Genomic DNA, 72,089 nt, shown 5'->3' with positions numbered 1-72,089 from the left:
CATCTTGGTTTGTATCGATTCAAACAACTGCCATTCGGGTGTGCATCCGCCCCTGCATTGTTTCAGCAATATTTACAAACTGTTTGTGCGTCGGTCCCTACTGCAGCAAACTATCTGGACGATATTGTGATCTCCGGAAAGACGGAAGAACAACAGTTGGCCAATCTCAGAACATTATTTCAGGCTAGGAAGTCTCTCTAGACCTGCCGTGTGGCAGCGCTCGGTCTGCAATCACTGATAGTGGCGACACGCGGGTCCGGCATATACTAACGGACCGCGGCCGATTATAAGGCTACCACCTAGCAAGTGTGGTGTCTGACGATGACACCACAGAAAGCACTGGAATGAAGGGGAACCATAAATTGAGAAGGGATGGGAATATTATCTGGGAAATAATTAACAACTGTAAAAATATATTTTATTTTCTTAAAGTAGTGTATCTGGAGGTGGTCTGGAGGGTAAATAGTTGTCTGGTTAGTGGGATACATGGATGCAGGTACAATCCTTCACCACAAGTATAAATCATGTGGAAGTGGTGGGTGCTGCATCTTTCAGCAAATGTGACAGTAATTCCAATGGCCAGGTTTACCGTCACATACTATTGGCAGCACTACATTCCATAGATTTGCACTGAGAGCAGTGCCCTATGCAAAACACACACAACCCAGTGACTTGGAGTATCACATTGCAGTGAGATACAGCAGATTTGTGTGTTTGTGCTTTTAACATTAATCACCTGGTCACTGAAAGATGTAGGTTGTACACTTAGTTCAGTTTGGTAGAGGTCAGAGGCAAGTATGAGGAGCTAGCAGAACATTTTTATTGGTTAGTGTACGCATTGCATAAGAACATATTTAGAAGTGAACAGAAGGCAAAGGAAGGAATATGTGGAAGGAATGTGTGAGTGTTTGTATTGTTGATGATCATATTGGATGGTCAACGTAGAAAAGTAGAATCCCATGACTACAATAACAATGAGTCACAGCTGAAATCAGCCAAATCATAAACACATATTTATATGCAACAATTTGAGAGGGAAATGAAATGTAATGAATATGTAAGTTATGTTATAGATAAATCAGGTAGCACACTTTGGTTCTTTGATAGGATACTGGGAAAATGACCTCAGTCTCCTTGTAAAATCTTATAACACACTTAAGCATCGCATGTTAGAATATTACTCAAGTGCGTGGGGCACATTACCAAAGAACACTAACAAGGGATGTTTAATGTATACAAAGAAGGGCAGCATGAATGGCCATAGGCTCATGTGACTCGTGGGAGACCATTATTGAAAGGCTGAAAATCATAAATTACTAGGCGTATGAAGATAGATGCCAACTGTTCCAGATTACCTTACTTACAATGTTCCAACAAACTTTATTAGGAGAAGAATATACACTCATGAAAATGGAAAAAAGAACACATTGACACCGGTGTGCCAGACCCACCATACTTGCTCCGGACACTGCGAGAGGGCTGTACAAGCAATGATCACACGCATGGCACAGCGGACACACCAGGAACCGCGGTGTTGGCCGTCGAATGGCGCTAGCTGCGCAGCATTTGTGCACCGCCGCCGTCAGTGTCAGCCAGTTTGCTGTGGCATACGGAGCTCCATCGCAGTCTTTAACACTGGTAGCATGCCACGACAGCGTGGACGTGAACCGAATGTGCAGTTGATGGACTTTGAGCGAGGGCGTATAGTGAGCATGCGGGAGGCCGGGTGGACGTACCACCGAATTGCTCAACACGTGGGGCGTGAGGTCCCCACAGTACATCGATGTTGTCGTCAGTGGTCGGCGGAAGGTGCACGTGGCCGTCGACCTGGGACCGGACCGCAGCGACGCACGGATGCACGCCAAGACCGTAGGATCCTATGCAGTGCCGTAGGGGACCGCACCGCCACTTCCCAGCAAATTAGGGACACTGTTGCTCCTGGGGTATCGGCGAGGACCATTCGCAACCGTCTCCATGAAGCTGGGCTATGGTCCCGCACACCGTTAGGCCGTCTTCCGCTCACGCCCCAACATCGTGCAGCCCGCCTCCAGTGGTGTCGCGACAGGCGTGAATGGAGGGACGAATGGAGACGTGTCGTCTTCAGCGATGAGAGTCACTTCTGCCTTGGTGCCAATGATGGTCGTATGCGTGTTTGGCGCCGTGCAGGTGAGCACCACAATCAGGACTGCATACGACCGAGGCACACAGGGCCAACACCCGGCATCATGGTGTGGGGAGCGATCTCCTATACTGGCCGTACACCACTGGTGATCGTCGAGGGGACACTGAATAGTGCACAGTACATCCAAACCGTCATCGAACCCATCGTTCTACCATTCCTAGACCGGCAAGGGAACTTGCTGTTCCAACAGGACAATGCACGTCCGCATGTATCCCGTGCCACCCAACGTGCTCTAGAAGGTGTAAGTCAACTACCCTGGCCAGCAAGATCTCCGGATCTGTCCCCCATTGAGCATGTTTGGGACTGGATGAAGCGTTGTCTCACGCGGTCTGCACCTCCAGCACGAACGCTGGTCCAACTGAGGCGCCAGGTGGAAATGGCATGGCAAGCCGTTCCACAGGACTACATCCAGCATCTCTACGATCGTCTCCATGGGAGAATAGCAGCCTGCATTGCTGCGAAAGGTGGATATACACTGTACTAGTGCCGACATTGTGCATGCTCTGTTGCCTGTGTCTATGTGCCTGTGGTCCTGTCAGTGTGATCGTGTGATGTATCTGACCCCAGGAATGTGTCAATAAAGTTTCCCCTTCCTGGGACAATGAATTCACGGTGTTCTTATTTCAATTTCCAGGAGTGTATAAATATACTTTACCCCTTGTGTGCAGCTCCTGAACACAGGACAGACACAAGCTTAGACTAATTACACTATGCACAGGGGCATTAAAACTATCATTCTTCCCACACTTAATATGCAAACAAAGTGTGAAGTACCCATAATAGGTGGTACAATTGCAAATATCCTCTGCCATATGCTTCACATTGTTGGCAGAGTATATACGTAGAATTAAAAACAACTGGGTAGAAAGTATGCATGAAATGGGTAAGCCTGATTGTACATGTATAAGTTTGCACTATGAAAAGGATGTGGGAATGCTGTACATACTTCTGTGGTTTCTTGAGATCAAGGAAAAAACGTGCCAGTTTTGTACTTATTGCACTGATACCGTAGGAGATTGGTTACATACAGCAGGTGGTGCTTTATATGGAGGGCTCAGATGGCAATCAATTTAAGTCATCGTTTTTCTGCAAGTGACTTGTATGTCGCAACAGATTCCTGGGTATTCAGTCTTTCAATTGCCGAGACGAGTAAGTCACAATTTGACATTTCTTATGCTAGATGGCAGCACGTTTACTGACCCCGGAGTAAACGAGCCGAAATTTTCCGAAGTAGAGATGGACAAACTGAAACACGTAACTGTTTCGAAACAAATGAAGCAGTACAATGTAATGTTCCGATACGTTGTTTCGAAACAGTGAAACAGTTTGTGTTTTGTATTCTAATAAACCTACACATTTTATCATTTTGAATGTCTGCTGTATAAACACAAATGAGGTGCGAGAGCGCTAATCATGTCACAGAAAGTATGAAACTATCACTTAGGCGTCTTGGCAGTTTCGTATTTCCTGCAGCAAATGCGCTGCTTTCGTGTCCCGTGACTTTCATACTTTTCAATTGGCTGAGGACAGCCATAGCTGAAGACAGAAGAACCACCACGAACGGAACTGGAGGTGGGAGCAAACTGCAGAAACACACATTCCGTTAGTATGGGTAATATACCCATCCTGCTAATTTCCATCTACACAAGGGGAATCATTGTGGTTGGTTGGTTTGGGGAAGGAGACCAGACAGCGAGGTCATCGGTCTCATCGGATGAGGGAAGGACGGGGAAGGAAGTCGGCCGTGCCCTTTTGAAAGGAACCATCCCGGCATTTGCCTGGAGCGATTTAGGGAAATCACGGAAAACCTAAATCAGGATGGCCGAACGCGGGATTGAACCGTCGTCCTCCCGAATGTGAGTCCAGTGTCTAACCACTGCGCCACCTCGCTTGGTGTCGAAACATAGAAACAGTGGCCAAGTCTATTCCGAAGTCATTTAGTGTAAGTCAGTTTGCAACACCGGTTTGTTTGTCTTAGCGTACTGTTAGACAAGAGAGAGTAATCTGCTACTGTTACACAATACGTGATTTTTAGGTCAGGATATCCTCTACACTCGTTGAAAATACGCCGTTTTCAGACAGCGGTTCTGAGTATGTACCAGACAATGATAATAATTCGTCCGATTCATGTATGTACCTGTACATTCTAACCTCTAAAATGTGTCGTACTTTCATGTGACTACTCAGAGAAGGGTTCTTTCCCAAAACTAGTGTATTGTTTATCTCGTTATTGATACTGTAACCTTCCAACCGGAATGTTGCATTACAAGCATTGCTAAACACGCGTTTTGGAATAATTTTTTTGAATTGTGAACTGTTTAGTGAGTTACACTGAATGACTTCCGAATATTTTATTTATGAAGAAGATGATCGCCAGTTAGACAACCATGATAAAAGCAATGAAAACGAAAATATGATGATACAGAAAGGAAGAGGAAGCAATATTTATGGAAAAGGGTTGTCAGTTCTGACAAAAATGTTCTGGGAAAGCTTATGTGAACAGAAGTGGAAAAATATACCTGCAAAATCCTTTAAAAATGTGAACTGTAAATGTTCACGAAAGTGTTTTGCTTTAGTAAATCCTGAAGAACGGCGATCATTGTTCGAATCCTTTTAATAAATTGGGCGATAATGCAAAGCAGAACGTCTGTCTTTGCGGACTGATCCACAACACAAAGTGAGGCAATGTCGTCCAAGAAACTCATCGTCAGCACCAAAATCGAAAACTATGACATTATTTGAAAACAGTGATGTCAGTTCGTGTGTGAAAAATGTTTTTTATGGACGCATTTCAAGTTAGTGATGATCGTCTTTATGAAATACTGGGTAGTACAAAACCATTCGCATGTATTGATGAAAGCGGCCATAGGCTGCCAGCAAATAAAATCGATGTAACAAAAGTGAAAGAACACATCGAGTCATTTCCCTCTTATAAAATTCATTATACCCTATCTGATGCGCAAAATTGGAGATATTTGCAGTCTGATCTGAATATCAGAAAGATGCAGAGGATGCTACCAAACTTGTCAAAGAAAAGATGTATTGCCACGCGTTTTCTACTAATTTCAGATTACATTAACCCCGTCCAAAGATACACGCCAGCTATGCGATTTCCTGCAGAACATTCTTACTTTTGAGAATGATGATGCAAAAAAGGATGAGGCAAAGATTACAAAAGAACTTTATCTTCGGCGGGCACAACAAGCAAGACATTTTTGAATTCAGACAAGTTGCTTGTAGGAGAAGATGTTTACGTTTTTACTCATGATCTGGAAAGAGCTTTACCTTTCCCAAAACTTTCCACACCTTTTGCCTATTACAAACTAAATATGTATGTATATAACCTAGGAGTGCACAGTTTTAATGACTCTATAGGTTACATGTACATGTGGAATGAGACATAAGGGTCGCAAGGATCACAGGAAATTGGAGCATGTCTTGTTAAACATCTTAAACAACATGCCTCATCTCATCGCCAAATTATCATGTGTTCTGATTCTTGCATTCCCCTGCAGGTCCGGAGGTAAGAACAGGGCGGAAATATTCCTGCCTGTCGTAAGAGGTGACTAAAAGGAGTTCTGCATGTTTCGGCATTTATGTGATGGTCGCCTGTAGGGTTTGACCTTCATTCCTCAAAATTTTCCCGAAGAGTGAGCCAATTGAGGAAGGGTGCCTTACATGGTGCATCATGTCCATCGTGCATTGAGATCTTTAGCCCACTTTCTCATCATCGTATTTGAGTCCTGCTCATTCTCCATCTCTTGGGCGACGACACCTTCATGGATGTGTTTTCCATCATGCACTATGCAGTGCCGCTTTCTGTGTCAATGACGACCATGGAATTCTTTGCACCTGATATCCAGCACAGTAGCCAGTCCATTGTGGTGGGGCCACCATGTTGGTTGTAGTCCCCTGACGACACAGGTGTCGCTCTACTGATGCCTGTGCCATTAACTACCCACGTATGCCAAGGGGTAGATGCCCATCCCCCTGGGGGATTCGGACTCCCGGCAATGACCATCCCGTGCCAGGTGGCCTTTGCTGCGGCTGGGCGGTGCCTGTGGGGAGGGTCCCCGGCCGGAGTGGGTGACATCAGGGCAGATGACACGTGATGAAGCATAGTCCATCATCTCTTGCTGGTGGTGAAACACCAGCAGTCTCTAAGCGTTCACGAGTTCAAGCCAATGCACAGAAGTATAACCCCAAATCGTACCCCTCCCTGGCCACACCATGGGAGGAACGTCAGGCTAAGGAGGGCAGCGGATCTTATTCACCCCGGTAATGATGAAGCCTCAGTTTTTTGTTGAGCATTTAGAGGATAAGTTTTGGGAGGTGGAAGACTTGTCCAAAATGAGATCTGGGTCAGTCTCGATCAAAACGGCATCCTCTGCCCAGTCATGAACGTTGCTCGCTTGTGACAAGCTGGGGGATGTTTCTGTAAACATCACACCCCATAAGAGCTTAAATATGCTCCAGGGTATCATATTTCACAGGGACCTGCTTTTGCAGTCTGACAATGGGCTGCACGCCAATTTACAGCGGCGAGGTGTACATTAGGTCCAGCATGTCCGCTGGGGACCAAGGAATAATCAGGTTGCCACTGGTACCTTGATCTTGGCCTTTGAGGGTGATACATTGCCCAAGAAGGTCAAGGTGATGGTCTACCACTGTGATGTAAAGCCCTATATCCCTCCCCCAATGTGGTGCTTTAAGCGCAGGAAGTTCGGCCATATGTCTTCCGCTGTACTTCCACAGTCACATGTCGAGATTGCGGACGGCCATCACATCCCAATACTCCATGTGCTCCATCTCCCATCTGTGTCAACTGCGGAGAGCACCATTCATCTTACTCGCCAGACTGCAGGATACTCCAGAAAGAATGGAAAATCATGGAGTACAAGACCCTAGACTGACTGACCTACACTGAGGCTAAGAGGAAATTTGAATGCCTGCATCCTGTGCATATGACATCCTCTTACGCCGCCACTACAACAGTTCTGGCACCGTCAGCCCCACCAACCCCAGTCAGCTCTCAGAGCTGGAAGATAACATGTGCCCCCTTGATTGGGGGGTGGGGGCATTTCCCTCCCTGCTTTACGAGCCACCCCCCCCCCCACCCAACCTTTGGGGACGTCCGTCCCCACTTCTAAGCTGGAGAGGCGTGAGTCTTCTTCGGCTTCTCTCGCTAGGAATGGGTCCCTTGGGTCACTACCTTCCCAGGTTTCTGCTAGTGGGAAAGACGACACACGCCGGTAGCTGAAGAGCTCAAAAGGAGGTGGTCGTAGGACTTCACGCTCATCCTCTGTCCTGAAGACTGAGCCAGTGAAGTTCTCCCAGCAAGAGAAACCCAAGGAGCAGCGGCAGAGAAATCCAAAAAGAAGACCACTAAGACCAAGGAAATTGCGGTGGCACCCACACCACCGCTATCTGCGAGCTCTGTGTCTGAGGATGGGGTGGAGATTCTGGCACCCACTGAGGACCTAGATCACTTCAGATCCTCAGATACAATGGATATAGACTGCTCAGGCAATAAGTCGGTGGCAGCAGCTGGTTCTGAGGCGTAAACTGCCTCATTGAATGTTCCATAACTTCCCAGTGTCACGATGACGTAATTCTCCAGTAGAATTGCGGCAGTTTTTTCGACTGCCTGGCTGAAATATAACACATGTTAAGCTTTACACCTGATATCTGCATTGCTCTCCAGGAAACCTCGTTCCCGGCAATGCGGACTCCTGCCGTCCGCGGAAATGAGGGATATTACAGGGACCGTAGTGACTATAGTCGAGTGTCAGGTGGCGTTTGCGTTTATGTCCTAAACTCAGTCTGTGTGACGCTGTGCCCCTTCAAACCCCTCTTGAAGCTGTGGCTGTCATAATAAGGACGATGCAGGAAATAACTGTCTACAATGTCTATCTTCATCCAGATGGTGCAGTACCCCTGAATGTATTAGCTGCACTGATTGATCAACTATCTCTACCTTTCCTACTTTTGGGAGATTTTAACACCCATAACCCCTTGTGAGGTGGCACCATGCTTACTGGCCAAGGCAGAGATGCTGAAACTTTACTGTCGCAATTCGACCTCTGCCTCTTAAATACTGGGGCAACCACACAGTTCAGTGTGGCTCATGGTAGTTACTCGGCCATTGATTCATCAATATGCAGCCCAGGACTTCTCCCATCTATTCACTGGAGAGCACATGATGACCTGTGTGGTAGTGACCACTTCCCCTTCTTCCTGTCACTGCCCCAGCATCAGGCCCATGGACGCATGCCCAGATGGGCTTTAAACAAGGTGGACTGGGAAACTTTCACCTCTGCTGTCACCATTGAATCTGCCCCACATGGTAACATCGATGTGATGGTTGAGCAGGTGACTACAACAATTGTTTCTGCGGCAGGAAACGCGATCCCTTGCTCTTCAGGGTGCCCCTGGTGTAAGGCAGTCCCTTGGTGGTAGCTGAAAGTCGCTGAAGCAATTAAGCAGTGTCAGCGAGTTCTACAGCGGCATAAGTGGCACCCTTCCCCGGAGCACCTCATAGCCTTTAAACGGCTCTGTGCCCACGTTCACCAGCTTTATCAAATAAAGGAAGCAGGAGTGTTGGGAGAGATATGTCTCGACCATTGGGTGCCATACGTCACCTACCCGAGTCTGGACAAAGGTCAAACGTGTTTTCGGGTACCAGACCCCAACAGGTGTTCCCAGTGTTACCATAAATGGCGTGTTATCTACCGACACAAACACGATTGCTGAGCACTTTGCTGAGCACTTTGCTCAAGCCTCTGCATCGGAGAATTATCCCCCAGCCTTTCGCTCTCTCATATGGCAGCTGGAAGGGAAAGTCCTCTCATTCACTACATGCCACAGTGAATCCTATAACGCCCCAATTACAGAGTGGGAGCTCCTCAGTGCCCTTGCACATTGCCCAGACACAGCTCCTAGGCCTGATCAGATCCACAGCTAGATGGTTAAACATCTCTCATCTGACTACAAGCAACATATCCTTGTCATCTTCAACCAGATCTGGTGCGATGGCATCTTTCCATCGCAATGGGAGGAGAGCACCATCATTCCGGTGCTCAAACCCAGTAAAAGCCCGCTTGATGTGGATAGCTATCGGTCTTCAGCCTCACCAACGCTCCTTGTAAGCTGGTAGAACGTATGGTGTGTCAGCGGTTGGGTTTGATCCTGGAGTCACATGGCCTACTGGCTCTATATTAGAGTGGCTACTGCCACGGTCACTCTACCACTGATAATCTTGTGTCCCTGGAGCCTGCCATCCGCACAGCCTTTTCCAGACACCAACACCTGGTTGCCGTCTTCTTTGACTTACATAAAGCATACGACACGACCTGGCGACATCATATCCTTGCCACATTGTATGAGTGGGGTCTCTGGGGCCCACTCTCAATTTTTATACAAAACTTCATGTTGCTCTGAACTTTCCGTGTCCAAATTGGTGCCTCCCATAGTTCCACCCATATCGAGGAGAATGGAGTCCTGCAGGGCTCTGTATCGAATGTCTCTCTATTTCTAGTGGCCATTAATGGTTTAGCAGCAGCTGTCAGGCCCTCTGTCTTACCTTCTCTATATGCAGACGACTTCTGCATTTTGTACTGCTGCTCCAGTACTGCTGTTGCTGAGTGTCGCCTACAGGGAGCCATCCACAAGGTGCAATCATGGGCTCTAGCCTATGGCTTCCAGTTTTCTGCCACGAAGACGTGTGTCATGGATTTCTGTCGGCGTCATACCGTTCATCTGGAACCAGCACTTTACCTTAATGACGATCCACTCACTGTAGTGGAGACATATCGATTCTTAGATCTGGTTTTTGACACTAATTTGCCTTGGCTTCCTCATCTTCGTCAGCCTAAACGGAAGTGTTGGCAGCACCTCAATGCCCTCCGCTGCCTGAGCAACACCAACTGGGGTGCAGATCGCTCCATGCTGCTGCAGTTCTGCAGAGCCCTTGTTCAATCCCGCCTTGACTGAGGAAGTGTGATTTACAGTTCGGTGGCAGTTTCAGCATTGCATTTGCTCGACCCATTGCACCATTGCGGAGTTAGACTAGCGACAGGAGCTTTTAGGATGAGTCCGGTGACAAGTGTACTGGTGGAGGCCAGAGTCCCTCCATTGAAGATCAGACGTGCACAACGGCTCGTCGCCAGTTACGCTGCACAAATTCATAGCTCTCCTAAACATCCTAATTTTCGTCTTCTTTTCCCAACCAGGGCAGTTCACCTCCAGCATAGGCGGCCCAGGTCAGGCCTAGCGACTGGGTTCACGTGCGATTGCTTCTGTCTGAACTGGAGTCCTTCCCTTCACCACCTATCTTCGAGGTCCATTCATGTACACCTCTGTGGTGTAGCTGTAGGCTGAAGCTTCTCCTGGACATTTTGCATGGCCCTAAGGGCTCCGTTAACCCTGCGGCTCTCTGCTGTCACTTCCTCTCGATTCTTGAAGTGTTGTGGGGCTCTGAAGTAGTTTACACCGACGGCTCGATGGCTGATGGTAATGTTGGCTTCGCCTTTGTCCACAGAGGCCATATTGAACAGCATTCCTTGCCCGATGGCTGCAGTGTATTCACAACAGAGCTGGTGGCCATATCCTGTGCGCTTTAGTATCTCCGTTCATGCCCCGAGGAATCGTTTCTTCTGTGTACTGACTCCTTGAGCAGCCTACAAGCTATCGACCAGTGCTACCCTCGCCATCCTTTGGTGGCGCCCATCCAGGAGTCCATCTATGCTCTGGACTTGTCCTGTCGTTCCGTGGTGTTTGTGTGGACTTCAGCACACGTCGGCATCCCAGGCAATGAACTTGCCGACATCCTGGCCAAACAGGCTACGTGGAAACCACTTTCTGGAGATGAGAATCTCTGAACCTGACCTGCGTTCTGACTTATGCCACTTTCGGCTTTGGCAGACGGAATGGCATAACAGTATGTACAACAAACTGCATGTCATTAAGGAGACTACAAGTATGTGGAAGTCTTCCAAGCGGATCTCTCGCAGGGAATCAGTTGTCCTCTGCCAGCTCCACATTGGCCACACTTGGGTGACCCATGGTTACCTCTTGCACCATGAAGACCCGTTTCAGTGTCAGTGTGGTGCCCAGTTGACAGTGGCCCATATTCTGGTGCACTGTCCCAATTTGACTGCCCAGTGACGAAATCTTGGGCTACCGGACTCACTGCCGCTCATTTTATCTGACAATGCCTCATTGGCTGATTTAGTTTTAGGTTTTATTCGTGAGGATGGGTTTCATCATTTGATTTAAGTTTTAGCACATGTTCTTTGTACCTCTGTGTCATCCACCTTAGTGGTTTTAGGATGGAGGTTTTCAAGTGTTGCAGAGTGGATGGCTTTTCCTTTTTATTCTCGTGGTCAGCCAGCCACTGTAATCTGCTTTCTTGTTTTATTCTCTGTTGTTTTCTTTCCCTCTTTTGTTCCTTTTACCATTCGTTGCCTTTCCTCCATTCTTGTGGTTTTCCGTTTGTTTCCGTTTCGTTTTATATGTCTTGTCTGTTTTATTCTCACACTCATGGTATTTTTTTATTAGGAACAAGGGACTGATGATCTTGTAGTTTGGTCCCTTCCCTCCTCTTTTAAACCAACCACCCAACCAGATTCTTGCACACGTCAAAACAGGAATATCAGACTAAGCTTATCATTGTAAAAGCTTTTGCAAGATCCAAGGATGTCAGCTGATTACCTTTACCACAAATTTATGGGTTCGGGACACAGTTTTGGCATTTTCGAATCCAAAGCAGAAAAGAAAGAATTAATTTTTGGTCCAAGAGGTTGGACTGATTTGGTAACAATTGCCAAACACAGAAATCAATTTCTGGCAACACAGATGAAGCAAGAAGAGTTTCTTTCAACCAAAAACTAGAGTGCTTCAATTTCCAATAGGAAAACCAATACTGAATAGAGTAAAGTAAACTGGTTCAATATTGTTCAAGATCCCCAGCATCCAGATCTTTGACCTGTTAAAGAGCTGAAAAAAAAACATATGTTGGAACTTTTGCAATATACTCCTCCACACTACCACTCATTTTATCGATGGTTACCTTCAACAAACCAAAGAACATGTGCATCATCCTCAAAAACAAAAGAAATCAAGAATCTTACAGAATATGGCAGCGATAATGATGAATATATAGATTAAATTCATCAATAAGTGCAGTGGGCAGTGACCATAACTCACAGTTTTTCTGTTAAATTATAGTTATGTTGTACATTATTTATGTTCTTACGTATCCTCAAAATAGGTCAGTTGTTGATTTAGGTTTCAATTAAAAATAGTGTTATTATTGTATGAATCACCTGTGTTTTTCTGTGTTAAATTTTGAAAACGTCTAATTATCTTCAGTTTAATTGTGGACTGACTTATACCGATGGGCATCTGAACCCTCCATATAGTAGTTAAGACATAAATTGCCCTGGTCAGTAGGAACAGAGTTATGTGTCTGTGTATTAATGGATTCTTCTATCACTCTTTCACAAAATACTTTCACACTTAGCAAAGTAGCACAAACTGTGGATGATTTCTGTATAATATCCACAGTTTCTGCTTTCACTTATAAATTTTTATCAATTCTTACACAAGAAAACATAGTTTTTGCCAAAGTCTCACAACTTTTGTAAAACTCAGATGACAAGTGTGTTTTCTTGTGTAGTAATTGCAATGTTTTTCTGACAACCCAAATTCAATTGATGAAAAATAATTTGTGTATTCATTGAGTGAGAGAGAATTCGCAAACCATCTTGAACACTGAACTTTTGTTACTGGATTAGTAAGGAAGGTATTGCTAGGTTAGTTGGGCTTAATGTAAAGTAATATTCCAAAGTTTTCTACATCACAGTATTAGAATCTGTGCACACAGCCGGTCGGAGTGGCCAAGCGGTTCTAGGTGCTACTCTCTGGAACCACGCGACCGCTACGGTCGCAGGTTCGAATCCTGCCTCGGGCATGGATGTGTGTGATGTCCTTAGGTTAGTTAGGTTTAAGTAGTTCTAAGTTCTAGGGGACTTATGACCACAGCAGTTGAGTCCCATAGTGCTCAGAGCCATTTGAACCATTTTTTTTTTGTTGGTAAAGAGGAGGTCTATAATGTAAGAACAGAACAAGGGTTTTGGTTGAATAGGGTTATATTTCAAATGTCCCCTTACAGCCCCACACTGACCAATGAGAGTGGGTTCTTGGATTGTTTGTACAATGATGCATAAGGGAATAAGCACTGAAGATGTGAAAGGTTGTAGGAAGATTTAATGGCAAATCTAAAAAAAAGAAAAATTTAAAACCAAACACTTCTTAAAAACCAATAGAAACTTCATGAACAGTAATCTCTTTATTCAAAACTAAAATTCTCCATGAACACCAAACTGATCAGCAACAACATTATGACCACTGACACACCGTTGGTATAAACCCATACAGGCAATAGCAGCATCACCTGCTGAGGAATTACTGCTAGTCAGACACATGCACAGTGCATGTGCTATCAGTGAGTGTGCTGTCCATATGTAGAATGATCTATCAGAGTTTGACCAAAGGCTGATTGTCATGGCCTGGAGTCTTGGTATGAGCATTTTGGAAACCACATGTCTTGTTGGGTTTTCGAGGATCATCTTCAAAACATGGCTCAACCAAGCCAAATCCACATACAGACGTCATGGCATTGGCGGTAACACCGCATTACAAATGTCTGACATTGTAGGCTCAGTACACAGGCAAAAAATGTAAGAAAGCGAACTGTGGAGGAACTAACACAAGAGAGCCGAGCAGTCTAAGGCACTGCAGTCATGGACTGTGCGGCTGGTCACGGCAGAGGTTCACATCCTCCCTTGGGCATGGGTGTTTGTATTTGTCCTTAGGATAATTTAGGTTAAGTAGCGTGTAGGGAATGATGACGTTAGCAGGTAAGTCCCATAAGGTTTCACACACATTACCATTACCAACTAACACGAGACTTTAATGGTGGGCAGAGTAAAAGTGTGTCCGAAAACAAAGTGCACCAAAGACGACTAACAGTGAGCCTCCATAGCTGACAATCCATGCATGTGCCAATGTTAACAGCATGACATCGGCGACTATGACTGAAATGGGCCTGCAACCATCGGCACTGCATGTTGGCTCAGTGGCAGAGCATTGCATGGTCTGCTGAATCCCAAAACCTCTTCATCATGCCCATGGGAGTGTGTGAACTTGTCTTTTTTCAGAGAAATAGCTTCTTGACACCTGCACTGTGGGATGGAGTCAAGCTGGCACCAAGTGTGTAATGAAGTGGTTCGGAGAAGACAGTGCCAAGCTCCAGTTGATGTGCTGGCCCCACAACTCACTAGAAACCCAACCGAATACATCTGGGAACAGACTGAACGTGGCGTCAGACCTTATCATACCCCTGCCCTTAATTAATGGGAATTAGGTGACTTGTGTTTGCAGATGTGGTGCCAAGACCTCATTGCTTCCATGCTATGATGAGTCACCACTGTTATCCGTGCCAGTGGCAGACATACAAGCTATTACATAGCTAGTCAGAGTGTCCTCGATGATCACTGTTAAATTACGCTAAATACAATGATCTTCCTGTAACTGAGTATCTGTTAGAAAACAAAGAATTTCCTTGAAACTAAGAAACTTCTTGAAATGAAACAGATTCTTTGAACTAGGAGCCACTGAGCCAAAACACACAAATATAACTTATCACAGATAATTTGCTCTTCTGCTATAATAATTTTTAAAATATTGAAAATGGTGTGAAATTATTTATAAATCAGAAGTTTTAAATGTTTTAATGGTTCTGCTTCTACAGCTTAGGTCTTTTTTGTCACTGCTCTATAACTGTCAGAAAGTATTTTTTTAGTGCTTTCTCTATAGTACATCAGGCACCAGAATGTAATGAAGTACTTATTACATAAATATAATTCTGTTTCTATTAAAAAGTTATGATACCACACACATTCCATTTATTTATCTCTCAACAGTACAAATTCATGCACTTCTGAGACAAAAATTTGTTTACTCGTGTCTGCTTTTGTGTGGGAGTACCTTGATATGAGAGATATTTTACCCCAGAGGGTGTTAGTAAGTTGACACCCCTGTTAGGGATCAGGTACAGCTGTTAATGTTGAGTACAACAACACACGTGGAGAAGGTTCATCCTATATGGGTTAGATAATCACAGGGGATTCATTTAATATTGTCAATGCCCATATACGTTGGCACAGATGATACTTTCTTTGTTTTGAAAATACAGCTAAAGAGAAGGTCTTTGATGCAAGAACTGCACAGATATTTTGCAGAATAGGAATATATTTCAAATGGCCAGTTGCAACCCCACATTGGGCTAAAGGGAGTGAGTTATTGAGTTGTCCGTACCATAATGCGTACAAGATAAGCTCAGATGATGTGAAAGGTTGTATGAAGATTTAATTGCAAATTTCAAAAAAATCCTAAAAACCCAAAACTACTAGAAATCTAATAAATACTTCATGAAAATTAATTTCCAGATTCAAAATAAAATTCTCATTGAAAACTAATCTTATCAGACACAACATTATGAACAATCACATACTGTTGATATAAGCCCATCAGGGTAATAGCAGCATCACCTGCTAAGGAATGACTGCTAGACAGACAGAAGCATGGTGCATGTGGTATCAGTTAGCATGCAGTTCATGTGTAGAGTGGGGACAGTGCACAATCCATCAGAGTTTGCCTGAGGGCAGAGTGTGATAGCCCAGAGGCTTGGCATGGCCATTTTGGAAACTTCATGACTTGTCAGGTATTCAAGGTGTCCTGTGGTGAGGGTCTTCAACACGTGGCATAAAGAAGGTGAAACCATTCCCAGAACTTGTGGGGCTGGGCAAACAGCCCTTATTACAGATGTCTGACGTCCTTGGCTGGTCAGACTTGTAAAACAGGACAGGCAGGGACCGATGGCAGAACTAACATCAGGCTTTAATGCAAGGCAAAGTACAAGAGTATCTGGACACACAGTGCACCGAACATTCCTAACAAAGAGTCCCCGCGGACAGTGATCCATTCAAGTGACAATGTTAACACCACAAAATCAGCCACTATGCTGCAATGGACATGTGACCATCAGGAGTGGACTTTGGTGCAATGGCAAGGAGTTGCATGGTCTGATAAATTCCGATACCTTCTTCATCCTGCTGACAGGAGGGCATGAATCTGGTAGCGGTTCCATTATGCTCTGGGTGATATACATGTGGGTGACTCCATGGATCCAGTGTAGCTCATGCCAGGCATCATGACGGCCAAGTAGTATCTTACACTGGTTGAAGACTGCATACAGCCACTCACGACAATCATGTTTGCTGATGTCAGCAGCATTTATCATGAAGATGATGCATGACATCACAAGGCCAGGATTATGATGGACTGGTTTAAGGAGCACAGCGGCAAGTTCCAGTTGATGTGGTGGCCCCCAGCTCACCAGATCTGAACCCAATAGAACACATTTAGAATGTGCTTGAATGTCACATCAGAGCTGATCACTCCCTTCCGCATAATTTACAGAAGTTAGGAGACCTACGTCTGTAGATGTGGTACCAACTCCCTCCAGTGACCAACCAAGGCCTCATTGCTTCCATGCCATCACGTTACCACTGTTATATGTAGCAATGGCAGACATACCGGCTATTACGTAGATGGTCATAGTGTTCAGGCTTATCAGTGTATAATTATGCTATATACAATGATCTTCCAGTAACTGAGTATCTTTCATAAAATTAAAAATTTCTTTGAAACTAAGAAACTTCTTGAAATGAAAATGATTCTTGGAAGTAAGAGCCACAAGGCCAAAACATCCTAATTTAACTTATCATAGATGATCTGCTCTTCAACCAGAAGGATGAACAATAAATTGCAAGTGAAGTCACATTATTATAAAGAAACACAGTTATGAGTTTTTAATGGTGGAATAGTTCTGATTCTACATCTTAGATCTTTATATGGCACTGCTTTAAAATTTTGAGAAAGTGTTATTTTAGTGCTTTCTTTTTAGTACATTAGAGCCAGAATGTAATGAGGTGCCTGCATAAATTTATTTTTGTTTCTATTAAAACGTTATGCTACTGAACATGGCATTTGTTTATCTCTCAGTTGAACAAATTCCTGCACATCAGAGAAAACATTTGTCTGCTATTTAGCAGATTTGAGTTTGACTGCCTGCCTGACACACAAATTTAACTAGCCGCAGATGTTCTGCTCTTAAGCAAGAAGAATTATTTTAAAAATTCCAAAGTATTAAACAAATAACATTTCTGAGTACACTGCTGCTTGCCTTGTTGGGTGTGGTGTATCACTTGTATCAAGAACAGATTAGGAGGATATGTGGATGAAGGTACAACAAGACACCATGATCAGAAATTATGTGGAAACAGTGGGTGCTATATCCTCGAGTCATTAGCATGACAGCCATAAAATTGGTCAGCAAGCCAGCTGGCTTAGTACTTGCCAAAACCCAGGACTTTCCGAAACCAACTACACTTGCAAACATTTCCTCCATTGCAAGTGATCTTGAAACTGCATTCAGAATTAGCAGAAATCAAGACTTATCTTTCACAAGACAGTCACACTGAGATTTTCCAATAGCAATTCTTTCTTGATACCTGCCTATTCCCAAGAATTTTGGCAGCCGAGGACTTTTGCAAACATCTTAAGCCTTTTTTATGAAACATTAAAAGACTAAATGCCATAGGGTGTAATGAAATCCCAGTATGCTGTAAATGATACTGGACACACACTATTTATACTGTACAAGAAGGTATATAGTAGCTAGAAAACAAAAAAGACACTTAAAATGGCTTTTGGACATTATGGTAAACTATAAAGGAACTTACTGATGAAGTGGGAGAAATTGAGGAATCAGAATGAGCATCCATGGAATTACATATTATTTCTAACCAAGAGATGGAAAAGAGACTGTACCAGATCTGATACATGCACTGTCAAACAGTGAATACTATGATGGTGAATAAAGTGCTGCATTAGTTGGAGTATAGCACCAAGAATACATAACTGGTGAGAGTTATGAGTGAGTTGTTGGGTGGATATGTATGATGCATGGCAGAATGGAAAGCTTGTGAGTTTTGGGTGTATCCGTTGTGGAGGGCTTGATGCTAAGAAGATGTGAGAGTTAGTACTGTGTGCACATGTGCTCGAACGAATGAAACCTAAGCCATGGTTTTGGAGAGGAAAGGTAAGGAAAGGAATGAAATGGAGGGGAACCATAATGCAAGAAGGAATCTGAATATTGGGTTGGATCTAATTCAGATTGTGGAGGTAGATTCTGTGGTCTGAAGATAGCACATTGGAAGGGGAATTGGAGGTAACATAGTCGTAAGCTTAAGGGAATACATGGATGGAGGTACAACAGATCACCAAGATTAGAAATTATGTTGCAATGGAGGGTGCTGCAAAATTCAGCAACTGTGACAGTGATTTCAATGGCCAGGTTAACCAGATTACACTATCAGCAGTACTCCATTCCATATGTTCACACTGAATGAGGTGCCCTATGCAACAGATGCACACCCCAGTGACCTGATGTGTCTGTGGCAGTGAGATACAGCAGATTTGTGTCTTTGTACTCTTAACATTCCTCAGTGAATGACTGGGACATGTAGGTTGTGCACATGGGTTCAGTTTGGTAGAGATCAGAGGCAAACTTCAGGAGGAAGTAGAAATTTGTATTGATGAGTGTATGCATTGTTGTAGAAAATATTTAGAAATGAAGAAAAGGTAATGGTGTAGGGCACACCTGTGGGGAGGAATACATAAGAGTTAAAGCAGATAGAGGATGGACAATGAAGAAGACTAGTTTCCTATGATTACAATAACAATGAGTCACAGTTGGATTTAGCCAACTCATGCATATACGTACATGTAACTATTTGATAGGGAAATGAAAATGAATGAGTATATAAATTATGTCACAGATAAACCCGGTAGTAGACTTTGATTCAGTGGTAGGAGACTGGGAAAATGCACTCAGTCTCCATGGAAAATCTTATGAAACACTTATGCCTCTCATGTTAGAATATAACTCAAGTGCATGGGACACATAACTAAAGAGTGCTAACAAGTGATGTACAACACACACAAAGAAGGGCAGCATGAATTGTCATAGGTTCATTTGACTCACGGAAGAGCATTACTGAAATGCTTAAAAACATGAAATAGCAGGCACCTGAGGACAGATGCTAACTGCCCCAGGGAACATTACTTACAATGTTTCAATAAATTTTGTTAGCCGAAGAGTCCAGAGATATACTTCAGTCCATTGTGAATAGCTCCTGAAGGGACCACAGAGACACACTTAGATTAATTACAGTACACAGAAAGGCATTTAAGCTGTCATTCTTCCCACACTCAGTATGCAAGAAAATGAAGAATTTTTGAAATGTGGTAAAGTGGTAAATATCCTCTGCCGTATGCTTCATAGTGGTTATCAGAGTATGCATGTAGAATAAGAAATACCTGGGTACAAACGACACAGTGAAATGGGTAAAATTGATTGTATATCTATAGGTCTGGACTACCAAAGGGACGTGGGAATGCTCTAAATGATTCTGTGCTTTCTCAAGATTTAGGAAAAAGCATGCCAGATTTGTAGTTATTGCTCTGATACAATAGAAGATTGGTTACATACAGCAGGTAGTGCTTTATATAGTAGTTAAGGCAAAAATTGCACTGGTCTATAAGAGTGGACTTAGGGATGAGAAACTGTGATGTGAGAGCTATTTTACCCCAGAGGGTGTTAGTAAACTGACCCACTGCTAGATATAAGGTGTAAGTATGGAGAACGTTAAGTTTATATGGGTTAGGTAATCACAGGGGATTCAATGATTACTTAGGATGTACATTTATGTTAGCACAGGTGAATCTTATTTTTATTTTGAAAATCTAGTGAAAGAGGAGGTCCATGATGCAATAACTGAGCAGGGGTTTTGGTCGAATAGGGATATATTTCTAATGGTCAGTTGCAGACCCATACTGAGCTAATGAGAGTGGGTTTTTGGATTGTTTGTGTAATTATGCATACAAGAAAAAGCACTGGAGATGTGAAAGATTGTAGCAGGATTTAATTGCAAATCTAAAAATAAAAAATAAAGAAGTAAATAATTATCTAAAATCAGAAACTTATCACAAACTAAGAAAACTTCATCAAAACTAATCTCCTTTCTCAAAACTAAAACCCTCCTTGAAAGCTAAACTGATTAGCCACAAAATTATGACCACTGACACACTGTTAATATAAACCCATCCAGGCAACAGCAACACCACCCTCTGAGGAATTACTGCTATACAGTCACATACTCAGTGCATGTTGTGAGCATGCTGTCCATGAGTGGAATGCGGAAAGAGCTCAATTTATCAGAGCTTGACCAAAGGGTAATTGTGATGGCCTGAAGCCTTGGTATCAGCATTTTGGAAACTGCATGACTTCTTGGGTTTTTGGGGAATGCTGTAGTGGACATCGTCAACACATGGTGAAAACAAGGCAAAACCACATACAGGCCTCGTGGGGTTGGGTGGCCACCCACCATTACAAATGTCTAACATTGTAGGGTTGGTACACTGGTAAAACAGGTAAGGAAGCTAACTGTGGAGGAACTAACAATAGACTTTAATTGTGGGCAGAGTACAAGTGTGTCTGAACACACAGTGCATCAGACACTCCTGACAATGAGCCTTCACAGCTGATAACCAATGCATATGCCAATGTTAACACAATGGCATTGGCAGTTACGACTGATATGGGCATTGACACAGTTGCAGACCATTGCATCATTTGATAAATCCCGATACCTTCTTAATCACACCAGTGGGAGGACAGGATTCCCCTGTCTTCCAGTGGAACTGCTCCTTGATACCTGTATGTGGGATGGAGACAAGCTGGCTGAGACTCCATTATGCTCTGAGGAACACCATGATGGCCAAGGAGCATCTTGAACTGGTAGCAGACCATGTATACCCTTTCATTAAGGTCATTTTCTGTGACAGCAGTGGCATTTTTCTACTAGATAATGCACCATGTTACAAGCCCAGGTTTGTGATGGAGTGGTGTCTTCCAATTGATGTGGTGAACCCCACCTCACAATATCTGAACGCAATCAAACACATCTGGGATCTAATTGAATGTGGTGTCAGAGCTCATCACCCCATTCCCCATAATTTGCGGGAATTAAGTGACTTGTGTTTGCAGGTGTGATGACAATTCCTCCCCCCCCCCCCCCCCCCTCCCTCCCTCCCTCCGGCACCTTACCAAGGCCTCATTGCTTCCACGCCACAATGCATCAGTGCTTTTTCCAAGCCAAAGGTGGACATACCAGCTATTATGGAGGTGGTCATAATGTCATAATTTATCATTGTATAATTGTGCTACATAAAATAATCTTCCTGTAACTGAGTATCTTTTGGGGGGAATTAAAATTTTCTTTGGTCATAATGTCGTAATTTATCATTGTATAATTGTGCTACATATAACAATCTTCCTGTAACTGAGTATCTTTTGGGGAATTAAAATTTTCTTTGAAACTAAGAAACTTCTTGAAACAAAAAAAGATTCTTGAACTAAGAGTGCCTGAGTGAAAACACCCAAATGTAACTTATCACAGATTTTCTGATCTTCAGCCAGAAGAATTAACAAATTCTTGCAAATGGAGTCTAATTATTTATAAATAAATAAACACAATTTTAAAGTTTTATATGATGGAATAGTTCGACTGCTACACCTTAGATCTTTATTTGATACAGCTTTTAAATTTTGAGAAAGTATTATATTAAGGATTTCTTTTTAGTACATCAGGGGTAGACTATTTATCCTGCACAAGAATATATACAGCAGCTGGGAAACACTGAAACCACCTACAACGGTTTTTGGACATCCTGGTAAAATCTAAAGGAACTTCCTGACAAAGTGGGAGGAATTAAGAAATCTAAATGAGCATTCATGGAATTAATAATATTTCTGACCAAGACAGGGAGAAGAGACAGAACCAGATCAGATGTGTGTGCCATCAAACAGCGAATACTATGGTAGTGAATTATGTTCTGCATCAGCTGTAGTATAGCAGTAAGAATACATAATGGGTGAGAATTATGATTGAGTTGTTGGGGGATATGTACGATACAGGGCAGAATGGAAAAGTTGTGATTTTTGATTGTCTCTGTTGTCAAGGGCTTGATGTTAAGAACATATGTGATTTAGTATTGTGTGTACCAGTAGATGAATGAATGAAACCTACAGTATGGTTTTGGAGAGGAAAGTCAAGGATAGGAGTGGAAAGAACGGGAACCAATACAAGAAGTGATGGGGATAGTAGCTTGAATCTATTTCAAATTGTGGAAGTAGATTTTGTGGTCTGGAAGTAGTGTATCTGGAGGGGATTAGAGGGAACATAGTTGTAAAGTCAAGGGGATGTATGGATTCAAGTACAACAGTAAACCACAATAAGAAAACATGTGGAAATTGTGTGTGCTGTATCCCTCCGTGACTGTGACAGTGGTTCTAATGGTCAGGTTTACCATATTATGCTATTGGCAGCAATCCCTTCCATAGTCTTATAGTGAAAGTGGTGCCCTATGCAACAGACACACACCCCAGTGACAGCCCAGTGACACAGAGCATCATGTTGCAGTGAGATACATTCTCCATTGAATTACTTTGACATATAGCTTGTGCATTTGGGTTCCGTTTGGTCGAGAGCAGAGGAAAATTTGAGGAGCAAGTAGAAGATTTTTATTAGTGAGTGTATACATTGTTGAAGAACATATTTGGAAGTGAACAGAAGGCAATGCTTTAGGGTACAACAGTGGGGAGGAATATAATGAAGATATATGATTGACAATTTAGAAAAGTAGTACCTTATGACAACAATAACAATAAGTCACATCTGGAATCAGCCAAATCATACACATATTTGTATGTATCAATTTGAGAGGAAAATGAAATGGAGTGAAGCAAGTAGCCGACTTTGGTTCTTCGGTAAGATACTGGGAAAATGACCTCAGTCTCCAAGGAGAATCATATAAAACACTTATGCATCTCATGTTAGAATATTACTCAAGTGCATGGTACACATAAGCAAAGAGCACTAACAAGGGATTTTCAGCAAAAGCAAAGAAGGGTGGCATAAATGGTCGTAGGTTCATTTGACTCATGGGAGAGCATTACAGAAATGCTGAAAGTCATGAATTAGCAGGCACCTGAGGATACATCCCAACTGCCGCAGAACACCTTACTTACAATATTCCAACAAGGAGAAGAATATAGAGATATACTTTACCCCTTGTGTACAGCTCCTGAAGAGAGCGCAGTCACATGATTAGACTAATAACAGTATGCAAAGAGGCATTTAAGCTATCATTCTTCCCACACTCAATATGCAAGTACACATGAACAAACCATAATAGGTGGTGCAATTGTAAATATTCTCTGCCATATGCTTCACACTGTTAACAGAGTATGTATTTAGAATTAAAAACAACTTGGTGGAAAGTATGCAGTGAAATGGGTAAAACTGATTGTGCATGTATAAGTCTGCACTACGAAAAGGACATGGGAATGCGGTACAACTTTCTGTGCTTTCTCAGGGTCAAGGAAAAAACATGCTAGATTTGTAGTTATTGGACTGACACAATAGAAGATTGGTTACATACAGCAGGTGATGCTTTATATAGTAGTTGAGACAGAAATTGCACTGATCAATAGGAACAGAGTTATGTGTCCATGCATTAGTAGATTCTTCTATCACTCTTGAACAAAATAATTTCACACTTGTCAAAGAAGTACAATCTATGGATGATTTCTGTAGAATATTCACAATTTCTGTTTTCCCTTATTAATTTTCATGAAGTCTTACACAAGAAAACACAGTTTTTTGTGGAGTCTCACAACTTTTGTGAAACTCAGGGAAAATGTGTGTTTCCTTCTGTAGAGATGTTCCTCTGATAACCCACATTCAAGTAATTTAAAATGATTTATGCATTCATTGGGTGAGAAGGCATTCATCCCAGAGGGTGTTAGTAAACTGGTATCTTTGATAGGGATCAGCTACAGCTGTTAATGTCAGATACAGCAGTACACATGGAGAAGATTCGGTCTATATGGATTGGGCAAGAACAGGGGATTAAACGATTATTGTATATATATATATATATATATATATATATATATATATATATATATATATATATATATATATAGGCACAGTGGGGATATATTTCAGATGTCCAACTGCAACACCACACTGAGTCAATGAGAGTGGGTTGTTGGGTTGTCAGTACCACAATGCATACAGGGAAAGCTCTGAAGGTGCGAAGAGCTTTAGGAAGATTTAATTGTTAATGGATGTATGGCCTGGTTATTTAAATTCCTTAATTTAGATAATACCAAATAGAAAAAAGTCGCAGTTGACAGCTGTTTGAGTGCTATGTTGTCACATCTTGTATCACCCTGTTTTTAGATCTTAATAGCAAGCCAAATTGTAAATATGTTTCATTACAGACCACTGATAATGTTTTATTTCAGTAAAACAAAACATGATTTGTGCCAAAATATGCATTTCCTTGAAGATGCAAAGACAGGTTTAAAATGTCTTTAATAATTATGTGGAAATAACTAACAACATTGGCACACAATGAAGAATTTCCTTTCCAAAACTTCATTGAAAATTTTGTATGTTATCTGTTATTAAATTTTGGTTCACAGTTGGAATACCATCTATAACTGTTTCAACCACCTCTCTGTATGCCCAATGTTCTTGTTCATGTAATGTTCATGAGTCAAATTCCACAAGCAAGGTATTATGTAAGTTTTTTGTTGTGATGATTGGGCCACTCCTTCACTTCGCTTGTAGCAACTAAAACTTGCTATCACATAAAAATCACAGGAAAACCAATGGATTTTCTGAACATGGCTTGTCCCAGAGGCTTCCACGTATGTGCCCAGCTAGGGTGCTGGGATCACCAGTTATGAGAACTGCACATAATGGCGTGCAGATCATGCCTCCACTGAAGCATAGGCAGGGCCTGCATGTTTTACAAAATCTGTCATATTTATCCATGGTCAAATGGCTATAATCCACTCAAATGTGGCCAGTTTTTCTCTCATGGGGTTAACACATATTGAAATTAAGAACCTCTACTGCTTTTGTATAGTAATGGAAGTTCCCACATCCACATGTATTCTTGGAAAGTCATCTTATATTGTGTAGCAGAGGGTATTTCACATCTCCCTTTCCTGTTCCCTTCATGAATGATTCCTGTGAAGAACAACTCTCAGTATGTCTCTATATGAACTTCAGTTTATATAACCTTGGTCACATTTCACAAGATCAAGAAAGGGAAGAAGCAGTAGGGTACATGTTTAACAACTTTTTGTGAATATGGAGGGGACTAAACTAAAATGCTGAGACAGTTAAAAAGGGATGTACCTGTTTACAAGAAAATGTACCTTAGAAGTTGATTTATAACATAGAGTGAACAGCTAGGTTGATTTCATGCAGCATACAGATACACTGGATAGGACAAATGTTTTGGAAAATGGTATCCAGTCACAGGAAAGGGTGAAGTTATTTGTATCAGCAGGAGTGTTGGTAGCATGGATAATACATGACAGTGGGAGCAGATCTGACTTTGCAGCTGCAAGCATGATTCAGATAAAATGGATTATATATTATGCGGGTGACACGCTGTAGTCTCCTTCACATAGAACATTTATACATCCACAATATTCCATATCCTCATCTATGCCAAGTTTCCTTTATTTCTACATCTGCAAAATTCTAGCACTCTCATCATATTCTTCAATGAGTTAACTTCCAATTCTAGTAATCCTCTACATCTACAACAATACACTCCCCAATATTATGCATATACACACTATACAGGATGTTCCTGTAAGAACACACAAAAATATAAGAGCACATAGAGGATGTTCCACTGAACAATTTGAGGTAGGGAACTTGGGATTGGAGAAGCCAGCTAAAGGAGATTATAGCACATTACCGCATACTTTTTTATTTACATTACTTACAGTTAACTGCAAACACCATCACTAACACAATGACATCTTAGAAAATGTATTAATACTGATAGCCATCAATCTCAATGCAAGCATGACATCGGCAAACAAGATTGTGATGCACCCTGATAAATTCAGGGGAATTAGGTCAGGCAACCTCGCAGATCATGGGATAGGACATCCTCTTCCAATCCAGTGACCGGGCATTACAGCATCGAGATTGTTACGGACATCCACAGTGACGCGGCAAACTGTCATGTTGTGCCCACATCCTATAACGAACAGCAAAGGCTATTCCTGCTATTCAGCAAACCATCACAGTCAAATTAGGCCTTGTCAGTAAATAGCACATTTTGGAGGAAATCTCATCAATCAATCCATTGTTGGAGCGACCACTGACACAGTGTGAGCCTTGGTGCAAAGTGAGCCACAAGCATTACATGGACTCTTTCTGGATCATGTGGTTGTAATTTTTGTTTGTCGAGTACTCACCACACACTAGTATGTGCAGTGCACATTTCACATGCAATACAATGAGTACTTGTAGTGGGGTCCACTACAACATATTCCAGCACATCCTCTTCAAAACTGGATGTGTGAGTGGCCCTCATGTTTCCCGGTCCCTCATTTCTTCTTTCCAATGAACCAGTCTTCTGCATTCACTGATCAAGAGAAATAAACATTCATCATGACAGTTGATGCCTGTTAGGAAATTCTTCCCTGTACAGCATTACAGAAGTGAGAGCATTGCAATGTACTGACCCCTATAAAAGATGCATGTCTGTGAGTTCTGTGAAACTGTACCTGTACCATTCCATGGCACTGTAATGTAGATCTCTGAGTAGCACTGAGTAATGAATGGGTTGGTTACTGATTCGTAGCACTTTCTGTCATGGGGCAATGTAAATACAATACAATGCAGCCACCTTATGAACAAGTAAAGTAAATAAAATCTGCATCACAGCTTCCTAGTAATGCATGTTTCCTTGCAGAAAATAAAGAATACACATGTAAATACACAGCATAGTATGTGTAAACTTGTATGCATCGTAGTTGTAAATAAGTTCGAAAAACGTTATGCTAGACAAAGCCGTAGACGAGTTTACTTCCACATCTCCTTAAGCTGGCTTCTCTGGTCCCAGGTACCCTACCTCAAATTTTTCAGTGGAGCATTCTTTATGTCCTGTTACATTTTTGCATGCTCTTACGGAAACACACTGTATATCATCTCCAATTGGAAATTTGAATAACTCACCTCACCTGACCAGAAAATCCATCCTAACATTTGTTCATCCCTCGGTACCTAATAGAATTCTCCTCTCCTTTCCATGTCAGAACTATTTTCTCCACCACCTTCCCCAGAAGCTTGGTTTTAAATCTGTTCCCAACTATCTTATCACCATATAGTCCTATGCACAACCTCCACATTTGCTTTCTCCACCAACAAACTCACAGCTACTGAATGCTTTATCCTTCAGATTTTCACAACACTCTATTCTCCTACCAATTTTCCTCTGCTATGGTGATAGTTCTCCTCATATACCTAATGCTCACAATCATATTCAACTTGACAAAATCCAAATAAAACCAACCATTTCTCTCTCTTTATATAGAACATCCACTCAATCACATAATTAACATTTAATGTGTCTAAGAAAACTGTAAAATTTTTGAACAACAATTTTTATTCTATAAAGCAAATCACTGAACAGCAGCCTCAGTTTTGGACCACTGACAGTCCACCCTAACCTATATGGGATGAAATAACAGTAAATAAGTAAAGGTCATCATAAGGGTGGAACAAACAATTGGCATAGATAGCATGCCAAAACGATACTTATGATTATTATACAGCAATGCTGGAATCTCTGTGCCTGCACACTTAATTGTGTGCTCCATTTATGAAATGCACCTCTGAAATCATCATTCATCACTTCCATACTCAATGTCTCCCCACATATACCCTACAACCAAAAAAATGCCCGTCAAACCCTATTACCCAGCTGGCTGAAATGGCCGTGCGGTTAAAGGCGCTGCAGTCTGGAACCGCAAGACCGCTACGGTCGCAGGTTCGAATCCTGCCTCAGGCATGGATGTTTGAGATGTCCTTAGGTTAGTTAGGTTTAACTAGTTCTGAGTTCTAGGGGACTAATGACCTCAGCAGTTGAGTCCCATAGTGCTCAGAGCCATTTGAACCTATTACCCAGTCTTGGAATTTTCTTATCACTTTACACTACATATGTTCTGACAGTGTCAAGACAATCAGTCATCAAACACTCCTAGCACCATGAACTTCAACATAATACCACCCCGGCAGTAGTTCAGTATACAGGGTGGTTCATTGATAGTGACCGGGCGAAATATCTCACGAAATAAGCATCAAATGAAAAAACTACAAAAAACGAAACTTATCTAGCTTGAAGGAGGAAACCAGATGGCACTATGGTTGGCCCGCTAGATGGTGTTGCCATAGGACAAATGGATATCAACTGTGTTTTTTAAAATAGGAACCCCAATTTTTTATTACATATTTATGTAGTACGTAAAGAAATATGAATGTTTTAGTTGTACCACTTTTTTCGCTTTGTGATAGATGGCGCTGTAATAGTCACAAACGTATAAGTACGTGGCATCATGTAACATTCCACCAGTGCGGATGGTATTTGCTTTGTGATGCATTACCAATGTTAAAATGGACCGTTTACCAATTGCAGAAAAGGTTGATATCGTGTTGATGTATGGCTATTGTGATCAAAATGCCCAATGGAGGTGTGCTAAGTATGCTGCTCGGTATCCTGGACAACATCATTCAAGTGTCCGGACCATTCGTCGGATAGTTACGTTATTTAAGGAAACAGGAAGTGTTCAGCCACATGTGAAATGTCAACCACAACATGCAACAAATGATGATGCCCAAATAGGTGTTTTAGCTGCTGTGGCGCATAATCCACACATCGGTAGCAGACAAACTGCACAAAAATCGGAATCTCAAAAACGTCGGTGTTGAGAATGCTACATCAACATTGATTGCACCCGTACCATATTTCTATGCACCAGGAATTGCATGGCAATGACTTTGAACATTGTGTACAGTTCTGTCACTGGGCACAAGATAAATTATGGGTCGATGACACATTTTTTGCACTCGCAGTCGAGCAGCCGACCCGAGCGGAACGCTGCTCTCTGCACCTGGCGTAGCTGCCCGCGGATAGCTCCTCGGAGTGGTCTCTAATAAGCTACAACTGGCGTAGCTGCCAGTGACGCTCTTCTGAGCGGCACGAACCCGCGCAAGCTGCTTAACGCTTTCGGGCGCTAAGTGGCAAGAGCTTCGGCTCCACTTCCTGCAACTTCGGTTGCAAATCTCCCCAGCGGGACTCTCCCGTTCTTTGGTAGGGTAATCTCAGTGTCAGGGGCCCGTTCACGTCGGATAACCCCCCGCACTGTAGGCCGCTCTCTTCAACCCGCGCTCTCTTGCGCCGCGTATTGCACTCCGCGCAGATAGGTCGTAGGGACACCCCTCTTCTGTAGGAACAAGGTACACAGCGCTTTCGCTAAAAAGCATTATTGTCGCTCCTTAAAAAGAGCAAAATTGTCGTGTTCCATCCTTCCCTATCCAAATAAATAATTACTCCTGAAACAGCGAAGATGTCCTATCTTTCCTGTGCTTCCCCACCACTCACCCGCAGCAAAGCTGCAGCACAAGAGGCGGTAATGCCGGCTACTCCCGCCATCATTTCCGTCCCGCTGTCCACCTTCCAGGAGCAGGTTGCCCTGAAGGACCAGCAGATCGCGGAACAGCTGGAGCTGATCGCAGAGCTGATGGGCAGCGAAAACACACGAACAGAAACACCCACACCACACACACAGGCACCTGCTGAACAACAGAAGGACATGCCCCCTATTTCACCTCTGGCGGCCCAGGCACCGACGGAACCGGATCCAGAGCCGACAGAGGACACAACAAACACTGATGAAGACGGGCCGTGGCAGCAGGTCGGCCCAAGGCGCAAACAGCAGCCAACTACACAAACAAGTGAGCCCACAAACTCACGAGGCAACGGCCAAGCGCTGCTGCCAACACCATCCACGCCGCGAACAAACAATAACAACACAGGGACCAACACAAACAACCCTGCGACTGCAGCAACCACAAACATACACGCAGCTACGCAGAACACTAACAACACCGCGACTGGCTTCCCACCGGTCATCATTCACAACTATGGAGACCTAAGTCTCCTAAACAAAGAATTTAACAATAAGCACAGCCCCACAACATACTACTCCAAGCTCACCGGGGAACACGCCGCACTGTACGTGGCGAACAAGGCAGACTACACGAATCTACTGGACTTTCTCCAAGAAAGGAAGGTAGAACACTTCACGTACAGGACAGTCTTGGAAAAAACACAACAGTACGTGATTAAGGGGATAGACTCACGAACCCCGACCGACACGGTACACAACGAACTCTCTGATCTCGGGTGGGAGTGCATTCGGGTAAACCGGATGTCAGAGTTCGGCACAGCGAGACCGTCACATAACTACATGGCGGAGCTGGCCGACACGGCCAAATCCCGCGACCTGCTGAAGTTAAAATTATTTCTTCACATGGTCGTTAATGTAGAGGTGTACAACACGCCGCGCACCCCCCAACAATGCCACAACTGCCAGCGCTATGCGCACGCGGGTATCAGATGCGGTCTCGCACCCCGCTGCCGCATTTGCGCTGGCGGTCACACAACCCAACGCTGCAAACTCCCCAATACAGCACCTCGCAAGTGCGCCAACTGTGGTGCTGCCCATCCGGCAAACTACAGAGGGTGCATTGCATACAAAGCAGCTCTGAGGCGCAAAATCGCCAAACATGCGAAACCAACCGCCATCACAGTTCCAAAACCGCCCCCGCGCCCAGTAAGAAGTGGATTATCCTTCGCTGGAGCGGTCGCTGGCAGCCCCAGCAGCGCGGGACGGTCAGAGGAGCCCCAGAGCTCAGAACACGCTCAGCAAACACCCCCAGCAACAGGCACACAACAGACATGCACAACAAATGACACCACACCCGCACCGGGCACACCACACGAAACAAGCAACAACACCACCCTACCCCCTGAGATCGCGAACTGCAGCCCACCACAGGCTACAGAAATCGCACACACACAGGGACAACCACAGCGCCAGAGGAGGAGGAGAAGGAGAAACAGCTGCAGCACGAGGAACACGACCGCACCACAACAAGTACACAGTCAACAGAACACCAACACCCACGAACACATCCCGGACACCAACTCAACAACCCACATAACACACCCACTCACCTCAGAAAATACACAGGCGCCCACAACTGCCACACGAACAACCGACTCGCAGGCCAGCCCTCACCAAACGCCAACACTGGAACAAGCGGCCGCTAACACGACCAACAACTCCCAGGCCGACATGACCAACATCACAACAACATTCCAGAGAATAATGGAAACATTATTCCCCGGACGCACGACCACCGAAATAGTCACGAAGATTATGGGGTGTGTCTCACAACTCTTTATGCAGTTCATGTCGGGTACGCTCAACTGGACTAGCTTCCAAGCCACTATCACACCGCTCTTTACACTACTACATGGATAATACACCACACCAGCCCCGAAACGCAGACTTAAACACAATCACACAGATCCTGTTTTGGAATGCCAACGGGATCGCAAACAAAAAAGCCGAGATGGCCGCGTTCATGGAGCGAAAGGGTATCCGAATCGCTCTTGTGAACGAAACACTGCTTACGCCTCGCAAACAACTAAACCTCCCAGGTTATTGCGTCTATCGTACCGACCGAGCGGATGGCAGGAGGGGTGGCGGCACGGCAATCATTATACACAGAGACATAGACCACACGAACATCGAGCTCCCAGCACTTGAAAGACTGGAGGCTACGGCCGTTAGGGTCAAGTTCAACGGAGCCAAACACCACACTGGTATCGCTATACAATCCTCCTAAAAACATAGTAACACGCGATATCAGCACAGTACTCAACATGGCACCGCGGGTAATAGCCGCTGGAGACCTCAACGCAAAACACCCCGATTGGAACTCACGAATACGAACCTCCAACGGCAAGAAACTGTACGAACACGCACTAGGCCGAAACTACATTATACTTGGGCCGGACGTTCCCACGTTCGTGCCTACACAGGCCCGACATAGGCCAGACGTGTTAGACATAGCCCTCATAAAGGGCATCACATGCACACTCAACCTAACGGTTGAAAACGATCTGGACTCAGACCACATGCCTGTAATACTGCACATGGAAGAGACACTGCAGGACATTGAACCACGCAGGATGCTTAACTACAAACGTGCGAACTGGACACTGTTCAAGGAAACGCTTGATAGTCGCATTCCTGACACCCACGAAATTAACAACACACAGCAAATCGATGAGGCTGTGGAGGCTCTCACAACTGCCGTCCAAGACGCAATGACTGACGCCATTCCATTTACAACACCAAGACAACACTCGACGGCCCTGCCCCAGGAAATCCTGGGCCTTATCTCAATGAGGAACCGCCTCAGGAGATACTGGCAGCGTACCAGGCGCCCGTTCTATAAACTGCACGTCAACAGACTCCAGGGCATAATACGGAATAAAATCCAAACATTCAGAAACGAACAATGGGGACAGAGACTCGCTCGGCTGGATACCACACGTCTTGGCGTGTGGCAGCTGGCCAGACACTTCACCAGGGAGAAACATTACATTCCCACGTTACAAGGACCAGACGGCCCAGCCTACTCCGCGACGGAGAAGGCAGAGCTTATGGCCACAACACTTGCAGCGTCCTTCATGCCGAATCTGGTTCCTTCAGACCCAGCATTCACACTTGAAACGGACCAGGAGGTTACACGACTTGTAGCCCAGCCCTCGCGCGACGTAATCAGACGTGCTAGCACAAATGAAGTCACATGGGCTATCAAGCACACCAACGCTAGAAAAGCCCCTGGGCCTGATGGCATTCAAAACCGTGTCCTCCAGGAGTTCACGGATAAAGCCGTAGAATACCTCACACACCTAACGAATGCCATCCTGACACACCAACACTTCCCTGACTTTTGGAAGGCGGCCAAGGTCCTGATGTTCAGGAAGCCAGGGAAAGACCACTCCCTCCCACAAAATTACCGACCCATCAGTCTGCTGTGCTCGCTCAGCAAGATTGTTGAGAAGGTAATACTAAAACGTATCACTAGGCATTGCATCGCCAACGACACCCTAAGACCGGAGCAATTCGGCTTTAGGAATCACCACTCGACAACACAACAAATCCTCCGTGTAGTCGAACATATAACACACGGCTACAACATGAACAAAGCCACAGGGGCCGTGTTCCTAGACATCGAAAAGGCTTTCGATCGTCTCTGGCACAACGGACTCATACGCAAACTAAGCGAAGCTGGTTTCCCAGACGGACTCGTACGTCTCATACACTCATATCTCACGAACAGATGTTTCAACACTAACGTGCAGGATAAACAATCAACACAACACGGTATCCAAGCTGGAGTACCCCAAGGAAGCATTCTGGGGCCCATCTTGTTTAACCTGTACATCAATGACTACCCAGCGACACGAAACACGACGTTAGCCGTCTACGCGGATGACACAGCCATCCTCGCGCAAGACTGGAAACCGTCGAACATCAACTCACGAATACAGACAGCACTCAGAACAGCTGAGCCTTGGCTGGAGCGATGGCGTATTAAAGTAAACGTCGACAAGTGCGAAGCAGTTCTGTTCACACGCAGACCGAAACTACTGCGCAAACACCAACACTGTAGACCGATAACACTACATACATGCCCAATACGTTTCTGAGAGAAAGTCAGATACCTTGGTGTCTGGCTGGACCGGAAACTTACATGGGGGGACCACATCGAATACGTTGCCAACCGAGCGCACGCGAGGCTCAAACAGCTCTACCCAATGCTCAACAGGGAAAGCACACTGAATAGGAGGGTGTCGAGGTCCTTATACACTACACTGATTAGACCTCTGATGACGTACGCAGCTCCCGTCTGGGGATATGCAGCTCCCACACGACTGCGCCGCCTGCAGATCATACAGAACAAAGTGCTACGAATCATTAGCAATGCTCCACGCTACACACGCACCGTGGATCTTCACCATGAATACCGCCTTGATACCCTCAAGGAAGTATTCAAGAAACACGCTACACGACTATACAGGAACTCGAGACACTCGAACAATCCTTTCATCCTCACTCTGGGAAACTACGATCACAACCACAGGTGGAAACACAAGCGACCAAAGACACTGCTAGCTAGGGCATAACCACCTATGGTAAACTAACATACGCAAACAGTGACAAACGTCGGTAAGCCCCTGCATATCAGCAATACTGACTGGCAACTACTAGCTGCTATTAGAGCCGACCAACAGGCCACAGCAGGGACACCGACGAGCTCGCCCACAGACGCACGAACAATCTCCCAACACTCCCTCACACTGTGCCTCCGGTATATGACCTATCGGACACAAGACCGATAACAAACATAACTGTTGCAGGTTGCAGGACGCTGAACGAGGACTCCGTACCAGCACCCAGCGCCAGCCGCCGAGCAGCACAAACGCACAACGTCAAGGTATCGACATGCATGATACCCACTACTAACAAAGCCTATCCTTGCACAACCTATCGCAGGCAGCAAGACAACCGCTACTGCTCTTGCCGCCCGACCTAACTTTCGCAGAGGTTTTTTTCCCTTGGCTCTTGCCTTGGCACTTTTTTTCCTCTGCCCTTCAAACCGCTACCCTTCGTCAGATTTCGACCAATCTATCTCCAGATGAGCGCGTATTAATGGTTAATCCTAACCAGACGTACGCAAACATCGCAGTACCCACATCCTGCGACACCTCACTTTAGTGAATACTAACCCTTATGCAGAGATGGCAGTAGACCTTTTTGTGTTGGCCATCATGCCGGTGTGGGCGTGGAGGGGCTCCACCTCTTGTAAAAAAAAAAAAAAAAAAAAAAAAAAAAAAAAAAAACATTTTTTGCACGCATTCTATTTAGCGACAAAGCGTCATTCACCAACAGCGGTTACGTAAAGTGGCATAATACGCACTATTGGACAACAGAAAATCCATGATGGCTGCGACAAGTGGAGCATCAGTGACCTTGGTGGGCTAATGTATGGTGTGGCATTATGGGTGGAAGAATAATTGGGCCCCATTTTATCAATGGCAATCTAAATAATGCAATGTATGCTGATATCCTACGTAATGTTCTACCAATGTTACTAAAAGATGTTTCACTGCATGACAGAATGGCGATGTACTTCCAACATGATGGATGTCCGGCACATAGCTCGCACGCGGTTGAAGCGGTATTGAATAGCATACTTCATGACTGATGGATTGGTCGTCAAAGCACCATACCATGGCCCGCACGTTCACCGGATCTGACGTCCCCGGATTTCTTTCTGTGGGGAAAGTTGAAGGATATTTGCTGTCATGATCCACCGACAATGCCTGACAACATGTATCAGCGCATTGTCAATGCATGTGCAAACATTACGGAACGCGAACTACTCACTGTTGAGAGGAATGTCATTATACGTATTGCCAAATGCATTGAGGTTGACGGACATCATTTTGCCCAAAATTTGCATTAATGTGGTATTTACAGGTAATCCCACTGTAACAGCATGAGTTCTCAGAAATGATAATTTCTTAAAGGTACATGTATCACATTGGAACAACCAAAATAAAATGTTCAAACGTAAATACGTTCTGTATTTTAATTTAAAAAACCTACCTGTTACCAAACGTTCGTCTAAAATTGTGAACCATATGTTTGTGACTATTACAACGCCGTCTATCACAAAGCAAAAATTGTGGTCCAACTAAAACATTCATATTTCTTTACGTACTACACGAATATGTAATAAAAAATAGGGGTTCCTATTTAAAAAAACGAAATGGATATCTGTTTGAACTATGAAAGACCATTTAGTGGGCCAACCATAGCGCCATCTGGTTTCCCCCTTCAAGTTAGACAAGTAGTTTTTTCGTTTGACACTTATTTCGTGAGATATTTGGCCCGGTCATGATCAATGGACCACCTTGTATATGTACAGGGTGTCCCAATTAAACATATAATAACATAAAATTTAATTACTTGAGACATAATTGAGATATTTAGTGGCAGTTTTAGCCATGTTGACTCCACAGCAGAAGGTGTTCTGTGTGCTTTCTCATGGAGCTAAAGTCTGCTACACTGGTACAATGCCAGTTTTGTTGTGAGTATGGACTGCAACCAACTGACAGTGTTCCCATTTATGATGTAGCAATCAGGAAGTGCGACAAGTGACTTTGAGAAGCTGGGGATTTGCTTTCAATGTTAGACAATCATACTGAGCACAGAGTTCCAGGAGATATTGTTGAATTAATATATATGTCATTAAAGCAGAGCCCTCATGATTCAGATGTACCAGATCTATGCCATCGCATTTGTGGAGCTATCACAAATGTTATGCCAGCAATGCTGCAAAACACATGGAGAGAAGTGGTACCACAGAGATGTCTGTTGTGCCATTAACAGTGCACATAATGAGATGTATTAAATGAGTAAAAAAAAGTTTCAATTACCATACATGTAGAAACATACTATCAATAAATATCTCACTTATTTCTCACATTATTACATGTTATGCTATTATACGTTTAAACCAGACACCCTGTATTTCTTTTTCATGCAATGGGGAATTATACTAAAATAAAAAGAAACCTCAGTGAGAGCCTTGGAAAGTATTTCGTGACCCATCAAACATGGCCCAGGTGATGGAAAAGGATAACAGAAATGGCAATAGAAACATGGATATTAACATTTTTAAAACCTGAAAAATGAAATAAATATCAGAAGAATCTAAAAAATATGACTTTTATGTTGTGGCTTTATGAGAAATGGGATGGATCAAAGAGAGAAAAGGTAGATATGTTCTAATATTTTCTGTACTATTGTGAATCAAGAAGAGAAACATCAATTTGAAGCACAATTTGTGTAAACTGTAATTTGAACACACACAAATAAAAGCTGCTGCAAGCAGAAGATAAAAGTAATATTTGGGAATAAATCCATAATAGCAATCCATGCTTCAACTGAGGAGACAGGTGAAGGAATAAAAGAAGAATTTTATGATGACCTTGAAAGTGTGTGTATTAAAGTCTAAAAATATGAACTTCTGCTAATTTCAGGAAACTGTAATGACTAGAATGAATAACGTAATTTAAAGGAGACTGTAGTATACAAGCAATTAGTAGAAGTCCAAGAAAACTTTGTTACCAAAAATGCATGTGTAAGCTGTGGCATTACGTGGTCCAGATTACAACCTTTCAATTTTTCACAATATTGTAAAGATAACTTCCTCTCTGGTATGACAGAAAATTAAAGACTTAACTTTTTCAAAAGCTCCCTTGGAGGAGAAGCTTTATCATGGGAAAATCTTCACCTTAGTCAGCGTGAATCATTTCAGGATTTTGAAGAAAGATTCTGGAATAAATTGTGGTCAGAATCAGAACAGGATATAATCAAGAGGGAATCAAAGGTTTCTGCAGGAACCAATTAAAGAAATTAGTGCACTCAGACAAAGCTTTTGATAAAATGACTCAAACTGGTGCAGTTACAAGAAGTTTGCCTCAGACACTACAATAGGGTCTGGTGGAGGATCTGACAAGTCACTAGGCCAGTTCTTGATATTTGCTGATAAATTAGACAGGGATATGGAGAGAAGTAGTTGACAGAACTTTAATCAAGAGGATAATTATCATGGGGAAGGAATTCTGATTTCAGTAGATAAAATTGTGGGAGAAATGATTATGGGTACCAAAGGTCTCAGCATCAAAACTATGCAGCAAGTGATTTTAATGGGAATGTAAGAGACCAACATTAGGAAAGAGGTGGTGATAGCAGAAACAGAAGACAGGATGGAGCAAATGAAATACATCCAAACTGAGTACAAGAAAATGTGGTAGCACAAATGCATACTAAGTGGAGGAAGGATGATAGAAATAATAGACAGGACAACTTAAGATGGCCTCAATGAGGGTCCACAGCATAAATGGCTGCTAATCAAATTTTGAGTGAATTAATAAATGGTTTAAGGCTAATTCACTGTCAGCAAACTTTGAAAAGACCACTATATGCAGTTCAGAACCAGTGATAGATGTGTATAACATATAAAGATATGTAGATCAGGGAGGTTAACAGTGCTAAATTTTTGGGATTACAACTTGATAATAAATTCAGTTGGAAAAGGTATACTGCAGAACTGCTGAATCACCTAAACAAGTCTGTATTTGCAATGTGAATGACATCAGCTGTAGGAAATATAAATACAACAATCTTCAATACTTTGCTTACTTTCACTGTATTATGTCATATGGGATCATATTTTGGGTAACTCTTCAAAGCTAACAAAAGTTTTTAGAGTGCAGAACCCTGCATTGAGTCTCATTTGTGGTGTAAATTCAAGAACATCATGTAGAAACCTCTTCACGGAACTAGATATTCTAACCAATGCTTCTCAGAATATTTATTCCTTAATGAAATTTGTTGCAAACAGCAGATATCTGTTTCCAACCAATAGCTCAATGCATAGTTTCAATACTAGGTATAAGAACAACCTACATAGAGACCCAAAATCACTTACCTTGGTCCAAAAAGCAGTTCAATATTCAGGAACATACATTTTAAATAAATTTCCAGTAACCATTAAAAACTTGGTTTCAGATAAGCACAGTTTAAACAGGGTTTGAAAGACTTGTTGCTAGGCATCTCATTCTACTCCATAGATGAATATCTTAACAGGGACTGCTAGACCAACTTAAGTAAAAAAAGTCTGTTAAGATTTCAGTTTTGACAGAACGTGGTCACAACAGTCAAGATGAGGTATTTTGTGTACAAGAGCTACATTAAAAGTACATAAATACGTTTCATTCTGAGAGTGTATTAATTCTGTAAGTATTAGCAATTTCAGTTTACTGTAATCACTGACATATTTTGACAATCCCTTGACAACTGATCAAGGAAGTGAGTATAATATTGAAATGTTCTATGTTTTTTATGTTATACTTTCTGACACATTCCACATCTATGAGAATCGTTTCATTTTTCAGTCTATGGAACGAAAACTGAATCCAGTCTAATCTCGAATCGAAACTACTCTTAAGAATCATAAAAGAAAAATGGAGCCACTGGAAGATTTCAGAATGATTACATAATTGTAATACAGAGATTCAGGACATTTCCAGGAACAGATGTGGACTCGGACCACAATTTATTGGTTGTGAATTACAGATTAAAACTGAAGAATTTGCAAAAAGGTAGGAATGGTGATGGGCCTGGATAAGTTGAAAGAGAGTTTTAAATGTTGTCGAGAATTTCAAAGAGTGCATTAGGCAACAACTGTCTGAAACAGGGGGAATAAAAACAGTAAATGATGAATAAATAGCTTAGAGAGATGAAATAGTTAAGGCAGTTGATAAAAATAAAAGCCCTAGTAGAAATAAAGGGCAAAGTAGCTAGCAGGAATGCCAACAGGAGAAATGTAAGTCTATAAATGCACATATAACTAGGGGTAGATACTGCCTACTGATATACTGAAGAGGCTTTTGGAGAAAAAGAAGCAGCTGTAAGAATATTAACAGCTCAGATGGAAAACCACTACTAAAGAAACAAAGGAAAGCTGAAAGGCAGGAGGAATATATAAAGTGATTACATAAGGGAAATGAATTTGATAGCAATATTATAGAAAGGAAAGAGGAGGTAGATGAAGAGGAAATTGGAGATAAGTTATTGTGAGAAGAATTTTACAGGGCACTGAAAGACCTAAGCCAAAACTAGGGCCCTGGAGACAATGATGTTCCCTCAGAACTGTTGATATCCTTGAGAGTGACAGCCATGACAAAACATGTCCACCTGGCGTGCAAGATATGTGTATTATAAAGGGGAAATTCTCTAAGACTTCACAAAGAATGCAGTAATTCTAAATTCAATGCAAGCAGATGTTGACACACATGTGAATATTACCCAACTGCAAGATTAATAAATCATGGTTGCAGAATACTGAAAGGAACTATTTTCAAAAGAATACAAAAGTGCTAGAAGCTGACTGTGGAAGAGATCAGTTTTGGTTCTGGAGAAATGTTGGAACATACAAGCCAGTACGGACCCTACAACTTATTTTATAAGATAGGTTAAAGAAAGACAAACCTATGTTTTTAGCTTTTGTAGACTCAGAGAAAACTTGTGACAATGTTGAATGGAATACACTCTTTGATATTGTAAAGGTAGCAGGAATAAAATGCAGGGAGCGAAAGCTTATACACAACTTATACAAAAACCAGATGGCAGTTATAAGAGCCAAAGGGCATGAAGGGGAAGCAGTGGTTGAGCAGGAAGTAAGAGAGGGTTTAGCAGAGAGAAAAACTGAATAGGATCTTTCTTGTAGGAAAGTTAATGCAGTTTAATTTTGTACCGGAAAACATCTTTACGAAATGTCACAGTTTGTCACACACAGACACACACACACACACACACACACACACACACACACACACACACACACACACACACACACACATGCAGCCCACAGGTCAGCATTTTTAGTACATTGTTCATAACACTCCCCCCTACCGCTGCACAAACATTTGTGACTACACATTCTCTTTTCCCGTGTCATCATTTTGTGGACTTCATTAACTTGGCTGTGCAATAAGCAAGTTCAAATGAATGTGGGTTATAATGGTTACTCAGAGTCGGCCCTGGTAGCTGAGTGGTCAGCATAACAGAATGTTATACCAAGGGGCCTGGGTTCGAGTCCTGGCTGGGTCGGAGATTTTCTCTGCTCAAGGGCTGGGTACTATGTTGTCCTAATCATCATCATCTCATCCTCATTGAGATGCAAGTCGCCGACGTGGTGTCAACTCGAAAGACTTATGCCAGGTGAATGGTTTACTCGATGGTAGGCCCCAGCCATGCGACATTTCATTTCGCAATTATTCAGAGATGAAGGAGCTTGTATGGAATAGAGCATCATGGAAACTGCATCAAACCAATATTCCAACTGAAGACAACAACAAAAACATAGAATTTTATTCTTAGTCCCAGGTGGGATCACTTAGTCTGTACCAAAACTTTAATACTTCTAGTATTGTAACTGTGAATTATACGTTTCATCATAAATTTAATCTCATTATTAGCCCTAAATACCATTACAGAGAAACTGTACTGGCTGGTTGGCTCTTGGATTGGAGGATTTTGGAGGAGGGGACCAAACAACGAGGTCATCGGACCAATTTGATTGGATAGGAAATTGGAAGGAAACTGGCCATGCCCTTTCAAAGGAACCATCATGGCATTTGCCTGAAGTGATTTACAGAAATCATAGAAAACCTAAATCAGGATTGTCGGATGCGAGTTTGAACTGTTGTCCTCCTGAATGCGAGTTCAATGTGCTTACCACTGCATCACCTAACTCAGTAAATTGTATTGGCACGTAAGTGTAAAAATCATGTGGCAATCATGCTGTGTATATTTCTGCTTATAATGCCCTTGTCAGTCAAAGCCTGTTGATGAAACTTTCATCCATCATCAGCATTCAAATGACATGCTTCTGAGTCTGGTGGCTTCACAGAGCAACATGTGAATAACTTTCTCCACAGAGGCTGCAGTAGTAACAAAGACATCAGGCAATATATGCTGCCCACAGTTATAAATAAAACAGATATCCAACTACATACTACCGGTATGCATAAGTTTCTGTGTAATGCATAACATGAAGACTTAGAATTGTATGAGAGTATAAGGCTAAGAATGATATATAGAAATAATTTCCTGACTAGAGAAGAGAAAAAGACACAAGAAATTTGATTAAAAAGCACACTAGTTTACTAAAATTCATCCTGAATCTTTCATATTTTAATTTTTCAATATATTCTCTTACATAGAGTATGGGTTTCCAAGGATAAAATGTTAGTAAACCGCAAGTCCATTGATGAAAAATCATTCAAATGGCCATGTGGCAATTTTTACTCAGAGAAACAGAAATATATGTTATGCAAATAAAATTTAATTCTTGTCATTGGGTCTTACTGGCTCTAGTCACATTCATCTGAAGAGCAAGCAAAGTTCCTATTTAATGCTTTTCTGATCAGTCTTGCCATCTTCATTATTCTACTATAAATTAAAGTTGATTTGAAATCTTACTGTAGTTGGCATACAGTTACTGTGTGACTACAAATGTTGTTCCCCTTTTAAATTTCAAAGTAGTTCACTCGAGATACATCATCTTCAGTGGGACATAAGATCTGCTGATTAATTAATCCTCTTCATCCTGGAAAATCTACTCAACAAGGAGCAGACAAAAGTGGGGAGAGCTCTCCTGATACGAACATTTTGTGTACAGTGAGTAAGCCTTTCATTCACGGCATATGCAAATACAGTTGATAAGGCTAATAGCATCATGGAGCTGATGAGCATCCCCTTACTACCACTTAAACCACTACAATGGTCACAGGAACAGACTGCAAATTAACTGCTCCAAGATGGGGGAATTTGAAATGTGTTAAGAAAAAACTATCTTAGTGCAGATCTGATGAAAGCAGACTCTGGACAAATTGAATATAGGAGCATTTATTACCAATAACATTGTCCATTCAGAATTTCTGGAAGAAAAAACCAACTGTCTGTGTTACTTTATTTATTGATTTTTGAGTTCCGTGTATCCTGGATGTGAGTGTATCACTAGTGTGTAGAGCACATCAAATTATTACAGTGATAACCATCCATGAATGGTCATAAGGCTTACAGTCTAAATCATATGTAAGCCAATACATGAAAAGTGTGAGTCCTGTGCTCAGATGACTGCAGTAATAATAATCACACAAACAAATTGTAAGCCTCACAGTCTAATTCATATATAAAACTCATTTATTGAAGTATTGCACACTGTCAAAATAGTCTTATAAAGAGTTGTACGAGCATTCCAGAACATTTTTTTTTTTTTTTTTTTTTTTTTTACTGCACAATTATTGTTGACAGAGCAGAAAAGTGAAAGACATGCATTGAAACTAATGGTGACAGTACAGTACCCGCAGCTGTTTCAATATATTTTTGTATGAGCATCTAGGGTGAACTCTATTCATAATTCTGATGATCTTCTTTCATACTATAAGTATTTTATTTGCTTGGGATTGATTTTTCGAGAATATGATGCCTTATCTAATAAGTGAACGGAAATACCAAAAGTATACAGCTTTTATTGTTTCCATGTCACAAGCAGATGCTATAAAGTGAATGGCAAATAATGTCAAATTCAGTGGTTTATATACCATAAGCTAGTGTTACTTTGCCCCTTTGCAAGTAAGTTTGGCCCAATGGTCAGAAAAAGGTTTAAGTTTTTTCCTTCTAAAACTACAACCATTAGCATGAAGTAAAGAAGCTAGTATGTATTTACAGTGTAAGAAGAACAATCTACAAGGCTGTGAGATTCATGGAGTAATATTGCATTTTCAGCAATGGAGTCATTGTTAATCATAATTATTGCAATAGCTATTAAAATTCAGAAATTTCTGTCTAGAGTGTTCACATAAGTTAAGCTAAAAATTTAGTGAGTGTAATTTTGTATTCTGTCAGTATTAGGTAATAAGGTAAGAGACTTCCATTTGTGTGAAATTCAGTTCAGGCAATATATTTTATACTTCTGTAAAATGTTGCACATTTTTGCAAAATATGGGGTTCTTTTAGTTCAGACAAAAGTATTTCCAAAATGAATATGAAACAGTGCTATAATCTGTTGGTGATTCTGAAAGTTTCTCTGATATGCAAGATGATGTCTAGCACCACAATATATTGAAAACCAAAGGAGCAGTTGGACAATGTGCCATACTTGTATACAACAAAAAAGAAAGACAATGTCCTACACGACCAGAACAAAAAGATAGACTATTTTATCATTCGGAAGATTTACTAAGATTTATCAGTCCAACATTACTAACAAAGTGTGGCTATTTTCAAGTACCTGAACTTATGCAATTTGTGTAACAACGTTGGTATCCATACTGTATTGTATCTTTAACATATGATATAGATGAACATAGAATACAGTGAAACACAGGGCACAGTGAAACAAAACAGTTTTCCTGCAATATATTTGAATTTGGCCAGCGGCACACCTAAAGAGTAAACCTTAAGTGAACTACCCACCATTGATTTAATTTAAAAATGGCTGCCAATGGGACACATTGAAACATGTATCATTGGGGCACACTGAAATGTTTCAGTCCACCTCAAATGATTCAAAAATACAAACATTACTCTAAAATTTCTAATTTTTAAAATAATTTTAACAAGTTGAAATACATTTATGCCTTTTTATACCTTTGATGCTGAAATGCCTTTTTTTATTTATTTAGTTGTGGAAGATGGTTCATAATTACAAAAGAACTATAAACATAGGTTCACTTTCTGAAGATTCACTGAAAGAAGCTTTCAAATTTGACCAGAATGAAATGAGAATTTGTGGAGCTGCTGAAATAGAAGATGTGAACACTCAACTCTGTTCCGATATGTATGTAAGTCAAAAAATCATGTTGATGAACAGAGTGAACTAAAGTTTAGGCCCAATTACGAATTGAGGAAGTGTTTTCTGTGGGGCAGGAGAAGATATTACGAGATCACTTTTTAGAACATTCAAAATGTTTTATGGTCATTCAACTGAACAATGTAGGAAGGTAGCCTATGAAATGATGGTTGTTAATGAAATTCATCACCCTTCAAATTTTAGTAGGCAGAAGACAGCAAGTGTTGAATGGTTTAAAGGATTTTTGGCAAGGAAACCAAAATTAAGTATCCACACACCATAGGGATACAGTCTGTCTAGTGTCACTTCAATTAATGAAACAAATGTTGAGGTATTCTTCAGTAATCAGCAGTCACTTTACAAAGATTGCCCTGAATTTGCAAGTGGAGTGCAGATATTTCATTTAAATGAAACTTGCACTAGTATGGTCCATAAACCTCCAAAGGTAATCGCAGAAAAAGGTACGTCTGGAACTCTAGGGCTAACTAACAATTCTGGCTGGATGACAAAAAAGCTCTTTGTACAGATGATGAAGCACTTTGTTAAACAATCTAAAAGTTCAAAAGAAGAACCAACTTTTCTTCTCTGTGATAACAACAGAGGTCATTTATCAAGTGAGGTGTTAGAAATAGTGAAGATGAATGGTGCCATAGTTCTGTTTCCATCACATTACACCAATAAGTTGCACCCTCTAGATGTTAGCGTTTTTAAGCCAGTTAAGGCATTTTATAATGCTGCAGTTAACAATTGGCTTGTGGAACACCATGGGCTAACCTTCTCCATTATTTGTGAGCATACTCATAAGAAAGCAATGATTCCAACCAACATTATAGTAACATTTCACAGAACAGGAATTGTTCCTTTTGATAAAGATGTCTTCACAGATGCAGACGTCCTATGTAGTTATGTCAATGACCATCCTTTTGAAGCTTTGGTGGAACAGGAGTCATAGTTCATGGAAAATAACATCTAAGAGGAGCCTTAATCTGTGAATGAATTTACCTCATAATTCATAGGTATTCAAATATTCTTCTGAAAATGTCCATGCTTAGCCCAAAGCTATTAAAAGAAAATATGAGACATAGCCACAGGAAGGGCAAAAGTATCATTGCTATCAGCACATCAAGAATTAAAGCATGACAGGGAAATTTAAAACACAAAAATGTAACATTGCAAGTGAAGAGTCACTTTTCACAAAGTGAAAACAGGATGATTCAGAATCTAGCAATGACCATGCTGATGCTATTATCCTAGATGATTTTAACAACATTGGAGAAATGTGTGAAGAACTAATTTCATCAGTAAAACCAGATGAGTTTGAGGATATGGAGACGGATCCAAAAGTAGATGATTATGTTTTGGTAGAATATGAAACCTTCAGCAGCAAGAAGTTTTACATTGGTGTTGTAACAAAAGGAACAGACTCTGAAGAAGACAGTGCAGTAAGCTTTTTTAGAACCAGAGCAAAAAAGGAAAATTCATTCCTAAAACCACCAGTTGAAGAAGTAGCATCAGTGTGCCAAATGGAAATAAAAATGATTCTCCTGAAATCTGTTCAGTGTTAGTAAACAAAAAGACTCGCAGATTCCTTATCATTTGGAATTGACTTTTCTGCTATAAATATGGGAAAATCTCACTGGGTATTTCCTCACAGCTATTAATGTTGTGTTTTCATTTGGTTGTTGTGGACATTTTTATTCCACTGTTTTGAATCATTCAGGTTTTTATATTCAAATTCTAAGTAGCCTGTATCATTTCATGGTTAAGAGTGTAGTCCAATAATTATTATGTTAATGTGTGTTTGGGTAAGACTGGACAAATGAAACAAGTTAAAATGTTGAAAATGTTGTATTATTGTACCCCATCAACAGTTTCAATGCACCCCATGCATGGGCCACTGTGAAACAAGTGTATGGTTGATTTCAAATTATAATTACAGATAGCAGAAAAACTTCTCAGATCTAAAACTTTCTTCCTACAAAGTGCTAAAAACTATCCCACCAATTTATCTTATGTATTACAGTGTTATTGTAATAAGTAAAAAAGATTTACAACTAAATTTATGTTATTTGTTTTGTTCTGTCACATGTTCCCCTAATTCTGGGATTGAAGAATAAAGTAGATGAGCTCCTGGTTTGTTTAGATGACACTGAATCTGATAATGTAATAGATATACTATGCCTGTCTGAGCATCACATTGTGTCTGATATGGAAAAGGTAAATATCAGTGGTTATAAACTAGCTGCACATATGAGTAGAGAAAATAAGGTGAGAGGAGGAGTTGCCATATATGTCAAAAGTTATCACTGTGTAGAAAGCTTCGATGCAAAAAAGTTTTGTCTAGAGCAACATATAGAAGCATGTGCCCATCAACTTAAACTGAAGGAGGGCTCTTTTATAATTGTAACGGTATATAGGTCCCCTTAAGGAAACTTTCATATATTCCTGGAAAACTTGGATGCCTTGTTGTGCTATCTGTCAGATAGGGGAAAGAAATTTTTATTTGTTGGGACTTCAATGTCGATTCACTGAAAGAGTGTAATAGGAAGAATGACCTGGAACTCTTGCTCAGTTCTTTCAGTTTGACATCTGTCATTAATTTTCCTACTCAGGTAGTAAAGGACAGCAGCACATTGACAGATAACACTTTTATACACCAAGATAGGTATAAAGACATAAATTCCTGTCCTGTTGAGAATGGCCTTTCTGACCATGATGCTCAGCTAGTTACAGTATATGACATAGCTCCACTCAGTAATTCAAAACTACCCTCCAAAGTTGTGTGTTCAATTAATGACTCAACAATTAGAAATTTCAGAGAAAATCTTCAGCAGTTAGACTGGGGTGAGGTGTACAAGGAACCCAATAGTCACTTAAAATATTACTTATTTCATGATACACCTGCAAGAAAGTACAATGAAATGAACACCTTTAGCTGCTTACAGGCATTGACATACGTCAATGGGGACAAATGAAAATGTGTGCCCAGACCGGGACTCGAACCCGGGATCTCCTGCTTACATGGCAGATGCTCTATCCATCTGAGCCACTGCAGGGATTTATCTCTGACACGCCTCCCGCGAAACCCACAATCTCCATTCTCAACGTATTGTCCTGCACTACATTCGTAGTGCCCCCGCCCATTATACTCATTACTAGTGGCGTGTTGCTGATTCCCGTAAGAGTTCGGGCACTGCTTGTGCATTCACACAGAAGAAGAAGATGGTAAAGTGGCCGGTGAGCCTTTACTATATATATACTAAGATGGTATCTGTTCTTTCGGACATGTCCAAAAGAACAGATACCAACGGTGACCATGCAGCTCATTAGAATGAAATTACAATGAAATGAACACCTTTTGCTGCTTACAGGTGTTGACATACGTCAATGCGGACAAATGAAAATGTGTGCCCAGACCGGGACTCGAACCCGGGATCTCCTACTTACATGGCAGATGCTCTATCTATCTGAGCCACCGAGGACACAGAGGATAGCGGTAGCATGACTGCAGGGATTAATCTCTCGCACGCCTCCTGCGAAACCCACATTCTCAACGTATTGTCCTGCACTACATTTGTAGTGCCCCCTCCCATTATACTCATTACTCGCGGTGCGTTGGTGATTCCCGTAAGAGTTCGGGCACTGTTTGTGCATTCGCACACAAGAAGAAGATGGTGAAGTGGCCGGTGAGCCTTAACTATATATATACTAAGATGGTATCTGTTCTTTCGGGGCTGGCCAGTGTGGCCGAGCGGTTCTAGGCGCTACAGTCTGAAACCGCGCGACCGCTGTCCAAAAGAACAGATACCATCTTAGTATATATATAGTTAAGGCTCACCAGCCACTTGACCATCTTCTTCTTCTGTGCGAATGCACAAACAGTGCCCGAACTCTTACGGGAATCGGCAACGCGCCGCCAGTAATGAGTATAATGGGCGGGAGCACTACAAATGTAGTGCGGGACAATACGTTGAGAATGTGGGTTTCGCGGGAGGCATGCAAGAGATAAATCCCTGCAGTCGTGCTATCCTCTGTGTCCTTAGTGGCTCAGATGGATAGAGCATCTGCCATGTAAGCAGGGGAGTCCCGGTCGGGGCACACATTTTCATTTGTCCCCGTTGACGTATGTCAACGCCTGTAAGCAGCTAAAGGTGTTCATTTCATTTTAATTTCATTCTAATGAGCTGCATGGTCACCAATGCTATCTGTTCTTTCGGACATGTCCGAAAGAACAGATACCATCTTAGTATATATACACTTGTAAGAGAATTTGAAAACTGTTTCCCCAGGAAAGTAGTTAAATCTAATTATAAGAAACCATGCAAAAAAACCTTGGCTTACTAAAGGATTAAAAATATCTTATAACCACAAAAGGGAACTGTATCTAACAACAAGAAATAGCAATGACCCAGAAACATCCAAGTATTATAAAAACTACTGTGCTACATTAATTTAGGTTATTAAAAAGTTCAGAAGCATGTGTATCATGTCTGAAATTAATACCTCTGATAACAAAATTAAAACAATTTGGAATATTATTACATGGGAGACAGGGCAGCCAAGAGTACAGGATGACGGCATCACCATCAAAGTGAATGGAAACTTGATAAACAACAAGCCGGAAGTCGAAAACATTTTGAATAATCATTTTTTAAATGTCGTAGATAAAATAGGATCTAAATGTTCATTAGAAGAAGCAAGGCAGTTAATGGAAGAGGTCTTACACACACCATTCGATACAATTGAAACTCCACCCACCTCTCCCTCTGACATTAGGGAGATAATAAACTCTCTCAAGATTAAATGCTCACATGGAATTGATGGCATTTCCAGCAAGATAATAAAAGCTTGTTCCCAAGAAATAAGTGGGATTCTTAGCCACATATGTAATAGCTCTCTGAAGCAGGGTATTTTGCCAGATAGATTGAAGTATGCCATTGTTAAACCACTGCATAAAAAAGGGGATACGTCTGACATCAACAACTACCGCCAAATCTCTCTTCTGACTGCCTTATCCAAAATTCTTGAAAAAGTAATGTATTGTAGAGTAGCTTCACACCTTTGTAAAAATAAAATTTTAACAAAATGTCACTTTGGTTTCCATAAAGGTTTCTCAACGGAAAATGCTATATATATACTTTCACCAATGAAATATTAAAAGCTCTGAGTAACCGGAAGTCACCCATTGGGATTTTTTGTGATCTATCAAAGGCTTTTGGTTGTGTACATCGTGGAATACTTCTAGATAAGCTCAAGTACTGTGGTCAAATGGTTTAAATCATACCTAACTGGAAGAGTGCAGAAAGTTGAAATAAGCAGTTCACATAATATGCAAAAAAGTGGTGATTTCTAAAACTGGGGAACAACCAAGAATGGGGTGTCGCAATGTTCGGTCTTGGGTCCTCTGCTGTTGTTAACATATTTTAATGACTTGCCATCCTATATTCACGAAGATGCAAAGCTGTTACTTTTTGCCAATGATACAAGCATAGCGGTCACACCCAACAGACAAGAATTCACTGGTGAAATTGTAAACGGTGTTTTTCAGAAAATCATTAAGTGGTTCTCTGCAAATGGGCTCTCATTAAACTTTGACAAAACACAGTATATACAGTTCCACACAGTAAATGGAATGACAACGTTAATAAGTATAGACTTCGATCAGAAATCGGTAGCTAAGGTATTCAAAATTTCTAGGTATATGCATTGACGAGGGGTTGAACTGGAAAAAACACACTGAGGATCTGCTGAAACGCTTGAGTTCAGCTACTTATGCTATTAGGGTCATTGCAAATTTTGACAATATACATCTCAGTAAATTAGTTTACCACGCCTATTTTCATTCTCTGCTTTCGTATGGCATCATATTCTGAGTAACTCATCATTGAGTAAAAGAGTGTTCACTGCACAAAACAAGTAATCAGAATAATTGCTGGGGCTCATCCAAGATCATCTTGCAGACACTTATTTAAAGAGCTAGAGATCTTCACTGTAGCCTCACATTATATATATTCCTTATGAAATTTGTTATTAACAATACGAACAAATTCAAAAGTAATAGCAGTGTACATGCCTACAACACTAGGAGAAAGGATGATCTTCACTACTCAAGGTTAAATCTAACTTTGGCTCACAAGGGGGTAAATTATGCTGCCTCAAAAGTCTTTGGTCACTTACCTAATAGCATCCAAAGTCTGACAGATAGCCATATAGCATTTAAAAGGAAATTAAAAGAATTTCTTATTGGCAACTCTTTCTACTAATTAGGTGAATTTTTTGATATAGTAAGTGTGTAATTTCCCCAAACCCCACAAAAAAAATTAAAATATTAAGTGTCATGTAATATTTTGTGTAATGTAATATCTTGTATAGACACCTTTTATTAACCTGACACATTCCACATCATTACGAAGTGTTGTATTCATGATCTATGGAACAAGTACTAATCTAATCTAATCCCTTACCAGACAGTTACCATAATGTAACATGTAACTTGAAAATTTGTGAGTCAAGTGATGAAACACACTATAAACTGGAGTGTTTACTGTATCACTTTCTGAACAAAGTTCAGTATTCCCTATGCTCACCTTCAAAACCCAGTGTTTTATTTGTTCCTCATACTCCTGAATGTCTACTGTAGAGATGTTCATTGAGTTTACTTAGTCCCAACATCCAATTATCACTTTTTCATTAAGAAATAACTGAGTGGGCCAAAGTAGCCCTGAGTGTGGGAACACTGGCCCATTTTTTTATGGTACTGCAGCAACAGATGTGATGTTTCTTGTTTAATGGCTCTGAGCACTATGGGACTCAACATCTTAGGTCATAAGTCCCCTAGAACTTAGAACTACTTAAACCTAACTAACCTAAAGACATCACACACACCCATGCCCGAGGCAAGATTCGAACCTCCGACCGTAGCAGTCCCACGGTTCCAGACTGCAGCGCCAGAACCGCACGGCCACCGCGGCCGGCTTCTTGTTTAATAACTTAATTAATGGTATTAGTGTGAGACAGTACTAGAAAAAATGTATTTGAAATTTTCTCTCTGCCACAAAACAGACAGGCAGAAATTGGGCCAATGTAGCTCCAGTTTACAATAGATAGAGGATGCAAAATGACCAGTTTAGGTAGTTATTAATATGTAATACCAGGAATCTGGAAGACTCAATTCTCAATATTTCTTCATTAGGACATTTTATTTCAATATCTTCTTGTTTTTAATGTTCTGTGAGAAACTCAACAAACTGAGTCATGTTAACATTGAGGGGTAGACCATTTGAAGGGAATCATTCTAGAGTTTTTAGAATACAACGGTCACAGTGTTATCTAGACTGTAGTCAGATGTAGCTAATGGAGATCCTGAAACACACGTTAGCAGTGATCAACTCAGCTAGGCAACTGTAAAGTGGTACAGCCCATAAGAGTTGAATGGACAATATGCTGCACAATACAGGCAAAAAACCAAATGGTGTCAGCTGATACGAAATTAACATTCTAGAACAACTGCAGTATGTGAGCTACCTGCACCAGTACATCTTAGATGCTCCATGTTGACTACTCCGTCGCCTTCCCATGACACGGAAGGTCTGTGCTCATAGAATTCCAGTACCTCATATACCAGTGCCATCACTACTATTTATTTTGAACCATTCAGCTGCAGATAGAAGCTAATGGCTGCAGCGGTCACAGTTATGGCCACTTGTGTCAGTGAAATGTATGGCCTGAACGCTGAAAACTATTTCCCGTAGTTAGGTCTACGTATTAGCTTGTCGAGTGCAAAAGCCTGGCCTATTTGATCAACAACGAAGCACATCCGCAAAACTTCGTTACTTTTAACCGAGGCAGTGTGTTGCAGATAAACAGCAATCAGATACCTTTCGCAATTTGTCTCTATTAAAGCTGCACTACTTGAAATGGCAGATAACTACAGTATTATCCGGTTTCTCCTGCGTGCATGTTGGGCAAAAGTCGTCACGCCATTTATAAGACATGCCCCAAAATGAAAACGAGGGATGTTACTTTTGCTGAGATCTCGTCTCGTATCCCTTTGCGTCGTTACCGTAGTGATTATTACCATCTAACGTCAACAATATATTTAAGCAGAATGTAGTACTCGTTCCCCTTTGTATTCTTGGCAACGGTGAGATATTGGTGCCTGAGAATTCCACATTGTATTCACACAGATGGAAATTATGGGCGAGTTTGGTGCAATACCTACACAGGCCGAATGGCTTTCATCATAATTTAAGGTTTTCAAAGTTCTGTATCCGTAGTTCAACTGTAGACCGATGTCCGTAGAGAAGTTACCAATGACATGACAGGAGAACGCTAGACAGTATCCGCCCATAAAAAACTGCCAGAAATATAGTGGTGAGTTAGAGTCTCATCCGTCGTCACTTTAGGCAGTAGCATATTATTAATAATAACTATTTAGCTCGCAAATGATTGCTCCTCTGTTGCAACTGACGTTATAGCGCTGTTATTTGAATTACGCTCCACATGTTCTACAACGAGCACAGATTTGCGAAGTAGGAAACGCGACTGTATATGCCTATATGCGGTTTATACTACTTCTGGAATAACACACAATAGCACTGAATAGACGTATCGGTAAGTACCACAAGGCTGTTCAGTTTCATCACTCGAAAATAGCTGCATGCCGAAATTAATTTTAAGCAGTTACTGCAAAAATAAAGCAAAAAGAAGTAAATGTGAAAATAAGAGCAACGTACTTACCCGAATTCCTCTTAAAATCTCGATTTGTCCTACTCTCTGCAGCCAGGCACCTATCAGCTATCGAAATGCGCGCTCTTGTCTCCAACGATGCGTGTAACGAAATATTAGCATTCAAATATTAATCTTTGTTGCTCGTCACAGATATGGATCACTGCTGACTCGTTACTTTCTAGATGTTATCACAGACATGCGTAAAATTATGCCACCGCTAATTGTTTCATAGCTTCTCGAACAGAAATTGAGCTGTTCAACAGAGGGTTCTTTCGTGGTACAGTACAACGAATTGTCAGGAAAAAGTGCACATCGAAATCGCGGCATCAATACAAGCGGTATGCACCGAACGCTCTACTCTCGAGATGTTCGTAAGAGAGGCGACAATAGACGAATGTAATGATAACAGAAAGTCACTCAAAAGGAGAGGGTAACAACACTTTTTTCACTCACAGAAATTTATTTAAAAAAATGATATCGCTTACTTTACTCATCAGGTTCATTGTCGTTGTATACAACACCTTGACTGGTGTAGGTAACATTCCTTTTTCCCCATACCCACGACATACTTTTGACACATCTTTTAGGGAAATTGGAAAAAATCTCACAGAAGAGAGATTTACCAGATACTCGTCAGTCATAAAAATATAAAAACTGAAATATTTACTCTCATGCGACATTCTGCTATTCTCATACAACGTTCCGTTGTGAAAGTGGAAAACAATATTTGCATTTCCCGCATCGAGAGTTGACTTTTCGATATACATTGCTTGCAGTGAGGCCGCGACATCGCTGTGCATCGTTTCTTGGAAATTACCTGTATTAGCGATAGCAGCAGCGAATTATTGGCGAAATCGATATTTCGTACGTCTGGATGAATAGGGTTATTCCAAAATATCTATCACTGAGCTACATGCGCTTACTATTAAAAGAAGACAGAATTTTGAAACGTAAAATCAACATTTCGGTACTCCTCGAATGCCGTAAGGTGCGCACCAGAGGAACTATTCATTGTATTAAAGATTAAGGTTTCATCAACTCCAATAAGGAATTGAATGTATAGAAAGAAAAGTTGTTACCCTCCCCTCTGTGAAAACAGTTATTTTACTCTCCAGACACTTTCAGGAGCGACTACAGAATATCCATAGTTTTTATAATACAATCGTCATGAAATAAAAGGCGAATTCAATTATACACCTACCACTTCAGATTTTAATACATCTGTGAAGCTATCCCACGAGTATAACAGACTTGTTACCAATTCCGCAGAATTTTTTAAATGTACACGACATCCCCTGAAAGTCCAACCAGATATGGATCTATCACAATTTAGTAATATTCCATTATTGGCTTAACAAGTGTTCTAAAAGCAGCTGTTTTGCAGACAAAGTGCACCTTCTCTGTATCCCATCACTAGACAGTAGCAGCTCTCCCACTTCACCCATGACTGAACATACATCATACATTCCTGCATTGTTCCTCCGATGCGTTCACTAGAGATGACTGCCTCTAGATGTGAGTCATTTAGTGGTCAAATGCTATCAGAGTTTTTCACATAGGGTAAGGTAGTCAACACTGCATTACCCCACATTTAGAGCCAGCTGCCCATGGAAGGAAATAAACTGACAACTACACTGTCCTGTCACATTAATGTGACCATCTGTCTACAGCCTGAATAACCACCTTTTGCAGCCCATTCTGCTGTGAGACATGCAGGAAGAGAGTCAGTGACGTTCTGGAAAAGGTACTTACTGGGATGTGGATCCATGCCGACTCCCATGTCATGGCCAACTGTGCTAGATTTCTCTGTGCGAATAACCCAATCGAGATTGAGTCACAGATTCCCAGCTGGGCTTAAATCCAGAGTGTTTGATGGCAGCAGAAGTATGGATAAACTCATTCTGGTGCTCTTCGAACCGCGAATGTGCCCTGTAAGCTGTGTGACAAGTTGCATTGTCCTGCTGATAGATGCCATCGTACCGAGGAAGAAAAAACTGTATGTAGGGGTGGACATGGTCCCCAAGGATAGATGTATACGCGTGTTGATCCACTGTGCCTTCCAGAATGACGAGATCATCCAGGTAATGCCACGAAAACATTCCATACACCACAACGCTCTCTCTTTGTTTGCTTCTAGACGTTTCATGCCATACACGCCAACGGCCATCTGTCCAATGGAGTGTCAAACGTTATTCAACTGAAAAGGTCACATAGCCAATGAACAGCATGAGTACTTGAACCAGGGACCTCATGGCAGGGGCCTATATGCAGCAACATTCGCTGAACGGTTGTTGAGTAAACAGTGTTGGTAGCTGCTTGGTTCATCTGGGTGATCAGAGCTTAACTATGGTGGCATGTGAACGGTTTACAAACTTAGGCGTTTCGAAAATGCTTCCACCCTTGGCCTGCAAGTCAAGAATCATTCCCTTTAGGACGCAAGATAAAGCGCTTCCTTTCTCCACCACGACAACGATTTGACTGTTTTCCGCGCTCCACCAGACACGCTTTTTATGTACCATTTACTGTCAGTGCTGCCAGCTTCCATCTATGAGTGGTTATTGCATGACGACGTCGAACGTAGTGGGTCGTCACATTAATGCGGCTGTATCGTGTATATTTACCAACAATGCTATCTGGCTCCAAAGTAACGCACTGTACACAACGCAAAAAAAACATAGTAGCGCTTGACTACAATATCAGTGACACATACAAAATCAGAAGAGTCATATGAATACACGTGGAAAACAATGGTAAATTGTTTTGGAAGGTAGGAGACGAGGTACTGGCAGAAGTAAAGCTGTGAGGAGGAGTCATGAGTCGTGGTTGGGTAGCTCAGTTGGTAGAGCACTTGCCCCCGAAAGGCAAAGGTCCCGAGTTTGAGTCTCGGTCCGGCACACAGTTTTAATCTGCCAGGAAGTTTCATTGATAAAGATATTGGCCCCTTCATGGAAAAGCCTAGAAGACGTCTGTATCTATCATTCAATGTCAAACGACTGATTCTGATGATGATAACTGGCACCTTGGCCCCATCTAACTTAATTTCATCCATTTTTTCAGATAAAGCTGTGTCTTCGATTATTAAAACATCTGTGAAAGCCGTTGGTTCTAACTAACGCTGTTCGTATGTAAGTTTCCTTCGCAAGCTGTTGTAAAGCTGGCAATAGATGATTCTTTGTGCTATTATTTACTGCACGTACTGCCGTTATGAGATAAATATTACTGCCTATATACTTTCATACGCGCTGTATGTTCTCTTCCCTTTTTCTTTTGGCCAGTGGTATAAGTCTATCACAGCAGCAATCCGTTTGAAATACTGGAGCTCTACTTACGTATAAAAATGTTTTGAAAGGGGTGGGGCAACTGATATATATTTTCTCTGAAAATCACTGTAAAGTGTGTGGAAGAGGGTATTAATTATTTTGCTATGCAAAGGAACGCTCTCGTCCCATTCCATTGCGGTCCTTTCACGTTCCGTCGGAGATCATCCGTCGTTGCTCCAGCTAGTGCGGAGCACGTTGCATCGAAAGAAGAAATACGACATATAATCTGTCTGTTGGTTACGGGTTCTAATTGACTATCTATTATTTCGCGATTTACTTTGATATTCAATGCTGACATCAGTTGAGAGTGCAATTAGGACGAAAGCTGAAAGCGCACTTCAGCTTTGCTTAATCTCTGTTTTTCCGTTAATTTTAGCGCAACTGCGAACCTTTCCTGTCGTTAGAACAGTTGGCGGTGGCAACACTTCACCATAACGACATTCTGAGTCCTAGTCATTGGAAATTATGCATGTGTATGCAATATTTCACAATGCCCTTTTCTATGATGACTCTTACTTTCAAAAAGAAAAATTGCAACGAAACCTTTCTTGCACTGTACATCAAACGTTCATACAAATAATTCATGAAAATTTAAGTCAATTTTGGTCCTGTCACGCTTACACTGAGGTTCCCATAATTCATTTAACAGTGCTGAACGCCATTTATCGATAATTATGTCTTGCTTTCTTTTTAATCAGAATTTTATGAGCCAATGGTAAATTTCCCTATTTTTCACGTTTTCCAGCGAGACACATCTAAATAACTGATCCCTCCGACGACACCGACAGAGTAGCGTGGTATTCATAACCATAATTTGGGAATACAGCGGTTTTGAGTGGTTTCTCTGAAATGCTTAAGGCAAATGTTGGCATCGTTCCTTTGAAAAGGACGCCGTCGGCGTCCGTGACTATCTTCCCTCAGTCGCTGGATTTGATAGGAAAACGGGCCTCAAGCAAGCAGCAAATTCACAATCGGATCCTCCACCTACGGCAGAAAAGATGGGATGATGCCCAAACAGTGAGACGTACCTGTGGTTTTCTCCCAAAAATACTTTAAAAAAGGAACTGGGAATGTGGCACTTAAATCCTACAAGAGGACTGAGACATTTCTTGACGGGTCATGGACCTTAGCCTGCATACTGGCATCGAACTGGTCGAAGACAAACCTCCGAGTGTCCCTGTGTCAAAAAAGACAGTTCGCAACGCACAGCCTGGGGATATCCACTGTATGCCGATGCTGCTGGTATTGATCAGCAACACTGAATCGACACAGAAGACTCGATGTCGAGCAGATACTGCGTTGCAAGACAGAATGACTGATGTTGGTCAATATTGCCGACGCTATTTCAAGAAAGGTTTAGGTAGCGCGATATCTTATCAATCAATCCCCATCTAGTGCTCTATCAGGTATTGCGACTGGGGATCCAGAAGCAACATAACGAAGACAGCTGATATGAACAGTTGCGGCAGGCGTACAACTAACACCACATGCACGGAGATCGCAACAACACCGGAATAGAAACGCAGTCGCTGTCCGTGTCTCGCCACCGAACGAACTGGTACCGAGCTGAAGCAGGCCGGCGTGTAGCTGCGACCCTCATCGGCAACAACAATGCTCCCTCAGAACAGGGAAGTCGTCTCCATCAACCAGGGAGCCGACAAACTACGGAAAAGGCAGATGCAACCACAGCACCCTCCACAGCGCCCAAGCAACTAGCGGGGTTTGCCAATGGACCGGGAAGCAATGGAGTGCATTGTGGAATGTGACAGACACGATAGCAGCAGTAGACATATATTTGCTGGTAGGTGTAGTTTTTATTTGTAGTAGAAGTAATTGTGGTAATGGTAAGTAGTATTGTGTACGATGTAATAATGTTGTTGTTGCCCTGTTGTGGTCTTCAGTCCAAAGACTTGTCTGATGCACCTCTCCATGCCACTCCATCCTGTGCAAGCCTCTTCATCTCCGAGTAACTACTGCAACCTACATCCTTCTGAATCTGCTTACTGTATTCACTTCTTTGTCTCCCTCTATGATTTTTACCCCTACACTTCCCTCCAGTACTAAATTTGCGATCCCTTGATGTCTCAGAATGTGTCCTACCGACCGATTCCTTCTTCTAGTCAGGTTGTACCACAAATTCCTTTTTCCCCTATTCCATTCAGTACCTCCTCGTTAGTCACGTGATCTACCTATCTAATCTTCAGCATTCTTCTGCAGCATCTCAATACTTTCTATTCTCTTCTTGTATAAACTGTTTATCGTCCATGTTTCACTTCCACAGATGGATACACTCCATACAAATACTTTCAGAAAAGACTTCCTGACACTTAAACCTATACTCGATGTTAACAAATTTCTCTTCTTCAGAAGTGCTTTTCTTGCCATTCCCAGTCTACATTTTATAGCCTCCCTACTTCGCCCATCATCAGTTATTTTGTTTCCCAAATAGTAAAACTCATCTACTACTTTAAGTGTGTCATTTCCTAATCTAAATCCTTCAGCATCACCTGATTTAATTCGATTACATTCCATTATCCTGGTTTTCCTTCTGTTGATGTTCATCTTACATCCTCCTTTCAAGACACTGTCCATTCCATTCAACTGTTCCTCCAAGTCCTTTGCTGTCTCAGGCAGAATTACAATGTCATCAGTGAACCTCAAAGTTTTTATTTCTTCTTCCTGGACTTTAATTCCTACTCCAAATTGTTCTTTTGTTTCCTTTACTGCTTGCTCAATAACATCGGTGGTAGGCTACAACCATGTCTCACTCCCTTCTCAACCACTGCTTCCCTTTCATGCCCTTCACTCTTATAACTGCCATCTGGTTTCTGTGCAAATTGTAAATAGCCTTTCGCTCCCTGTATTTTACCCCTGTCACCTTCAGAATTTGAAAGAGAGTATTCCAGTCAATAATGTCAAAAGCTTTCTCTAAGTCTACAAATGCTAAAAACGTAGGTTTATCTCTCCTTTCTCCTATGAGAAGTCACAGGGTCAGTATTCCCGCGCATATTCCTACATTTCTCTTGAATCCAAGCTGATCTTTCCCGAGGTCGACTTCTACCAGTTTTTCCATTCTTGTGATTCGTGTTAGTATTTTGCAACCGTGACTTATTAAACTGATAGTTCCGTAATTTTCACTCCTGTCAGCACCTGCTTTCTTTGGATTTGGAATTACTATGTTCTTCTTGAATTCTGCGGGTATTTCGCCTGTCCCATGCATCTTGCTCACCAGATGGAAGAGTTTCGTCAAGGCTGGTTCTCCCAAAGCTATCAGTAGCTCTAACAGAACGGTGTCTACCCCCGGTGCCTTATTTCGACTTAAGTCTTTCAGTGCTTTGACATATTCTTTGTGCAGTATCATATCTCTCTTCTCATCTTCACCTATGATGTCTTCCACTTCCATAATATTGCCCTCAAGTACATCTCCCTTGTATAGACTCTCTATATACCCCTTCCACCAGTCTGCATTCCCTTCTTTGCGCCGGCCGCGGTGGTCTCGCGGTTCTAGGCGCTCAGTCCGGAGCCGCGCAACTACTACGGTCGCAGGTTCGAATCCTGCCTCGGGCATGGATGTGTGTGATGTCCTTAGGTTAGTTAGGTTTAAGTAGTTCTAAGTTCTAGGGGACTGATGACCACAGATGTTAAGTCCCATAGTGCTCAGAGCCATTTGAACCAGCCACCTTCTTTGCGTAGGACTGGTTTACCACCTGATCTCTTGATATTCATACAACTGCTTCTCTTTTCCCCAATGGCCTCTTTAATTTCCCTGTAGGCAGTATCTATCGCACCCCTTGTGATATATGCTTCTACATCCTTACAATTGTCCTCTAGCCATTCCTGCTTAGCCATTTTACACTTTCTGTTGATGTCATTTTTTAGATGTTTTTATTACCTTCCGCCTGCCTCGTTCATTGAATTTTTATATTTTCTCATTTCATCGATTAAATTCAATACTTCTTGTGCTACCAAAGGATTTCTACTAGCCCTAGTCTTTTTATCTACTTGTTCCTCTGCTGCCTTCACTATTTCGTCTCTCAAAGCTACCCAATCTTCTTCTACTGTATTCCTTTCCCCTGTTCTTGTCAGTCGTTTCCTAATGCTCACTCGGAAACTCTCTACAATCTCTGGTTCTTTCAGTTTATCAAGGTCCTATCTCCTTAAATTATCACCTCATTGCAGTTTCTCCTGAATTAATCTGCAGCCGACCAGTGTGGCCGTGGGGTTCTAGGCGCTTCAGTCTGGAACCGCGTGACCGCTACGGTCGCAGGTTCGAATCCTGCCTCGGGCATGGATGTGTGTGATGTCCTTAGGTTAGTTAGGTTTAATTAGTTCTAAGTTCTAGGCGACTGATGACCTCAGAAGTTAAGTCGCATAGTGCTCAGAGCCATTTAATCTGCAATTCATAATTGTGGTCAGAGTGCACATCTGCGCCTGGAAATGTCTTACAATTTAAAACCTGGTTTCGAAATCTCTGCCTTACCATTATATAACCAACATGAAACCTTCCAGGTCTCTTCCACGTATACAGCCTTCTTTCATGATTCTTAAACCACGTGTTAGCTATGATTAAATTATGTTCTGTGCAAAATTCTGCCAGAGAGCTTCCTCTTTTGTTCCTTTGCCCCAGTTCATATTCACCTACGTCTTTTGCCACACTTCCTTTTCCTACTGTCGAATTCCAGTCCCCATGACTATTTAGATTTCGTCTCCCTTACTATCTGAATAATTTCTTTTATGTCATCAAACATTTCCTCTATCTCCTCCTCATCTGCGAAGCTAGTTGGCATATAAACTTGTACTATTGTGGTGAGTGTGAGTTTCAGATCTATCTTGCCTACAATAATGCGTTCACTATGCTGTTCATAGTAGTTTAACTGTGTTCCTGTTTTGTTATTCATTATTAAACTTACTCTTGCATTACCCCTAATTGATTTTGTATATACTGTATAACTCTGTATTCACCTGAACAAAAATCCTGTTCCTCCTGCTACCGAACTTCACTAATTCCCACTATATCTAGCTTTAACCTACCCATTTCCCTTTTTAAATTTTCTAACCTATCTGCCAGATTAAAGGATCTGACATTCCGCACTCCAATACATAGGACGCCAGTTTTGTTTCTCCTGATAACGACATCCTCCAGAGTATTACCCGCCTGGAGATCCGAATGGGAGAGTATTTTACATCCGGAATATTTTACCCAAGAGGATGCCGTCATAATTTAACCATACAGTAGAGCTGCATGCTCCCAAGAGAAATTACAGCTGTAGTTTCCCATTGCTTTCAGCCGTTCGTAGTACCAGCACAGCAAGGTCGTTTTAGTTAATGTTATAAGGCCAGATCAGTCAATCATCCAGACTGTCGCCCCAGCAACCACTGAAAAGGCTGCTGCCCCCCCCTTCAGGAATCATACGCTTGTCTGGCCTCTCAACAGATACCCCTCCGTTGTGTTTGAACTATGGTACGACTATCGGTATCACCGAGGCACGCAATCCTCCCCACTAACGGTGGTTTCAGGAGTGTGTAAGTAGATTTAGCAGACTGCTGTAGGTGGTTTTGATCCACAACGACCCAGTTCATTTTCCGCAGGACACAGTCGCACATGCTGCTTCTTTGACGTAGTTTCTAGAGCCCATGTTCTTCTGACATGACACCCAGTGGCTTCTTCCTCGTTCCTCTGATGACGAAATCATTACCTGGCAGGTCAGAACGACGACGAGGTGAATTTCGAGGTGGAATGTCGCCAGAAAGTCACCCATCATTGGAAAAAGTGTGTCATATTGAAGGGTCGATATATAGAGAAGGCTAACATGAGCATCAAGTTTCACAGTTGCTGCCTAACTTTTTTTGAGCTGATAATTAAACTTGGTGCCTTCCTTCGATAGCGTCTGGCAGATTAACCAACTAGCCCAGTTACGTGGATGCCAGCTGTCATAACAAATATCACCAAATTCGCACAGCTGCAGAAGAGGTTTTACCTTGCAGTGTAACTCTAAAACTTGATAGATGCAGCGTGGTAGTTATTACAAAATAGCTGGAGCTATGTTTCACCTGAGCTGGCTACGCAGAGGTGCTCCCAGAAATAATCTTTGTAATGTACCAGTTTCAGCCACTGGATAATTCATTTGCTGAGAGGCTTACATCTGTTCATCATATTTGTATCTAGGAATGTCTTGTGTGCCATAAACAAATATGGTAACTGATAAAATATTAAAGTACAGTGCCATATTACAGGGAGATTATGAAACGAAAAAAAATTGGAAATTAAATTTCATTATTTTAGGTTTATACTGTTTATACTGTCTAGTTATCCAGCAGGAGCCCATACCTGCCTCTGCCTCCTTAAACTCCTATCCAGCTGGACGTAGAGATTGCATCCTTCCACCATCCTCCACATCTATAAATCCCTCATACCTCCTGTCCTCTGTTATGCCAGCATTGCTGGATCTCTGCATCCCACCCACACCCCCCCACCCCCCACCCCCCGCATTTATAAGGCCCTCCAAATCTTTGAATGCCATGCACTCCGCCTGGCCTTCAATATACGCCTTCCGTCCTCCGCACAGCTCCTGTACGATCTCATCCCCTTCCCCCACCTCCTCCTTTTTCTCCAACTTATCTGCATCCTTTACACTGTTTGCAGGCTTGATCCCCCCACCCCCATGTGTCCTCCTTCCTCTCCAATCTCTGCCCATTGCTGTGCCTCTATCACCGTATCCCTCTTACACTCCACCTCCACACCCTCCCTCCCTTCATCAGGACAATTTCCAGTACATCCCCCTCCTGGATGATGAACTGCGCCATGACGTCTACCCTTCCTGCCAACTGTAGCCTGGCCTTGTCCCCTACCCTCCCAAGGGCCCCCTTCCCCTCCCCTCCATCTCACAGAACGGTTTCTCCTCCTTATCCCCCCTCCTGAGTCTCTGCAAGCTCTCCTCTGCTTTTTTCCTCCACTGTCTTTCCCTCCCTGGCCCCCTCTGGAGCGCCCCCGTACCGTCTCCCTTTCTCTCTCCCACTCTAGCACCTCTCCTTCCCCCTTTCTTCCCTTCTCCCTCGTATCCCTACCCCTGGCAGATCCTCCAAAAAATTGTTCAAATGGTTCTGAGCACTATGGGACTTAACTTTTGAGGTCATCAGTCCCCTAGAACAGAGAACTACTTAAACCTAGCTAACCTAAGGACATCACACACATCCATGCCCAAGGCAGGATTCGAACCTGCGACCGTAGCGCTCGCAGATCCTCCCAGGTTGTTCTTCGTCATCAGTGTGCTATTTCAGTGTTATGTTCAGTGAGAATCTACAGTGATGTCAAGTGCTGTGGTTTTAATTGCGTGCTTGACTTTATCCTCTGGCTGTACTTCGCCTTGTGTCCTAATCGTTATAGAGTGTGGTTTTTCGTGTAATATTCTTTTTTAGATTTCTATGCCCATTTTTACAGTCATCCCCTTTCCTACGCTCTCTTCCATAATGCTCCACCTTTTTACATCTAGGTTCTGAGATATTTTCTCATTTATGTTGTTTTAAATGTCTCCCTGTTATGTACTTCCTGTCTCTCGGCTGAAGAGCAGCGCCTATGCTGCTGCTATCCAGCCCCAAATGCGGAATTGAAATGCAAAAAGGAAAAAAAAAGAAGTGGTGTCAAGCAGAGTTTTCGATAGTATCAAAGAGTTCTTACCGAAGCGTACGTCTTTAGTCAGTTATAATATTTTTGGTGTGCTTGCAAACGATTTCATGGAAGTGCCTGATCAACTGTCTTTCTTGTGGACGCATTGGCGGAAGTGTGAAGGCGATTGTAGGCTGTTATTGGTTCCCCATTTTACGGCGACATGGCTCACATCACAGCCATCATATCGGACACTACAGTGGGTGACAATGTATCGCAGCTGCAGCATGACACCACGAAACAAAGCATGAAGGCTAGATCTATACCAGACACAAAGGCCAAACACCGGGAGGAGAAGTGTGAAGATCACTGATCTCATCGCAAAGAAGCTTTAGAATAGGTACGTCATATACAACAACTGCTGCAGGAGGACACAGACGATGATCCTGGGGAACTATCGTTGTTGAACTCCATGGACTCCATGGAGCGACAGCAACAGGTTCTCGTAAGAAACAAATACAGATGGTGGCTCTGTGGATTGCCAAACTTTTGTTGACACTGTGGCTAATGAGGGATTTCAGTCTGTTCACCACAGGAAGACGAGCTGTGCAACCAATGCTTGTCATTATAAACAAATATGACACCTAAGCTGGAGAGTCGGCGTAGGAGCCTACGACTAGCGACCCGCCACCCTCACCTCCATTCATCCCAAACGCGACGAAGATACTACCTACAGTGATTTACAACTGTGCCAAACATGTTAAGCTGTGTCGCGACCTTAAGGAACATATTTCTGGTGGTTTAAAAGCTGCATACATAGGACGTGGTGTAAAATTCTACGATAACACCCTCAAGAATTACCAGAAGGTGCTCGACTTTTGCAAGAATCAACCATTACAATTTCACTCTTACCAGGATGTCACCAGCAGGGATATGAAGGCGGTGGTCAAAGATTTACCACCTTCAGCTACTATGATGGAAGTGCACAAAGACCTACAAGAGCAAGGCTTTACCATAAATGATGTATACCAGTTCAAATGTAAGAAACAGGGAAATCGCCAGTCACAGCTGTGACACTACCAAAGGGGGATATATCTGATACCATCTATGGAATCCGCTATGTTCTGTTGACGACAGTGCAGGTGAAGGATTACCACCCCCACAAAGAACAGTCCACGTGTAAACATTGTTAATGTATGACACACACATCTAATTATTGTCGGCTACCAGCATACTTGGTTAAATGTGGGGCCATGCACCCCAGTACTGAATGCACTCCACCTCCAAAGTCAACTCCTAAACATGCAGGTTTCCAGGCCCCACATGCAGCTTCTTGGAAGGGCTGTAGCGAATTTCAGAAAGTTCTCAAGAGGCTTCGCCCATTAGGCTCACGTCCTGCAGAACCACAGAGGGGTTCCCGATAGTGTGAAATTTATAATGGCTGACACGGTTCACCTGGCTGATCAAATGGCCGCCCGTCCGCCACCACAGGACCATATGTGGACTGCAACCACAACATGGGAGGGATGACTGTTTGCTTAACCACTGCAGGGACTACAGTGTAACAAATATCATTCAAAAATGAGGGCAGTTCGAGCGAAGGATGTGGATGCTGCGCTAATGGAGCTGACAACTGTTCTCAAATTTCTTGGCAGCCAGAACATTCAACACAAACTCATCACAGCTGGGGAAAAGAAGATGGCAGCTAAAGACAAGCTATGTAAGATAGTTATACAGGTGGAAGCATTGGCTCAGCTTGAGGGCTCAGACTAATGTCATAGCCACACATACAAAGGATCTTTGCATCTGTCTATGGAATACTTCTGGAGTTCGCAATAACAAACATAATCTACAATATTTCATTGGCCGACACAAGATCGATGTAGTCCTCTTGTCAGAGACTCACCTACAGCCAAATGAAACTTTCAAACTTCGAAATATGGTGCTTTACTGCTCTGACAGACAGGCACACATTGATGGCTTAACAGCTTAATTTTGTCGTACAATAATTCAATGACATCTTGACCTACCCACCCAACGGGATCTGGAGACAACAATGGTTTCAGTCCGGACAGATTTAGGAGAGGTCACTTTCATGGCTGCATAACTTCGCTCCACAGTGTAGCTCATAGCACTAGTCCATCGTATCTTAGCAAGAAATGGCATGGCGTTTATAGGTGTCGACTGGAACACGAAAGTATTGGGGCAAGGGGGACACAATCCCAAAGTACCGTTATCCAAGATGGAGGCGATGACGTCATCCAAGATGGCGGCGATGACATCATCCAAGGTGGCGGCTGTGATGTCATCTAAGATGGCGGCTTTTGGCGGGAAGTTTGAATTTTGGTGGGAAGACAGGTCAATCGGGCTACCTCCAATAACCTAACCCCACTCCCCTCCCCCAGAAAAATGGCGGGAAGCTCAAATTCCAACAGAATAATGCATCACACCACAGTTACAGGGTGTTTCAAAAATGACCGGTATATTTGAAACGGCAATAAAAACTAAACGAGCAGCGATAGAAATACACCGTTTGTTGCAATATGATTGGGACAACAGTACATTTTCAGGCAGACAAACTTTCGAAATGACAGTAGTTACAATTTTCAACAACAGATGGCGCTGCAAGTGATGTGAAAGATATAGAAGACAACACAGTCTGTGGGTGCGCCATTCTGTACGTCGTCTTTCTGCTGTAAGCGTGTACTGTTCACAACGTGCAAGTGTGCTGTAGACAACATGGTTTATTCCTTAGAACAGAGGATTTTTCTGGTGTTGGAATTCCACCGCCTAGGACACAGTGTTGTTGCAACAAGACGAAGTTTTCAATGGAGGTTTAATGTAACCAAAGGACCGAAAAGCGATTCAATAAAGGATCTGTTTGAAAAATTTCAACGGACTAGGAACGTGACGGATGAACGTGCTGGAAAGGTAGGGCGACCGCGTACGGCAACCACAGAGGGCAACGCGAAGCTAGTGCAGCAGGTGATCCAACAGCGGCCTCGGGTTTCTGTTCGCCGTGTTGCAGCTGCGGTCCAAATGACGCCAACGTCCACGTATCGTCTTATGCACCAGAGTTTACACCTCTATCCATACAAAATTCAAATGCGGCAACCCCTCAGCGCCGCTACCCAATGCTGCACGAGAGACATTTGCTAATGATATAGTGCACAGGATTGATGACGGCGATATGCACGTGGGCAGCATTTGGTTTACTGACGAAGCTTATTTATACCTGGACGGCTTCGTCAATAAACAGAACTGGCGCATATGGGGAACCGAAAAGCCCCATGTTGCAGTCCCATCGTCCCTGCATCCTCAAAAAGTACTGGTCTGGGCCGCCATTTCTTCCAAAGGAATCATTGGCCCATTTTTCAGATCCGAAACGATTACTGCATCACGCTATCTGGACGTTCTTCGTGAATTTGGGGCGGTACAAACTGCCTTAGACGACACTGCGAACACCTCGTGGTTTATGCAAGAGCCGTGCGATGTGGCCGTGGTGCCCGGCCACATCGCACAGCCGACGTCTTTAATTTCCTGAATGAATATTTCGATGATCGTGTGATTGCTTTGGGCTATCCGAAACATACAGGAGGCGGCGTGGATTGGCCTCCCTATTCGCCAGACATGAACCCCTGTGACTTCTTTCTGTGGGGACACTTGAAAGACCAGGTGTACCGCCAGAATCCAGAAACAATTGAACAGCTGAAGCAGTACATCTCATCTGCATGTGAAGCCATTCCGCCGGACACGTTGTCAAAGGTTTCGGGTAATTTCATTCAGAGACTACGCCATATTATTGCTACGCATGGTGGATATGTGGAAAATATCGTACTATAGAGTTTCCCAGACCGCAGCACCATCTGTTGTTGAAAATTGTAACTACTGTAATTTCGAAAGTTTGTCTGCCTGAAAATGTACTGTTGTCCCAAGCATATTGCAACAAACGGTGTATTTATATCGCTGCTCGTTTAGTTTTTATTGCCGTTTCAAATATACCGGTCATTTTTGAAACACCCTGTATCTCTACTAACCTAAGAAAATCGTGGGAAGATAGGTCACTTGGACTACCTCCACTAACTTAGGTCATCCGACCACCATCTCTTCCTGGGAACTGACGCCAAGTTTGAATTTTGGTGGTAAAGAAAGGTCAATTTGCATACCTCTACTAAGATAAGAAAATGGTGAGAAAGAAAGGACAATTGGGCTACCTCCACTAACCTAAGTCACCCAACCGCCACCTCCTCCTAGGGATTGGTGGGAAAAGGACTCAGCCTACACTGGGCTGCTGGACAGAGGAAGGAGTGTACTTTATTTATTTTGGAACAATTTATTTAGGGATGGAGTACATTTATCACAGTGATACAGAACACACTCCCTGACATGCCACACAGCATACAGACCTGCAAACTGCTCCTAAATAACTCATGTATAACACTCTACACACACGCTTGCTGATTGTAAACTCTCAAAATAACACATTGTGCAGCCTACAGACATGCAAACCACTCGTAATAATGCAATGAATTTACGTCCAAAGAGACAAACAACTCATAAATTGTCAAAATAATAATCCATCTAAAAGACTCTGCAAACATGCTTGTTAATCGCCAACTGTCGAAATCATGCACCAGTCTTTATTTAAACAATTAGAGACAGCACCACCATCCAGTGTGTTCGCCAGGAGGTCTGCACTCCAACTGACCTAGTACACAGTACCACCACCAGAGGGCACTGTCATCTATTCCGTGACATAATCCAAGATGGAAGCTATAATGTCAGCTGATGATGCAAGTACCGTTATCCAAGATGGCTGCAAACAGTGTGTACACCACAAAGTCTGGATCTAGTACACAGTACCACCACCTGACCGCGCTGTCGTCCATTTCACGATGTAATCCAAGATGGTAGGGGGAAATGGTGGGAAAAGGACTCTGCCTATGCTGGACATGAGTCTTTATTCTGCAGGCAGCCTCTCCACCACAAGGTCTAGAGTCCAGCTGACCTAGTACATAGTACTGCCACCAGAGTGTCCTGTCATCCCTCCTGTGACGTAATCCAAGATGGTGATCTGGAGGGGGAAAATGGCGCGAACAGGACTCAGCCTTCCCTGGGCTGCTGGGGAGAGTAAGGAAAGTGTGTACTCTTTTTACTTTGGGCCATTTTATTTAGAAATAGGTATATTTATCACACTGACACAAAACACTCGCCCTGATGTGCTTGGGGTCACAATACACAGTCTGCAGACCTGTAAACTACTTATAAATAACGCTCTCCAAACACACAAATAACTCCTAATTTACCGAAATAATTTCAGCACAGACATGCAAACTCCTCCTAAATAATGCAGTACACTGATGTGCAGACACGAAATCATCTCGTAAACTGTCCAAATAACATATAGTACAGCCTACAGACCTGCTCGCAAAATAATGCAATAGACACAAAATCAATGCGCTCAAGCACCCTCTGCCACCACCTGTCCACTAGGCAGCACAAGAGGCTACATGCAGCCCCAGCACAGTGACGCATCCATCAGCTGTCAAAACAAACACAGCTGCCCTCATGCATCAGCTGACGACATCCCTTTCATACTTGATACCTGAGAAATCCCTCTCGAAATACGTATTCACCTAGACACTATTGCTGACGTGACCGGGCGGGAGTGCAGTTGCTCCAGGGGTACACGCACCATCACTGCCACGAGCCACCAACAGATGCAGGTGAAAGTTATTTCTATTTCTGAGTATAGAGTTAGTGTTACACTGACATCACAGAACTCCAAGGCACATTCACGCCAATATCATATGGAAGATGCCTCCGGGCAGCATGTGTTTTTACCATTGATGATAGAGTAGCACAGGGTGCATTGCTCCTAGTGCAACATGAGAGACACATCTAACCGTGCTTAACTGCCCAGAGTGACTGACGCAACGCCACAAAGTGTGCGCGCATAGTTGCAAACCGTTGCAAGCGCATCTGACAAGGTTCTCAATCTTATACTGATATCACATGACTATGTAAAAATGAGAACTGAGTCGATCTCGCGGAAATTGTATAGTGTTCCAGCAATAGTTAACACTCGCTTTCTTAATGTCTCAGCTTGTATACACAGAAATTCTTGCACTAACAGAACCTGTTTACGAAAATAGCGCAGAATAACGTCGAATGCAGCCTTTCTCAAGGACCTAGCGTGGTATCCAGTCCATAATGTGTTACGCTTCATGCTTCCAGCACTCACAAACGTTCCCTCCGCTATGTAGAGGCTCCTATAGCCCAGCACAAAGGATATGAATGAATCGAGCATTATGATTGGCTCTTATGGAATTTACCTGCCGAATTACTGATGCCGCCAGTATCAAAGCACCATCCGCCTTCTTTCCTTCTGCAGACAAGACTTTCAGCAGTTATTTTACACAGATCGCCATATTGCACTGGCAATTAAATCTTACAAACTACCATACATGTCGTCAAGTACAGAAAGACTCCTACTCAATTACACTGCTCTCCTACCAAGGACAGGAGCTTGAATATTAGTGCACGAAACCGATCTCCAGCCCAGCAGTATATCACCACGTACAGTGTTGATGTAGTCAACATACAATTCATATCCTGCACCAAACAAAATCATCCCTTTCACATCATTCATACATATACCGTGAAGACGGATAGCACCATATATACTCCTCACAGCACTAGATATTTTCCCACAGCCAATGATCACAAGTCATCCACCCCCAGTATGCGACCAGAGCACCCTCAGCAGACCAAAGTCGCTCTCAGAACTGTTCTACAAATTCGGGCTCGTTTCCACTCAACACAAACACGTTACTGTTTCTGGTCCGAACCTGATTCGTTGCTTGCTCGTTTTTCTACACATATCACCAGACTCGGGGATTACAAGAACACAAGTATTTTCACATGGTTCGCCATAATATTATACAATTTTCGCAGTACTTCTCGATATCAAGCACTGGGTAGCGTCCTACCAATTGCTCACGCAATGTAATTCCCAAGATATAGACTGGAAATTATTTCTCTACAAACCTTAATCTTTAGCTAGGAGGGGTGTGCTGTAAACCACTGACTACCTAGAAACTTGTCACATATGCGAAGACATTTACTCGGTAACTCGAAACAAATAGAGGAAACTGATATTTCCACTCTCGAATACCAATGTCGGTGAGGTAGTAGATTCCAGATCATCCCTATAATTTGCAAGGTCAACTAAAGTGTTTCTCATGTCTAGAGAACCGGCAAATATGTCTTCCACACACTAGATGCACACACCACAATCGATCTTCTCTCAACTAAATAAAGGCGTAAAATGTGCAGAAGTAGTCAACCAAACAAACTGCATGAGAGGGAATAGCAATCCAGTGCAAACGTACCTCCATATTTAATCATCTCAAATTTCCACAGAATCGCGAAAACTGTCCAACACATACTAAGTATTAGTTCGCTATTCGGTTGTCTAGAGGACAACACGGTTAATTCATCTACATTCCTACACTCCAACAGGCATCTCCAGTCTG

This window comes from Schistocerca americana, chromosome X (genome assembly GCF_021461395.2).
Source record: "Schistocerca americana isolate TAMUIC-IGC-003095 chromosome X, iqSchAmer2.1, whole genome shotgun sequence".
NCBI classification, from domain to species: Eukaryota; Metazoa; Arthropoda; class Insecta; order Orthoptera; family Acrididae; genus Schistocerca; species Schistocerca americana.
The sequence above is the reverse complement of the archived record's forward strand: the minus strand, read 5'-3'. Positions refer to the sequence as shown.